General features: G+C 36.7%; 1 protein-coding gene across 1 annotated transcript; it reads left to right on the forward strand.

Moving 5' to 3' along the window:
- Positions 1–20,731: 20,731 nt before the first annotated feature.
- On the forward strand, positions 20,732–47,004 carry LOC120768871. Its single transcript, XM_040095626.1, has 4 exons — positions 20,732–20,739; positions 46,424–46,538; positions 46,609–46,773; positions 46,852–47,004. Exons 1-4 carry the CDS (start codon positions 20,732–20,734, stop codon positions 47,002–47,004), a joined length of 441 nt encoding a protein of 146 aa, XP_039951560.1.
- The last annotated feature ends 25,085 nt before the right edge of the window (positions 47,005–72,089 follow it).

Raw genomic sequence — 72,089 nt, forward strand, 5'->3', positions numbered from 1 at the left:
ACTTAATTGGTTACCCGGACGACATTGCAGCAGTAATTGCGATAGACAGAGAAGAAGCACAAAGAAAGCTTATTCAGGTCATGATACGGACGAAGTAAGTATATAAACGAATACGGATATTCTTAGGAAACAAAAAACAGAAAACTATCTAGGCATAAGACTGGACACACACAAATCTAGCACGCCACAGGAAAGGTAGCGAAAATCACTTCCCAACTGAGCAGAGTAATACCCAGCATAGCAGGCCCCAGTCACGAAAAGAGAAAGCTCCTAATGTCGAAGACAATCAGCGTCCTGTTATACGGAGCTGAGATCTGATGAAAAAATTCCTTGGGGAAAATTTGATTCTTGAACCTTTAGTTAATGAATAATAATCACTGATAGTAGAAAAGTAGCAAGTGAAGGTAGTCGCTTCCTTGAGCGGTACTCTTCTACCGTTTTCACTTTCAATGCATTTTTTTCTCTGCCTGCATCACCTATCCTATATTTCTTAATTGGCGTAGACACCGCTTACGCGATTATAGCCGAGTTAATTATATATTTACTATCACCAATATCTATGAGTAATATCCTGCCAGATCCAACCTCAACTGATATAAGGATATAACGACATTTTATTAAAGACTCGCTAAAACATAATCGATGAAAAGAATAAAATACTTTTAGATTGGACTTCTGTCTTTTTCAAATCTAAGAAAAAAGTCTGTCTACCCTGATTAAATAATTTCCCATGCCGCCTTGTCTTCGTCAATTTCAGCGCTAATATAAATTGCTCCCTCTACTGTCAAAGCTATGTGTGTGGTCTTGCGATGAACTTCAACTAAACAATTTGTTTTCGACACAAATGCTAAAAGATGAACAAATTTTCCTCGAGAGAAAACATCGCTATATTATATCTACTCATGAATCACGATGACATAGCCTGAGAACACTCACTGATATACTAAGCGAACCACAAAAACAAAAGCAGTAACCGCAATTAATAACTGAAAATAACCACAGAAGTATATATGTATGTATATCGTATACTTATAGGTACATATATATTGTATAGTACGTAAAATGAAAAAACAAAAACAAAGCAATTTTAAAGGAAAAATCTGTAAACCGCAGTCGGAATGCTAAGCATGCACGCAATGCGTCCAAGAAGACTTACAACAACAGCGCCCATCAAAACAATCTAAACAGGAATAACAATAATCACAGCGCTGTTGATGGGAGAAAATTCCAAATTGATGCCTGGCGCAACATCACACAGCAATGCCGTTGCTGAAGAACAAGAAGAAGAAGACATGGAAATGACATTGGACCACACTATTAGCACCGTCGCTTGGTTGATTGCCTTCGGGCGGTCCGTTGAAAGCGAAAGGTGAGAAGCTTGCAATATAAACAAACCAACGCAATCACAACAAAAATAATAACACATTAATAACAAAGCAAAAGAAATGACGGGAAAAGCAAGAATTATGGACAAAAGAAAATAAATGACCACATTGAGGTACGAGTGTAAAACATGAATGAACATTTTCGTCGACACACTTAAATAAATAAATACTAGTAAGAAAGTTTTTAGAGAGGTGTACTTATTTAAAGGGTGGCTCATGAGCTGGGTTTTTGTCGGCTCATATTTTACAAATAGTAGTAAATTTACCTTTTTTCAACCTAAGGAATGAAACCTTAATCGTTTATGAAGAAAGCTGTCTTTATGAACCATATTTTTCAAGAAGTCGCTGATGGTTCCAAACTCAATCCTTCGATTAACTGTGATAAAGGCTTTTAGATTGGACTTAGATTAATATGGTTCCGGTTATTGGTAAACCGACGAAAAGCAGAAGTTCTAACTATTATATTTCAATCTAAAGAACTGCTTGCCTTATATATGTAGGTTTTGAGATATGAGAGGGAAATATGAGATTTTTTTCCTTGGCGAACTATTTCGAATTATCTGCTTTTAGTCCTCGAATATTCTTGATACCATTTTTAGCTTCATCTTTGTTTCTTATATTGTTTTCTATATTTATATATCTTACCATCTTTAACCTAAACATGTATCTGGTGGTTTCTTTGAATCCGTATCTTTTTATATATCTTCTATCTTTTAATATAGTGAATCAGTCAGTAGTTATATGTTTCTCTATGTCCATACTCACCTATATCAATATCTCTGCCTTAATATTTGTTTCTACAGCTATCTCTATATCTCAGCACCAAACTTTACACGTATTATATCTATATACCTATCTCTAACCTCTTTCTGTCTCTACCTTAACCATTTGTCTTACTTAAAAACTTAACAATATATCTAAACCTATTCCATTCCTTTATTACTTCTATCTTTATCCTATTCCCTAGTAATTTGGTTAGTAGAAGTGACATCAAACGCTCAGCTCACATACCGGAGAGAATAAGTGAAGCCAATGAAAGTGGCTAGAGAAGAAGCGCAGTGAGTTTTTTCACTGCCGGGTAGAGTCTAGAAAGTAAGTAGCGGTAATTTTCTGTAAGGAGCTTTCCGTCAACCTTCGATTTATCCTACAGGAAACCCTGCAGTAGCTTTTAGGCTACAGAAGTGGTTATTAAGTTTGCAGCCTTTTTCAGGGAGGTAAGCCTTGCAATACTGGCACTTAACGCACAGTCAAAAAGGCTAGTCAACGAGTGCCTGTCCTCACTAAAAATATCATCAAGCTACTTAATTAAAGGAGTAGTTTGGTTGTCTGGTCAAGCGGATTTGCTGGAAACTGCAAAGCTCATTAGCTAGGAAGCTCAGAATGGGAACGAGTTGGATCTTTTGACATCTAGCATACTAGAACTGGCCTTGTGGACCTCACGTGCGCTTGGCAGGCGTTAGTCGACAGAGAGCTTCTGTGCGACTGAGAGATCCATTCGGCCTAGAGTTGAACTCACGAAATCTACTACTTGCAAGGTTCATCTTGTCGCAATTATACGAGTTCTTATTAGACGTGGAAAATCTCAGCAGCTTAACTTGGGCGCATCAAGTGACATGGCCGTAACTGACAATAACCGCCTTAAGAAATTTCACGTGCACTTAGCAGACGTTGGTCGGGGAGAGAGCTTCAGTGTGACTGAGAGATCTTTTTGACTTAGAGTAGAACTCAGGAAATCTACTAGTACTTGTAAGGATCCTCTTGTCGATATATGAGTTCTTACATCTTCTTCTTTATTGGCGTAGACACCGCTTACCCGATTATAGCGGAGCCAGTCGTTTCTTCTTTTCGTTACGTGGCGCCAATTGGACATTCCAAGCGAAATCTCACTAGATGGGAAAAATCTCGGCAGTGCCACCTCGGCGCACCAAGTGAGGCGAGTAAGTGGAGCTGAATTATAAAAGAATTTTATTATCTTCCGTCAATCATTTCTCAAACCGAGTTGGCATGCCTTGGTCGGATAATACCTATGTAGGCGCATTACGGTTACATAGAATCCACTGTCGGGTGAAGGGAACTATACTTCTCTCGCTCTATCTTTCCATCAACTCTTTCTCTGCCTTTTGAATTTTATTCATGAATGCTCATCTCATTATCATTTATTATATTTGTACCCATGTTCTAACGTTAGGACCACCTTTTACAAAGCCATGTAACCACAGAAATCTCAAGAATGAATTTCTCACCAAAGCAACTTACTTTTAAATTAAATTACAAAAATCACAAAAACATCAACGACTTCATTTTATTTTATAAACGCCATAGGAAGAGGGAGCAAAGCGTGCTTCGTGTGGGTTGACTGATAAACAGTGAAAGGAAAATGCCCGAACTAAAAACATATACATACGTATGTGTGACATACATCGTCCAACGAACGCGTCGAGCGACACCTTCACCATCATTAGCACAATTCACCAACACAAGCAGTCACAATTGAGTGCGTCCAATTGAATGAGGTGTGACCAACCAAGGATGACCGACCGATCATGTGAAGCAGCAGCAACACTCAGCGCCCGCTTACCCGCGCAGGCGGCAACACCGCAGTGAGTACTCAATGGTCTGATGAGGCAACGCTCGCATGCGAACCACAATTGATTGAGCGCTGTGGCGTGGATGTGACCACCAAGTGTCGTGACATCGATACCGGATCTTCTAACACACACGTAGCGGTGCATGGCACACATACGTATGTACATGCAAACTTACATGAAAGTATAAAACTGTAAGCGAGTGGCGGCGGAGACAATGCTTTGAATTGGAAAGTGTAAAAAATATGCCTGAAAGAGGTGACAAACAAAAGCAACAATGGGCTGGTGATGAGATGCAGTCTACCATATATGTAACTATGGATAAGTGTATATGTATATGCATGTGAGAAGAGGAAGAGCCAGCAAAAAAGTTCATTCTTTGAAAAAGAGGAAGTAATCAATACCACAAAGCAGTGGAGTGCTTTAAAAGACCCAGAAGCAGAACCGTTTCAGCAAAGCGTATAAAAGTGGCTCTTCAGCTACAGCTACAACAACAATAGTATGCACGTAAATTGATAAGACAATAACAATAAAAATATCTCTCTTCACACGCACGTGAGCATCAATCGAGTGCTGGCGTAGAGTGAAAGATTGCTGGCTGCTTAAGAACCTGGTGCATGGTGGCTGAAACAGTTGCAACGCTGTTGTGTGAATGAAATTATAGCTTGCACTTGCTACAGGGATGACATATATTCATAAATATATATGTATTTATATATCAAATTCTAAATATATTTCAATTTATGAATGAAAGCTACGTAACCTCTTCGTACACTAGAAAAGCCAAAAGACTGTGCTTTTGGGCGAACTGTTAGAGGAAATGGTTCGAAGTAATATAGGAAATTAGACTACGAGATCACTCTGCCCAAGTATGGAACACAGTAGATCTACAGAACTGCTTGCCCTTCGCAAAGTTCACCTTTTCGCAAGCCTAGGGGTTCTGACTGAACATTGTCCAAAAGGCATTCATATGGAGAGGCTATAAATCTTGTCGGAAGCAAGTTGTCGAAGTTTTATGCAAGTGGAAACATCCAGACGCTTCGTTCTGCAATGTCCACTGTTTGCAAGACTAAACTTGAAACATCTTGGCAATCTTGCATTGGACTAAACGGGTGGAATAGTCGTAAGGGTTATCAGGTGCCTCACGAAATTTGTGATAAGCGCTTAATAGAATTTTGAAAACCTGTTCGATCAATAATAGTTCTTAGGCACTATAACGGACCGTAGTTCAAAGCTATCCAAATGAGGTCCCTGTTAGAAGCGATCTCTTAACCTAATATAATCTAAAATCAGTAATTAGTACGAGCAATCCAGCTCCAATTTGTGTGAACCGTCTCCGTTTTATTGTTCCACTGGATACTCTTCCAAGAAGTAGGCTTATCTTCGAACCTGACCTTGGCACATTGTAATCACTATCTTTTTTTGACTGACAGATCTCTTCTTTGATATGCTCTGTCTCACTTATCCGTTCTTTGTAATATTCTGTGAATGTAGTGAGAAATTCTGATGCACTTATCAAGTCTACCACTCTGAGATGTCGCTAAAGATCATCGACCACAGAAAAGATTGTTGAACTCGCGAAAGGTAACAAAAAGATCATTGGCCTAATCAGAGGACACTGGCCTCAGGAAGAGTTCCTGGTAAGGTAAAAAAGATCATTGACATCGAGAAGAGTTGTTGACTTTGCTAAAGGGTCAATATCCCACCACACTAATGATTGTTAACATCGCTATAAGCGTTAGGTTGATATCGAAAAGGGTTTTTGACATCACTAAGAGGTCGAACAAGTGTTAAAGTATTCGGAAATTCTCAAATTCACATGTAGTCGTAATATTTACCGCAGTATTTGGCATTTTATAGCACAGTTCTGCTAGCCTATCTCACTTTTGCAGCTACGGTCAATCGGTTAGGCTTCTTTGTGTTAAAGTTCTCATAGATCGAACATTTTTGTTGAGATTTTACCTCTGTAATGAATATCCTTCCCAATCTGCGCCTTATCAATATCGCATATAATGTTCTATCGAGCGTACTGAGGGAAAGACTGAAGCCTAGAGAAAACAAATTGATTGGATCTTGGAAAAGACCCGTGAAAGGAGGATCGACAACACCACCACTTCGTCGATTTTAAAGCCGCCTTCCAAAGCACGAAAAGGAGCTGCACCTATGCCGCTATGTCTGAAATAGGTATCCCCGCAAAGCTAACACGGCTGTGTAGGTTGACGTTGAGCAACACAGGATCGGGAAGGACCTCTCCGAGACGTTTGATACCAAATGAGCTTTCAGACAAGGAGACTCCTTACCGTGTTACTTCTTCAATCTATTGCTAGAGAAAATAATACGAGCTGCAGAGCTAAGTAGAGAAGGTACAATCTTCTAAAACAGTGCACAGCTGCTGGTGTACGCCGATGATGTCGATATCAATGGCCTCAACAACCGCGCCGTTGGTTCTGTGTTTTGCAGACTAGACAAGGAATCGAAGTATGTGGGTCTGGTTGTGAACGAGGGCACTCGGGACTTGGTTCGCACGTCACTGTTTACAATCATAACTTCGAAGTCGTAGGTAATTTCGTCAACCAACATTAACATCAACAATAATGTCAACATCGAAATAAAACGCAGAATAACTCTTGCTTCTTCGGACTAAGTAGGCAATTGAGAAGTAAAATCCTCCGGAGAGAAAGGTTCAGCGGAAGATTTATGGTCCTTTGCGCATTGGCAACGGCGAATATCATAATAGATGTAACGATGAGCTGTACAAGATACATGACGGCATTGACTTAGTACAGCGAATTAGGAGACATCAGCTATGCTTGCTAGGTCAAGTTGTCCGAATAAATGAAAACATTTCAGCTCTGAAAGTTTTCGACGTAGTACCTGACAGTGGAAGCAGAGGAAGAGGAAGACCTCCTCGCCGTCGGAAAGAACAGGTGGAGAAAGGCCTGGCTACACTTGGGATCTCCTATTGGCGCTAAACATCGGAAAGGAAGAATGACTGGCGCACTGTTGCAAACTCGGCTATAACCGCGCCAATAAAATAGAAAAAGCATGAATATTTTAAATTGATTCCTAAGTACCTTTGGTGTTAAAACATTTGTACTCCCGTTCGATTATCGAATTTTAATTAGCACGGAAAAGTCTTAGTTCTCTCAGTGGGAGCCGTTTTCTTTTCAAAATAAAATGTATATTCCATTGTATTTCGAGTTTATCTGATCTCTCAAAAATATAATTTCCACTTAACCCACTTACAACGCAATCAATCACACTCTTGAGAATAGAATAAGCATAGCTACCGCTTACACTTAAAAGTACATTAAATATTCATAATTTCTGGGAAGTATTACCCATTTAATTGAACAATTAACTGTAAATTCGAATAAATTGAGTTCCAGCTAACAATAAAGCAACAAAAAAGTGTCATTTGACAGTGAAAAAACCCGCTGCACTTTTGTGGCAAAGTTAATTAAATAAAAGTGTGCTGCCACTTGTAAGCTAAAACGAGAAAAAATAGAACAAAAAAATGTTGCAGCATTGAAAAAATGAAAAAAATATTGGAAAAACTCAATGCAACAAGTAACAGTAGCAACAACAAGCATTTTTTGTACACATATTGTGCCTGTCTGTTCTGTAGAACAACACTGTAATTAAGCGGGAAATTTATTGCTGCACCCGGCGCATGAAAAAACGGATTTCTCCAGCCGAAAAAAGCTCCAAAATAAAGCAGCAGCCACCGCTTGCTCTATATTCTACTCCACTTTCGCTCTTCCACCCAATTCATGTGCCTAGTTATGTAGCACTGTGTGTGTGTATGTCTGCAGTTGTTGTGAAAAAGTGTGGCAATTATGTGGAGAGTCTATTGAAACACCCTTTATTGCACTAAATTAAAGTTCTGGCAGCAAAAAACACTGTTCGGCTGGTTATTATTTGTAATAATGAGCACAAATTTATGGCTGGCCCATCTGCTAGTTGTCTAACTAAGTTTATTGAGTACAAAAATGTTGCAGCGGCGTGTAAAAAATTTCGTAAAATTGCTCGTTTACATAATAATTTATAATTATGCATAATTACTCTGTTTTATTGCCACACGCTGGCGGCTGTTTATTTTGTTGTTTATTGTTCTTTTTTTGTTGTTGCTAATGTTGATTACGTTTTTAGCTTAAATTGCCGGCAGCTTGCTTTAAATTGTTGCTTAAATTTTGAATGGCTTCTGTATTCTTTTATCAAAATTATTAAATAATCTATTAAAAAAATTTACAAGTATTGTGGGTGGGCAAGTCTTGTAAATATTTTAATTAATTCTGCATTGAAACTACACGTTTCTGAGATAAGAAAGTTTTCTTTTAAGGGGCTCCTCGGGGTAAAAACAGCCTTTTTCAACACTTTTTTCTCATATAAAATTTTTTTTCTCATATTAAATATTTATTAGAATTTTTTATTGTTACAAACATACGCTATTACCAAAGTAATAATGAAATTTTTTTGAAAAAAATATTTTAAACTCGGCCATTGTGACGCTATTTCCGGTGACCCTCGGAAATAAAATGCGCCCGCGTTGGCAGGATGACTCCACACAGGATCATCTGCGGTGAAAAAAATACGAGTTTTAGTTAAAACCTTAACTTAGTACTTGGACGAAGGAAAAAACCGAAAATTAGATTTTTGGCAGACGTTTTTACAAAAAAATTAAAATTTCAGTGAACATGGTATTCGTGATATTTTTTTTTCAAATAGTTGTAATCGAAAAAAATCCTTTAAGTATTGCATCTCAAAGACCAGTCAAAAATGTCATGAAGATCGGTTGAGAAGTTCTCGAGAAATCTTGCCAACCGACTTCAAATACACAGTTTCAAGAAAACCGCGTTTAAAGACGGCACACTTAGCGTAGCTCGCCTCGAGCGTACAAGTTCTCAAGGCTGTATCTCCGAAACTTTCGCTCGGATCAGCTTGAAAATTCAGGACAATATTCTAGATGTGTTGTAAAATTTAATAAGGCAATAAAAAATTTCGATTTTTTGAAACCCGTAAGCCCAATTAACCCCTTAATATATTTTACCAAATTACCCAACTAGATTTTAATCAAGGAAACAGCTGAGGCTTAAAATATAAATCTTCACACTAAAAAAAAAATTAATCTCCATGGTATTATAATAATTTGATACCAGCATCGAACTATAAGGCCAACGAACTTCACAACCAAGCTTCCCGATCTTCTGGCTAATCACTATCGACGTGTGTGGCCTGGCGTTGTCCTGATGGAACAAAATTCTTCACCTATTGATCAAAGTCGACCGCTTCCGAGCTATTGATTCGCTAGAAAGTTCGCTATAGAGCGAAACTACTGATAGTACTGGTCCGAATATAGGTTTTAGCAGTAAGGGAGTAGCTCAAACAGTTCATAGTAGATCTCAAAAAACACATAGCAAATCCTTCCTGGTTTAGCCGTTGTTTGCTCCGGCTCATCGTCTTTCGACAACAACTGTTTTTGCTTGACGTTCTGGTAAGTGACCCACTTTCCATAACCAGTAACCATACGCTAAGAAACGGATCGATTTTGTTGCAATTTAGCAGCAATTAGAAGATAAAAATTCTATCCATGATCGCAGCTAAAATCTAGTTGGCTAAAAATCTGAACTTCAATGCTTTTCAGCCAGGGTTAGGTTAGGTTATAGTGCTGATCTTCGTATCAATGCAGGATCCTACTTAGACAACTGTAAACGAGTCACCAGACCCTTATAGTTCGACGAAGCGAACCCCTCGTCCAAGCCAGGTTCGGTGAAGGTGCATCTGCAGAGATATTTCCATCTCAGTCTGCCAAAAGCTGGACTATTGAAAAAAGTGTCTACATGATTTCACGCTTCTCCATACAGTTTTTGGAAATTTGAACCTGACAAAATATTTAGCTTTTCCTCATGAGAGCCTACTTGGTAAAGACCAGTTAGAACACCTATCATTTCGACGAAATGAAATATGTTGAGATAAAGTAGTTCGGAAGACTCATTATCTTCCCATCTGTGCCCGATAGGATCTCGCAGCCGCATAGGAGCTAGTTGTTGACTAGCGATTAAGTCTAGCAAAAGTGGTAGGGTCAAAAGTAAAAGCCTAGAGGATTATATCACGCTTTTTTCCAAACACAACTTCGCCTGTTGACTACGATTTTAAGAAGTGTAGCTTGCTGTAGGCAAAAAACTCACCGGCGCTCTTTCATTCTATCACAGTTGATCGCGGGTTCCTAAGCCTACTCGACTAGCAGTAAGCTTCAAAAACACTCCTCTCTTTATATCCTGAACAGGACCATGAAGTTTATAATAACCAGAAGAAAATCCCGGAGACTCTATGAAGTACATATATAGATATGTATATCAGAGTTGTGGGCTGAGCAAATTCAGGCTTCTGTCTGTCCGTCCATCTGTAAAAACGTAATAGTCCCAATTCTTCCAAACAAGCTGCTCATTTGTTAGAACCGCCGCTATCAGGCTACCATAGCTGTCATACATACATATTTTTTTTAAGATTGTACAGACAGGTCGATCAAAATCCAATCCTTTTATGGAACTTATTAAATTGAAAATGTATCTTCACAAAATCTTGCATAGATTAACTCTACAATCTCCGAGCAAACTGTACGGGTCAAGATATAATATTACAAGTTCATTCGAGGTTCTTTACTTTTTAAAGAAAAGCACAGAAACGTCAAATTTAAAGGCGATTGTTTATTATCATGCAAAATTGTTGGCCAAGGCGACGTCTTAGATGGGTCATCCAAGATCACGACCAAACTGTTGTTTGTTCTGGATGAAATGGCAACTTTTGAATCTTTTCAGGTTGCTCTTCGTCCCAAGTTCTGCGATTTTGCCTGTTTACTTACCCATTGAGCCAGAATTGGTCCTTATCGCTGAACAAAAATGGCTCGAAAACGTCGGACCTTCAAGGAATTTTTCAAAAGCCCAAAGAGCGAAGCAATGTCGCTTGGGGAGATCTAGCGGCTTCAGTTTTTGCTTGAGTTGTGTTTTGTACGCTTTCAGTTTAAGATCTGAACGCCAAGTCGTTCAATACGTCAGTCCAAGTTGTTGCGAACGGGGCCGAATCGACTCTCCACGATCTTCGTGTACACTACTCAGCTATCGCTGCTTTATTTTCTTCACTGCTGGACGAGGTTTATTCGGTCGAATATTATCCAATAATGAATGCTGAATCTCTGAATGGGTGATGGTGTTGGGAATAATATGCTCAGTAGGCCGATTATGTTGACCATGAGTTGAGTGAAGCTCGCAAAGCACATTCTTTACAGACCATAAAATTTCGTAATAATATTGAACATTTGTAAACTTTGTTCAGGCGGGAGTCTTTCCTTGATGAAATGCCAAACAATACTGAACCTGAACAGGTGATCTGTCAAAAAAAAAGGCTATTGAAAAAGGTACCTCCACTTGAATCACCCGTAAGCTGCTATACTAACTGACCGGTGCTGGCGAACATAACATTTTTTCTTGCTATTTCTTTCAATTGCCCTCATCATCAGATACTTGAGTTAATTTACGAATCGTTACTCAGCCCACTCAGTGAGCAATTAATGGTAAAAGTTTGCTGCTGTCATAACAACAAAAAATTTCCTCGAATACTCTTTTACGGCAAGAGAATTGAGTAAAAATGTTAAAATTTAACGTTTAAGGTACAACTTTTAAATTATTCAGCTAGAATTAATTATGTGAAAGTATTAGCTAAGAAAAAGAGTCCGACCATATCTGTCTAACTGTTAAGTGTTACAAGAAAGTTCGAGTACCTTGTGACAGCGGCAGAAATAGGAAACAGAGAAAGGTAGAAATGAAGGAGCATTTCACAGAAAAAATGGTAATTTCATGTTTTTTATTAGGATAATATAATATTTAACAAAGCCCAAGCGAAAATGAAATAGAAAATCTTTGATAATTATTTTGCACCCTCTAAGTTACTATAAACTCATAGCCAACCTTAAATTTGTTCAACTTTTCCTCTGAATTAAGCGCACAGTCTTGGTCTCTGTCGTCCTCCTTAAATTTCTTCCACTAAGTTTCTCCGAAATTTCACTTTACAACACTTCATGCTTTAATAGAATTAACGGCATATCAACAGGAGCCGGTATGGAAATCAAGCTACGCGCTTGCAACACAGTTCCCTGAACTTCGGCCCTCGTCCTTCTCAGTAGCAAGGTAAAGGTTTCCATTACAACACGAGTATTAAGCCAAGCATCCTTCTAACTTACCACAATACCGTTAACTGTATTTATTTACATTGCATTACTCCCAGACACACATACATACATAAGAAATTGCTTAACGGCCAAGTAAATTTCAATTATCTCCAATGCCCGCCATTGCTCACATTTCATTAGTTAAGCCAGCCGCCGTGTTTGTTCATTGACTGCGCGGGTCGCGTACGATTTCGCGAAGACGCACATTAATCCAGCGTCAGCGGCGGTCGTGCAACTGTAAAAATGTACGTAGACTCTTAAACTTTAATCAGCGCTTTGGCGATTTTTCACTGGCTGACCGGCCGACCTCCGTGACCTGACCGGATATTGCAGTTTGTTCAACTTTTCTTTGAAAATCGGAGTACAAAGACTTTTAAATTGCTAGAATAACAAATCAGTGGGAATTTGCATGCAAAACAAAAGCGCATGTAAACATTGTTGTTGTTAGATGGCATGTCTTCTGGTCGAACGGTGTCTAATGCTAGTATCAGCAACTGTCAGCTGTGTAAATATTTGCCTGTTTGCATTTTTCATTAATTCATTTTGACTATCTGCCATGTTACAAATGTGCCTCAAGTTGTGGCATGCGTCTTTGGTATGCCACTTGCAAGTTCGCGAGCTCTCAAATATGTTGATAAGGCGAGCAAAAATGTTTATAATCAGCGTGTAAATATTCCAATGCAAATTAGCTTACAGTCCACTCTTATCAAACGGAAGTGCAGAGCAAAATTATTTTCACACGATTTTTCATTAATTTTTATTAGACAAATATTTTCTTTGAAGATTTGATTGTCCGCTTAATTGAAATGATTTGAACATTCTTGAACGTAACTTAAAGTTTAAAGTAATTTTTCCGAACTTGAAATCTGAATATTGTTGAATAACTGCTTTAGTTGTCCATTTGACCGTGATCAGGGGGCGATTGGTTTGAAAACCCCGCTAAGCGTTAAAATTTCCTTTAAAGAAATGTGTACTCCTTTGACATTCAAAGCTTTTCTTAAAATCTTAGCTGGTTATTCTGGTTAATGTTTTGGGTATACTCTGAACACATTCTGGTCAGTCTTTTGGCTATAACTCAATGTTTTGGGTATACATTAATCAGAATGTGTCCAGAGTATACCCAAGACATTAACCAGAATGTGTTCAGAGACTGGCGAGTGTCAATGCTAGACTCGTACCAAACTCTCAGAATATTTCGTTAACACGACGTCGAGTAGAGGTCGCAAAAGAGAAGCTTCATAACAAAGCTGAGGAGCTCACATTTATCAGACAAATCTTTTCTGGTGACAAGACGTGGGTTCGAAAATAATGATTGCGCTCCATAAATGAATCCTAACCGAAAAAACGTAAGGCCATCGGTCCAAAAATAAGCCCTAACCGCAAACCGTAAGGCCATCGCAGCCAAGGCTTATAACTAGTAAATCGAAATTTGGATTAAGCGTAGAAATGTTTGTATCGGCTCAACAGCCCATTTCGTAGACAATAATAAAGATATGTTTTAAAATAAGTGAAAATGTATTTTTATTGTCAGCGCGCGTTAAACTTGATCAGAAGGTCTACATAGTATACGTTTTCCCATAGAAGCCTTGGTGGAACATAGAACCTCACTAAACAAATGTCATTGGGACCTGTTTAACGCAAGAATATTTAATTTCTCTCCACGAATGACCGCTTTTGCATCAACTGATTGTTTCCAAGTGTTTTTTTGTCTCTCGGGTCTTCGACTTTGTTCTGGATTTACGACTAGTGCTGTTCTGGTAAAGTTTTCACAAAATATGTTCAATTCATTTCCATTAACGTCGGCGTCCAACTTTGCTATTGATCGGTAATTGCTTGGTCACGATGTAGAAGTAATCATTGCTATTAAAGTTTGTCTAAAATACTCGAATATTCGTTCGAATCTATCGGTTAAGAAAAGCGTATAGCATTTATAAAACGCTTGTTGCCGTGTTCCTAGTCTATCAGATGTAGCGGACCAAAGATCGAATATTTTCATCCTGGTTCGTATATATACTCGTACATGAGTCGATTTTCGAACTTTTTCTTACATGCCGAATCCAAAGCAACCTTCGGATATCAGATTAAATGTATCAGCTGCTGACCCACAATGTTTTTGTGATAACGCTGCTTTCAAATTTCTTCGATCTTTAGGATATTCTTCGTCGATCTGTCGAATATTTTTTTTCGATCTGTAGGTTATGTTTCTTCGATCCGACGCTCTATAGGCTCTCGGCCTTGGTTGTGTTGATGCACATGATTTTTGTCCTTGAGATGCTCATTTTATGGCCTGCTTGTTCGAAATCGCTTGAAATTTTAAAGACACGTGCAAGTGTTTATGAAAGCACCGACAGATATGGTCCGCATAATTCAGATCTCTAAAGCAATAGCTTAATTCAAGGTATTTCAAAAGGTATGGAAAAACACTTGATTGTATCATTTCTACTGAAGACAGAGAATGGAGTTTATTGGACAAATTTTCGTAATCAGAACTTATCAAAAAAAAGAGCTGTGGAATGAAATAATCATGAATTGGTCCACAAGTATTTTTCGAAATGACTTATGCTAGTTCAAATAAAATGATTTTAAAAACTTCTTCGGTACTGCCTTTTCAAAGAGATCTCGCATCTAAACTGTTTTGCTGATCTTTCCAAAACACCGTACTGGCCACGGATTTCACGACAGCAAGTTTCCACTGCATAAATAGGTGAGTTGTTCAGACGCTACTCTGAAAATTCTCCTTTATATTTCTAAGGTGGAAGTTGTGAATTTCAGGAGCAAGATTATCACTGTGGAATGCATCCGATCTGTGGTTATTATTCGTCCTAACTAAGTAGGTACAAAGGGATTTTGTTGTCGAAATTGCTATTACTTCAGTTCTAGTAGAATATATGTATAATGAATTAGATTATATTTTAGAGAAATCAAAAGAACTGATTATGCAATATAATGCTGAGATCGACTGGCTTGCATCACCCTATCTACGATCAGATGAATAAATAAATGTGACAGTATACTGTATTGGGACCATACGAACATTTTTTTAACGATATCTACTTTATGAATGATGATATCAACGACTCTGTTAGAATCGAAGAATAATAGAAATGAAAGCACTTCTAAAACTTAGGCTGTCTTGCTCCCATGAATTCCTTCGAACCCCGATAACAATCAGCATAATTGAATGTGTCTAGATTTCACATCGGCAATTGCATCCAAAGACTTATTAATCTTGTCTGAGTTCAATGATAATTAAATGCCATTATTATAAATATTTTTTTCTTATTAAAGCAAACTGTTTATTTGCTTCTGCAAGGAAATTGCAACTTTCTATTTCTAAGCTTAATAAGACAGTTTTCCTTCTCGCCACAAGCGACAGCAGACATAAACACAATTAATGGGCGATTTTCCACAATAAATTATGCACATTTTCGCTTTTTTCTACTGCTTCTAGTTAATAGGCGACAAAACCGCAACTTTCCTCAAGTGATCGGCATTTGTCCGCTAAGAAAACAATGCCACAACTAAGTAAAGACTATTTACTATTTATTGATGGGTGATGAGTAAATAAAAAGTTTAAAGTGAAGAAAAAATATTTTAAAAAATTGTGCCGGAAAACCAAAATGGGTTTGAATGGCTGACAATTTGTGGAAAATTTTCTTGGTGAGAATTTGCAGATAAATATATGAAATCTAGTTATAAGTAACCAATAATAAAAATAACAGCTCAATATAAGTAAATTCTGTGGCCAATATGAGATAAACTTAAATAAGCGATTATGCCCCAAAAACTTTGTTAAAAGTTATTCGTAGGTTCGTCGCACTTTCCGTAATATTAGGAATAGAAATTAATAGGAGACTCTTTTTCGTGATAGGTCTAAATTAAAGACTCCAAAATGACCTGCCATATCATATACATATGTATATATGTATATTGCGAATGATTTCTCTAAATAATCTCAATTAGCGTTTCCGACCAACTTTAAGTCAAATTGAAGTCCGAGAAATATAAATTTTCGTAGTTGATCATTCAAGGGACCCCGTTATCCACTTTATGAAAATAAATTCTCAAAAAATGTAAATATTGCTCAGTGTAAATAATGCCAAAAGTTGGCAACTCTATTCCTAAATATGTTTAATTGAAAGTTTCCAGAACACTTTTCATTTCACACCACATTTTTGATGTAATTATTATTATTCCAATGAAAAATTCAATTAGAGTTGCCAACTAAATTTATTTAAAAGGGAAATAAAAAAAGTTTAAATTTGCATATTACTTGATTCCAAGGTACTCTGTTGTGCTTATTTAAGAAATATAAATAAAAATAATAAATGTTACTCAGTTTTAATGTTCTCAATAGTTGGCAACTCCATTCTAAAAAAGAGAATTTCCTAAGCAATTTTCATTTCATACATATTTTGTATATTATTTTCATTATTAAACTTAAAAAACTTTTAATTAGAGTTGCCAACTAAATAAAAAGACCTAAGGTCCAACAATTTTTATTTGAGTATTACATGCTTCTAGGCACTTCGATGTCATTTCTAAAAGATGTAAAAAATGAAAAAAAGGGCTGCTTAGTTTTAATGTTTCCAACAGTTGGCAACCCTATTCCTATATACATATGTGTGAATAGAAGACTTTTGGAGCACTTTCCACTCTCATACCTCTTTTACATTATTTTTATTAATATTACATTAAAAAATCATATTAGAGTTGTCAACTAAATTTATATTAAACTGAGATTAGAAAATTCTAAACTTGGGTATTATATGATAGGAACCATGCAATCTATGTTTAAGAAGACACAATTTGAGGAAAATAGTAATTTTGCGCAGTTTTATTATTTTCAGTAGTTGGCAATACTATTCTGAAATATTTCTAAATTTAAGCATTTTAGATTACTCGTTATTTAATTATTGTTTTTATTATTTCACTAAAAAATTCAATTAGAGTTGCCAACTATATTTAAACTTTTTTATTTTGAAAAACTAATTTTCTAAGTTTCAAAGTTCTAAAAGTTGGCAACTCTATCCCTAAATATGTATAAGTAAAAGGTTTTTGGAGTATTTTCTGATTCAAACACGTTTTGTATTATATTTCGTATTATTAAAAAGAGTCTTCCATTAGAGTTGCCAAATAGATTTAATTCATGTTTAAAAGTTAAAAAAATTAATTCCACTGAATTTTGGCAAACAATTAAGAGAAAAATACACATTTTTTTTTAATTTTTTGGATGGAAGCGAAAAGTGGCAACAGTGGACAGTGATTCCTTCTTAAAAAAATATGCAGGAAACGTTATGTTTAGCATTTTTTGGTCAAAAATTTGAAGTATTCAAGAAAAGAAGACTTAAATTTAAAATTTTCAGAATTAAGAATTTTTATATATTTTTTTTATTAGTGTCGCCTTAAAGTTTACTGGCCTACTCGTTTGTACTTGAAGTATCAACTACAGTTATTTCTGCCTTGTTGGACAAGAGAGGCAGGAGGAAGTATCATGCAACTTGTAACAGGAAACAAGCCGGACACGTTAGCTTTCATGTCAACCATCAGTTAAGCGGCAAATAAGAACTCATTCCCACCTTTTCTTTTATATTAAAAAACTTTTTTTACACACGCAATGCACAGAATACAGTGATGGCTGGAAGTAAACGGACATCTAAAAATATTCGCTATGTAATGTGGTTATATGTAGCAGTTAATTTATAGGTTTAATTGTCATTTAAAGGATTGATAACAAAATTGGTCATTTGTAAACAATTTCTGGTTCAAAAAGGTTTCTTTCACTTTCGGGAAGACCATTTAATAGTTTTACGCTGGTAAAATAAATTACATAAAACGAAATAATAATCAACTAATATATTTTGGGAATCCAAGAAAATCATACTTGTATTTCATAGAAATTTTAATATTTCTCCAGCTCAATAAGTTAAATTCGAAAAACAATTTTATACCTTTGGAATCCATATTCTTAACCCTTCACATTGAAAACTAATCCTTTGAAACTAAATATTCTTTTAATTTTTCTCACTACTCTCTTGCGATTTCTCATAACTTTCAGTTATATTTTTCTTCTAATTAAATTTTAAGGTATTTCTTGGCCACCACTGTATATGTATGATGCTAATACATATCTAAAAGTAAAAACTAAATAGGATGTGAAAGGCATGTCTGTAATCAATGACGTTTGTATTACCATGGATTAACATAGCCTGGCATTGTTTCAACATAATTTAGCTCGTATTGGCTGTGGACTACCCTGATTGTCTTGAATAGACAGACTCGGCACGATGCGTCAATCACAGCAATCATTGTCAGCGCCTGGCTTCACTTGTTTGACGTTTCACCTGTCAAATGGAATTGGTGCTGTAAAACTTGCAAACTTACAGATTCATTTTTTGCTCAGAATATACAGATGTATGTATAGTATTTACTTTAAAGAGAAGCTGTTTATGGAAATTCAACGATAAAATATTGACAATTTTATGACAAAAATTAGCAAAATAAAAAAGCTACGAAAAGAACTTGTGAAGCGGTAAATTGAGTGCTTTTCTGAGATATGAAGGAGATTAATTTAAGTATGTAAGTATGTGTTTGGTTGAATCTACTGGTAATAATCTAAGTATGTTGAACTGCTCCACTACGGCCAAACTCGTTTTTGGATCCGTACTGTTAACGATTGGAATGTCTGATTCAAACAATCTTCCAAAAAGGGTCACATTTTGAAAAAAAAGAGAGAAATTCGGTTCTGTCAGGGCAACGTCAACGAAATATATCTATAGTGACTCGCCGGAAGCTCCATAGTTGGGATCCAGAAAAAAATTCGCGCCAAGAACAGCTTGTGTTCAAAAATCAAATCATTTTTGTGCAATGGGACGAAACGGTGCAATATCTGGGGTATATGGCAGTAGGATCTTTTATTTAAGCGTTTCCAGGTAGGTTTTAACGGGCGGCCGAGTGTTGTCATGCAACAGTATCACTTTTTCGTGCTTATCCCGGTACTAAAGTAATAAAGAACCCGAGATCATTATTTCTGAATCATTCTCAGCGCATTTAGTTTCTTTAAAATGGCTTGGCGGGTAACTACCAATGCTTAAGCAAGCTCATCTTGTATTTCACACGGATCCTCATCGAGCAACGTCTCCAATTCACCGCCTTCGAACATTTTTGATCTACCTTTACGCGGGCGGTCATTAATATCCAAATCGTCGTCTTTGACCTCCGTAAACTTTTTGATGTACTCGGTGTGTTTCAACTGATGATTTCCTTGACTGAAAGGGTAGAGGTTTGCTATGAGCGCTTGGTACGCACCTATGAACGTAAGCCCCGCCACAATGTCAAAATCGTGCATGGCGACTTTAACGCTAGGTTGGGTAAAGAAGGTATCCTTGGCACAATAGTAGTTAAATTCAGTCTCCACGACGAAACATTTCCAAATGGGTTGAGGCTGACCGACTTCGGGGACTTGTAGTACTAGATTCCAGCATAGGAAAATTCATCAAACCACTTCGCTGTCTTCGGATCAACAAGATCGATCATGCTGTGATGGACAGATAACGTGTTTTAGACGTGCGTACGCTAGGCCCTAAAATTGACTCGGACCACTATCTTGTTGTAGCCAACTTACGCACACACCTCTCTGCAGCACAAAACGCACCTCAACAAACACAAAAAAGTTTCGGCTTCGAGAAGCTCCAATCACAACAGACAGCCGAATGATTTTCTTCTCGGCTTGCACTCCTTCCCATCAGCAACACAGTACAAAAGAACTGTGCGATGGCATTTCAAGCTGTGGCATGAAAATAAGCTGCCTTTTTGCCGCTATGTCTGAACTTGGTATCCCCGCGAAACTAGTACGTCTGTGTAAAGTGACGTTGAGCAATACCAAAAGCTCCATCAGGATCGCGAAGGACCTCTCGGAGCCGTTCGATATCAAACGAGGTTTCAGACTCCGACTCCCTATCGTGCGACATCTTCAACCTACAGCGGGAAGGAGGAAAAGGAAGATCAATACTCCGTTGCAGAGATCAGGAAAAGAAAAACCTGGGTGCACTTGATATCTCGAATTGGACTCAAAGAGCGAAAAGGAAGAACGACTGGCGCGCTGTTGTTAACTCGATTCTAACCGCGTAAGCGATGTTTACGCCAATGAAGAAGAAGATACACGTATAGTATATATAAGTATAGTATGTATATACATATGCTCAGAAATTTCTATTAAACTCATAAATTTGCTTTGCGGCATTGCATCAAACACAGCAAATCTCCCAAAAAGTTAATAAAACCGGACGAAAGCGATAATAAATACCTGACATTTTTACATACCACATGCCGATCACTTCAGCTCAAGTACAAAGGTAAACGGAGACCGTTAGTGACACACGCACAAACCGATGTTTACTTTTAGACTTCGCGCAACCATTGAAGGAGTCCTTGCAACACTGTCTTATCTGCGTGCGCGACAGGTAAGCTCGTTAACTAATTGAAAATATGAGCGCAAAGGGAATGCTGGAGAACCTACGAGTGTTAGTAGAGAAAGAATGGGACGGTGAGTCTTCTTCTTTTTTACTGGCGTGTAGACCAGAGGAAATACACAAACAAAAAGTAAAGACACCCAAAAAAAAATCGAAAGAAAATTTATTATATAAAAATACTTCGCTACAAAAACAAATAAGCCCAAATCAGCCACAAAGCAACAATGTTTTAATAAAAATGACACAATAAATACTATAAAGTAAAATCAATGTACTCCGCCACACGCAAATGGGATTATGCGACGGGAATTGATTTGGCCGCCACACACTCGTTTAAGCCGAAATTGAAAAGAACAAGCCAACTCACTGAAAACACAATAAAACGGATATTGGCAATTGTGTAATTGTGTGTGAAATTACGGCAAGCAAAAAGTAGTGAATAAAAACGCATGAAATTAAATAAAAACCAGACATAAAAACAGGAATAAAGTACACAAGCAGCACACAGGAACTAGTTTTTACTCACCGGCTTTTTCATTCATCACTTATTGACTGTTTTTTCCTTTTTGCCTGAAAATCCTTTTCATCAATTTAACTTCAGCATCAAGTGCATATCCTCAAATTTCATACATTATTAATGGCCACTCTTTGTTGGCTTAGTGGAAGCAGTCAAATGTCCATATCCTTCTGTTCTCTTCATAATTTGTAGTTGTAAGTAATGCTCTAAACTGCCACTTGCCACTAATCGTTTAAGTACTGCTTAAGTAATTATGGGTTTCCTTTGCCGGTAAAGAGTGGCCGTTTGTGAGTGCATTTACTTTATCCGAGTACGCCTGGAATAGAGTTGTAATCCGCTTGGTTAAGCGTGGAAGGAGGGATTTTGCGACACACCTATTTTCTGGTATTTTGCGGTTGGAACACACACGTTGTGGGTTTTGATGATAATTTCTGAGTTTTTGTGATTTAGGAAGCAATTTCGGTTATCATTTTGTTAGTATTGAGTTCTCTTAAGGAATTACATGGGCTTCTCAAGTTCTCAAGGCTGTATCTACGAAACTATTACTCGGATCAACTTGAAAATTGAGGGCAATATTCTAGAGATTTAATAAGAGAAAAATCAAAAACGATTTTTTGAAATCCGTAAACCCATGTAATCCCTTAAGTAAAAACTCGCAAGCTAGCTCATCTCTGTAGAAAAAGTTAAAACTGAACTGTTTAGAAAACTCTTCATATCAAACTTTGACTGATCTTAATAATTTATTCTTATTTCTTCTCATTATGATTACCAGAAGCTTTAAAGATCCTCACTTCGCCTGGTTCCGTTTGTTGTTTTTGAATCCTTCGCTTGATTACGTTATTTCTATGTTATTCCTAGTTAGCCTTATCAACCTTTTTGGGCTTTCGGCCATACGTAATAATGCCTTCCAGGTAATAATGTCCTGTGTGACGCGTGTACTTACTCCAGCCACATACACCAATAATTCCACCAGTTCGAAGAACATGATGTGGATTCCGGTTAGCGACTCTTATGATACATCTTATCGCTACTTGATATACTGAAAAAGAAGTATACAGAAGAAACTATTCTAAAGCGCTATCGGAGAATGTTGAGTTCTTTCGTTAAATATAACAAACAGAGAATTTATTTACGGGGTTGAGTTATGTTAGGTTACGTAAGTTTAGCTTAAGTAAGGTTAGGACGATTGTTTCCTTGACAGCGAATCATACTTAGATTGCCTAATACCGGCCTTTGTGAAAGAAGAAGAGAACTTCATACTAAGATTGCTTAATACTGTCCTTTGTGAAAGCAGATACAAATTTCTGAATTTGGATGCCAACTCTAAATAAATCGCCTTGAATCTAACAGAAATCTGTTTAGGTACCTTATTTCAAATGTCGCTATTTCACTTGGATTTACTTTAACCCTTATCGGACCGAAGCTTAACATTCTATAACAAAAATTTGGGTTATTATATATCATCCTCTTTCAAGCAGTGATGGAACTGGAATATCACCCTAGCAGTTTTCTGCGATTCCGCTGTGGCCAGGTATCCAAATCAATGTAAACATGAAATAACTCGATGCCAGAGATAAAAAGTTGATAAATCCCTTCATTATCTGAGCTATCAGCTTTCCGAGTGGATAGTGATCAGACTCAAAGTGCTGCGAAACGATAGGTCTACTGCTGCTTTAATTGTACTCATATCATCTTGAACTATGCTGTATCGATGAGAGATAGCTTTGGATAGTAAAATTTTCCACCAACCCCCAGCAATGCGAAGTTTTCCGTACAAAAGGGTCCTCTGCCAATTTTGAATTTTTTATACACTGAACATTATACTTGCTATACAAACTGAACCATCGAAGCCAAGTGCTTGTATGGGAAACTTATTTATTTGATAATATATCCTCACTATATGTGACATGGAATATTTTCCTAACTAACCTATCAAAATCATGTGAAATCTCTTTTTATACTTTTTATATTATGAAAAAAGGCAGGCAGGGGCTCTTACGTCACGGCTAAGGACTTCAGGCCCATCAGCCTCTCTTCCTTCTAACTAAAAACTTTGGAGAGACTGATGGACTGGTACACAAGCAGTGGCATCCGAGAGACCATTTATAAGGCGCGCAACATGCTTATTGTAAAGGCAAATCAAGGAATACTGAACTGCATACTGCCGTGTCATGGCTATAGGAAGCCATTAGGGTTAAGAAATTCGCTGTTGGAACCTTTTAATAGCGTTCAGTCGGAAGCAGTCGTAACTACGTAACTGTGACACCGCTGCCACAAATGGGAGACAGCCGTCAGTAACCGACGTAGGTAGCAGTAATAGAAAAGTTACAGATAGCAGAGTGGCGATACTAGCCTTGAACTCGTTAACAGAGCATTCAGAGCTGGCCAAGTAGTGCCTAACCTCGCCATCAATAGCATCGATTGGTTTTGTGAAAATGCAGGCAGTACAGGAGCCAGGCCACAGCGGAATCGCAGGAAATTGTAAATCTGATGATTAAGCAAGAAAAGGCACTCTGGAATACTGGATCCGCGTGCCATCTCTGATCAGCCATCTAGCCTAGCTTAAAGTCTATTATAGCTGCGAAGCAGCCTAAGTTACCAAATTTTTGTTCTTGTTCTTACCATTCTATAAAATTTATAGAGACTCACTCAGAATTTAATGCATAATGCGGTTACTTTCTACCAATCCAATACCATTTTCCATTTCATTAATTCTCACCACTAAGGGATGCATTAAGTTTAAGCTGTCTTATTTGTCCGTCTTCTACGCAGTTTGCTTTGAATCGAAGATGAGATAAGTGAAATGTCGGCATCAAAAGTTTTGCCAGGAACGCGTCCACTTACAAATATATGGGCATACATATATATGTTTGTGTCTGGTATATCCTTATGTATTGCTGCTTAAATCAATGATTAATCCAACCAATTTCATTACTTTGCCAAATCAACCCGCATCTACCGAAAACTCTACAAACATCTGTTATCGCCATGCCCCTCTTAAACACCCTCCCCGCGCTCCTACTCGCACTGCTACCAAACGTATGGTCCCTTCAAATAAACATGAATGATTATCCTTTCATCGAATAAAATAAAACAAAACTTTATTAACTTAAATGTGCGCTCGGTGGCGCCCAAAGGTCGTAAAAATTACTCAAACCTGTGGGTTTTATTTTTACGGTTAGTACGTATAGTTAGTATGTAGTTAGTCTGCCTCATATACTCTTGCTTGTTTATATAAAAGTCTAACTACCCAAAAACCGTGTATCTACATAAAAAGAGTTTTTTTTTCTGTTGGCAAAATGTTTATATGTCAATTAGATTGTTGATAGAATAAATCAAAGTAAATACGGCAGCAAAGGGAAGTGCAGTCAACGGTTGTGGCAAGGTGGTAAGGTGGCAAGGCAGCGCAAGCGCCAACCGCAATAAAATGAAAGTGCAACCAAATAAAACTTTTGCCAAAACAGCGGCAACTTCTAAACCAAAAAAATTGGAAAATCCAATCACTCGGCGCGCAAAAAATAAACTTGAAAGTGAGATGTTTAGTTGACGTCATAAAAACAAGGAATACAACAACGGCAACAACAACGAATTTAGTGAAACAGAAACACTGCTTTTTCCACATTTTTTTGTATAATTTTTGACTGAAGTCCCGCAGCTACAAAGAGCAGCCTTTCAAACCGAAATACTCGTACTGTCACAAGTCACAAGTCATGCGTCAGTAGTCAGCGGTCAAAGTCGGTCGGTCAGTTGGTCATTGCAGCGACATTTGTCGCAGTAAAAGTGCTCCCAAATGATGAATTTTTAGCACAAAATTGTTGTCCTCCAAAAACAATTTGACTGTTATGTGACCTTTATGCGAAGTGTTCGCTTTGTCAGTGACACTCAGTGATTTCGATATCAAATCACTTTTCGGTTTCTTATTATTTTTATTATTTTATTCTTTAAAATTGTGTATTGTGTCCTTCCGCTTCGTTTTGGTTGCTTGTGTAAAGTCCGATCAGTTTTACCTAATTTTAGTTGAAATATGTGCATACTTTTGTGCGCAAATTAAGTGTTATTTGTTTGGTAAAACTCTAGGGTACCTAGGTTGGATTGATCTCGGCATAATTGTAGCAATTTGATTTGGGTATTTATTATTCAGTAAAGTAAAAAGTAAAAATGTGCAATTTTGTATGTATTAGGCATTAGAAATGTTTGTCAAGTTTGATTTGCTCATCCATTTTTATCAATGCGCCCAAATGTAGGCAACGCTGCTGTTGAATGTGCTTCTTTGATTCAAAATGAAACTTTAATGTGTTGAAATCTGAATTTAAGCAACTATGGTTCATAAATTCAAAGAAATTTGCTTTATGAAATAATATTTTAATACTTTGAACGTGAATTCTTATTAAAAATGGAGGCTAAAATCTTAACCAGTTTGAGTTTTGTTAATTCATAGTTTTTTCTTAGCAACTGCCGTTTGTTCACTCACTAAATAGGCATGTTCTCCCTTTCAGAACTCTGAGCTTCGTTTTTATGATGCTGGTTTAGCCATAAAGCGTGTGTTCCTTATGGATTCAGAAGATGTCACCAAAGCTTTAGTGGAATTTGGCGAATAACGCTGGTTTCCTCAATCAGGACTTCCGAGCTTTGATAGTATTTCAAAGGTTTTTACTCACATTTTCATGCTTAAACGCAAAGGATAAAGGTTTCTCACTTCAGATAAGATTATTTGGTATAATATAAGATACCAAAGGTCCATCACATGGTTTGACATTCGACGACGCGGTTCTCACCTTAACCCAATATCTTGTGGTATCTTTGTTTTTCCTTAACGATCTCTCGATCCTAATCTGTCATACCGAACATGATGATAGTTGCTATAAATTCGAAGCTTATTGCTATAATTGCTCTAAGTATTTTCTCTTCGTGTTTACTGGGTTATTCATCTAATAGCTAGGTTTTGGATCATCCAAAAGTTCTAGTACTAGTAGCTCTACTAGTTATTATTACCATGAGAAGTGTTCTCAAAACCAGTCAAGACAAACATGAGCGCATTAGCAATGGCATAAAGCTTCTTCCGAGGTTCGAGGTCCATCTAAAACCTTTGCGGTACTTTGAGTTCGGCACCCGGTCGCAGTGCAACACCATATTCAACAGCCAAAGTGTCCACATGAGGAGGTTGGGGCGAAATCCAAAGGCTCCTGCAACCCGTGTTCTCAGAATTAAGTCTTCGTTCAGACCTCGTAGCCGAAGCTACTTCCAGTGCATGCACATACCACTCATATAAAAACTAACCTTAATTCCAAGCTAAACGCCTTCGGCGCTGAAACAATAATGTCCGACTACATCGGGCATTCTGCAATTATATGTACCCAGTCCTTTACCCCCGCCCCACAGAAACAACCCGACCTATCAGATAGGTGTCTCTTATGCAAAAATGCATTCAGAGGACCATGCCCCGTAAGCGGAAAACCCAGCCTCAGACCACAGCTGAAGTCTGAGTTACCCTCAACAAACATAACGTCTGAGACTGAGATTGAAGTATCGCGGTAGACATATCACAGGCGAATCTACCATAGTGGTTGGAATTGGTATTATACACTTTAACGAATTTGTGAAAACCTCAAAACGTTTCGTCGAGATATGAGGTTTTGGTGATTAATTTTTCGGTAGTTTTTGAGTAACATAAAAACCCATCGTTCAAGGCTGTTTAAGAGAGAATCCTCTATAGGCCTATCCCTAAATAACTTAACCTAGTACTATACGAAACCTTCTGTTCTCTGTAACAATAGGGCCACTTTAATTCCCACAATTTTTGCGCTCTTCCTAAGTGCCTTCCTATATTGTATCAAAGAAAATATTTCTAATCGATTTTGAGTAAAATTTAACATTGGTTCTGACCTTTCGGAAATTTCTCACACGCTCTCATGTACTTTATAAAGGTAAGTATAAATCGGTCAAGTGCCGACCCGAACAGATGTTCAGTCTTCATGCAATTCAAATAACTAGTTATTTCCTCAAACAACCCAACAAATACGCAGCGGGTGAGCCGGGAAAAAAATTCGCAAAAGTGGCACTCCATTTTAGAGTACGTACCTGAAAAACACAACAACAAGAATAACAAAAACTCTTTGTAAGGCAATTTATTTTACTATTTCCGCCAACAAGTACACAGAAACTGGCAGAAAGGCAGAGAACAGCGGTAAAGGACACACGCTGTGGACAAACAGAGTTATTGTTTCGTATTTATGGAACTTGTATTGGCAGATTGCAACAACAACAAGGTGCTTTTAGCAATTATATGGTACATTGAAATAGAACAGCGGGTAAAGGACATTCACAAACACACAACTAGGTGAGAGAGAGAGAGTGAAAGAGTGGAAAAGAGATAGAGAGACTGCGAGAGATAGGAAAACCAGTGAGGTGTGTGTGTGTGTGTTAGTGATTGGACACCTGAGCATGCCGTTATGTGTCAAGGTCTCTTTTTTTCGCAGGAATCACAATTTGCTGACATGTTGCAAGCACCTAACTGCTATAAAAACGTGCGTCGTCTACGCAGCTAAGTGTCGCATTTGACACGTAGCTGACTGCCGTCCCACTGTGCCTTTGACAACGCTCCTGAAATGTCTGTAACCTCTGAATTCTGTTTTAGCAATTTGTTCGGCTCACACGTAGCGCATTTAAGCAGCAACTCGTGTGCATTTAAGTTTGTATTGAAATGCCATTCAATCGGCATTAAAGCGTATGTGAGCGCGCTCTCAAAGTCAAGTCATGAATGAAGAAGGGTCCTGCTGCTCGAGGCACCTTTCTGCTGTGGCATCCATATTTGTGTGTAGGCGGTGGCATTGGTGGTCTCACAGTCATTTGCTATAATCGACTTGCATTTAATTTTGCTGAGAAATAGCAAATTTGTGACAGCTGGCCAATAACGGTATGCTTGTGTGTGTGTGTTTGTTGCAGCTGTTCATCAATTCAGGCAGCATTTTTGGCGAAGTTCCTTCATTATCTACCCTTCACTTAAGTTTTATGCGAATCGCTGGCATGATTACACAATCTTTTCGCTGAAGGTGCTTGATAGGCACTTATGTACATACATAGATGTATGTAAATATATATATTTATATATTGTTGATATATATAACCCAAAACGTACATATCTTTCTAGACAATTACTATATAAACGCCCTCATCTGTTTTGATATGAATCGATTTGCTTGCTATACCCGCTAAGCTTTTGATCTACATAAATATTAGGGTAGGCCAAATAAAACTTTAGATTTTCCCCCCTAGATATCGTCAAAATATCGTCCGTTAAGACGCAAAATAAGTAAGAACGGCAAATTCGATTGCACCGAGGCGAGAATCGCAACGAGAACCTGAGTTTGATTATTCAGTTTGTATGTCAACTATGTACATACATATGTATATGCTATCGGTGTCCGATCTAAGCCATTTCATCGGAGATTGTACTGTAGCTTTAAAAATAATCCACTTCGTGAATATATCTCATTAAATGAAAAAGTTTTCTATAAAAGCACTTGATTCAGAGCGTTTAGTTTGTATGGCAGCTATATGCTATAGTGATCCAATCTCGACGGTTCCGACAAATGAGCAATTTCTTAGGTAGAAAATGAACTGAGCAAAATTTCAGAACGATATCTCTGAAACTGAGGACTAATTCCTTATATTATCAGACTTGATTGAGATTGTTTTTTTTTTTTGAGATTTAATGCATTTGACCAAGTTTTTGTATAGTGAAAATGAAAACTTTTTCTTATCGGGAATTCAACGATCTACAAGAATGGAGTAACATGATTTTTTCTAAATAGACTCGCTCAAAAGTTTTTCGATTCCAAAGTCCAACCTTAAATCGTATGCGATCACTATTACAATTTTATATATTCGTTCATTAAATTATGCCTCGAAATCATGGAATATTATAATTTTATAACTTTTGTTGTTTTTATACGAAAAATTCAGGATTTTTTTTTTTATTTTGAGCGTTTAAGAATACAATAGAATAAAAAAAATTGTCCAGTCCTCGAAACACTTTTCATAAACACAGTTTGGGATGACCTCCTGCTCCTACAGCGAATTTTGTTTAGTCTCTTCGATCGACTGAAATCGGGTTCCACGTAGCGGCAATTTCAGTTTTGGGAACAAGATATAAAAACACGCACCCAAATCTGGTGAATACGATGGTTGATTGATGGTAGTCATTGCATTTTTGGATTTGAATTCGCTCACAATCTTGTCTCGATGGGATGGCGAATTGTCAGCATACAAAAATCATGGATTGTTCTTTCTCAATTCCTGCTGTTTTCGACGGATATTCTCACTTAATCGCCTCAATACGGCCAAATAGAACTCTTTATTGATCATCTGTCCCTCCTGAAAGAAAAGTACCAAAAACAATAAGCATCGCCTTGATTTTTGACGAGGTTTATTTGGTTTCGTCTCGCATTTTCGTCTCGTTGGCATTTATACTCGTAATTCCCTCCATGAATGTGAGATCGGAATTCGCAAGATCAAGCATGAACATAAAGACCTGTTTACGGTAGTCTTCTTGAAAGAAATTCAGCTTTATATGGACGAGAATACGTTTTATACCCAAAATATTCACCAAATCATTCGAACGAACGAGAGATCTCGAGCTCTCTTGTCATCTCCTTAACACATGCCTCACGATGTTTCACCATATCCTTCACTTTTTTAATATATTCATCAGTTGAAGAACGAAGCATGTCTTCGACTATCTCTCCACCGTCTTTGAAGGCTTTGCACCACTCGTATGCTTGTGTTCTTGATAAAACTGAATCACCATAAGCCTTTTCCAATATCCGGGTGCTGCTTTGTCACAATTTATTAGTAAATGCGCCACCTATTATTATTAATACTGAGAGCTCAATACCTAACTGCATTTTTTTGTCGTTTGGATAATATTTTCACGGCTTTTAATCGAAAAAAGATCTAAAAGCTTCATCAGATACTTGCTTGTCATATTGGATAAAATTTTCTTGGTAGCTGAAAAGCATTTAAAATAGATCACCCTAATATAGATACCTTAATACTATATATGTAAGCAAAATAATGGTATATCGCGCACATATCTAAATTTTATTTGTTTATTTTATTTTTATTTTCAAACAACAATGAAAATCTTTTCAAAAACTTTGACTTATTTGCATACTCCAGAGTTGAGGAAGAGGTACAAATAACTACAAGTACCCCAAATTCACCAAATGCAGAAATCGCTTGAATCTACAGTCACTGTCAACAAATTGTGTCCACTGATAAGCGATAAGATAGGAAGCGCAAACGTGCCACAAATCGCTACAATGAAACTGATTCAATTCGTAAATTTGTTTGTGGTCGGTATGTGTGCAAGCAAATCTTTTAATCTACTGGGCGGCGGAAAGATACACTGGTAAAAATATTTTGTACTTCAAAAAAATTCTTTACTTCAAAGTTTGTATGTATGTGACCGAAGCTGTTAATTTTTGGTTTTACTTTTTACAGAAAAATTATATCGCTTGAGACTAGACTTACCCATCTCTACCCAATACCAATGAAAAGTTCCTAAAAAATAAGTTAACTAAGTTGTGCTGCAATCAAAACTTGATGGTATGGCATTGGGTTCTGGGTATACACCCCAAATTTGTTTTTTTTTTCTGTACCTTTCTAAATTGTCTCTAGATAATTTTCATTGCTCGGTTTAAAAGTGTTTATAATCTATCAAAACTCATTCTTGGGCTCTCGGAAACCAGCTTAAATATAACGGTGACATCCTTTAGGACTCAATTGACTTACCATACTTTAAGGTACTCACAATCTTAGATATTTTGCAGCTTTATGTCTCAAAATGTAGAGATTCGGTTTCACTGAAATAAACAACGAAGCTGCTGAGTACGGCTTTCTTAGAAACCTTCCGTATTGTAACCCAGCCGGCTTTAGGCCTTTGATTAAGAAACGCAAAAGTGTATGCACGGGACAAGAGTTTTCCATTTTTAATGTTATTTTGGGATGAAAAATATATTAATTTGCTTGGTATAGACTTTTCGAATGTTTGCATGCTATTTAGTAACCCAAGCCTAAGTCAACTACATAGTTCGATAAAAACATGTTTGTCATTACTGGAGTAGACTCCGTTCCACCGAAAACATGTACTGTAGAAAGATACACATGTACTGTAGTCTATTCAAAGTATTGCCTGTTTGAAGCTATAAAACTTTTCCCATCTTTCGAGACATTTATGGATTCCTCCCAAATGACCTCTACCGGTTTGGTGTTCATGAACGAGTAAAGCCAGTTTTCGACACTCTATTTTGATGACATCTTTATATCAGTGAAGGCGTTCTGGATCAACCTCATCGAATGATATATTAGAAGGAACCTGGTCTGAGCTATATAGCGGGTAAGACAAAACTTCCCACCCGTTGTTTTCCAAATAGTTTTTAACCTATCTTGCAACTTAAAGCAGAGCGTTGTCATGATTTAAAATTTTTCCGTCCTGTTCCGAGCGTTTATCGGCAATCGCTTGCTTCAATTTGATCAGTTACAGACGGTAGCATTCCCCATTAATGGTTTCAAACGGTTGAGGAGCTCATAATACCGCAAGTTCTTCAGATCCCATTAAATACAGAACTAGTTGTCATGAATATTCGGCTTTGCCGTTGATTTCGCTCGTTTGCCAGGTGTCACGTATGATTTTTTGCTTTTAGGATTGTCGTAATGGATCCATTTTTCATCAGCAGCCAAAATCCCATGCAAAAACATTTTTTTGTGCCATCAAACAGCACTTTTGACATTTAAAATCGTCTTTCAACGTCTCTTGGCTTCAAAGCATATGTCACCCAATTTCCTTGCTTTGATTGTATCCAGCTGATTTTAACCTCACTTTTCTTGCTTCCATTGTAAACGGCTAATTTTAACAGTTTCGAAATGGCTAATTCCAAAGATTCTTTGGTCTTTCGGAAGAAGTATGAAAAAATCATTAGGCCATTTCTCCAGGGTTCATTACTTTAAACAACCCTTGAAGGTGCAGAATAATACAGAGCGGTAAGGGGAACTAACCTCGAGCCCGCCAACTTGTCTGCCTTTTCGTTTGCTTCCATCCCTATATGACTTTGCATCCAACTGATATTAACCGAGTTAACACCTGTGCGTCTAGTCTTGTATAATCTTACGCAACGAGACTTCGTTTTGGCGATACGAAGTGCCTTAATTGTCACTTGGCTGTACACTAGAAGATTTATGGACTTGCTGGTTCGAGCAGAAGCCCAATTGGCGCCTTCTCTTATGCCAACAATTTCGGCCTGGAAGACTGAATTGTCGTCATCTAGTTTGAAGCTACCTTCTGTGTATATAATACTATAGAAGAAGTCCGCTCCTATTCTTGTTTCACGCTTTGATCCGTCGGTGTATGTGTAAAACTTACCGTTGGACTTGGAGCACAGTCACAGATCACAGTTAGTCCATTCTTCTCTACTGGACAATGAAGGCGGTGTGTTTAATTTCTCATGGATCTCCTTTTCTCGGTCTTATTTTCGATTAAGTCCGAGATCCTTAACAAAACCGAGTATGATACGAACTTAATACTAATGTTTGTTATACATACATATGTAGTTTATTGCAAGAGAAGGAGATGTTGTGGAATGAATTTTTTTCACTTTCTAAAATTTTGTTAAAATTTTGTGATAGTTTTGAAAAATTAAGAATTTTTTCACTGTAAACTCCTCTCACTATATTTTAAGCTAAGTTTCTATACGCCTAATTCTACTAGTCCACACCACTTCATACCCTGGTTTCTCGTCGCTTATCAGCATTTTCATATTTCCTGTGCAACTCCCAACTCAAAACAAACAAATCGTTTTCTACTTAGGTGCCTTACCGTCCATTATCACTCAAAAAGCGTCTTCTTGCTAATATTAGACTGCTATACTCCCGGACAAGGGTCGCTAAAAGTCGGCAAACAAAAACCAATTTCTTATTTATTGAAGACACACAATTTAAATACATATAATACTTGTTTGAAATTCCGTATCAAAAAGTGTCTTTTCCGCTTGATTGGCCGTTAGAACACCACCAACACACGCGCGCCTTGGCGAAGTCACGTCTTGTCAAAGTGTGTAAATATTGCAATCGCTGAGCGAAATCTCTAACGCAAAGTTGGATTTAAATTATGTGCGGGACATGAAATTCACTACACAGCTGGTGGAGTGAGTAGGGTGGGCAGCGTGTTCGCTTTGTTGGGTGGCTTAGAATTTACGTCCCTGCATTGCTTTGTGTCTGTGTCGGTTTGTTTTTGTGGGTCTATGAAAATAGTCCGCTGTGAAGAGAGAAAATCGATTGTTGATTGTGCGAAATTCTTTAAGACGCTCAGATTTGTTTTTATTGCAATTTGAGCTGCGAATATGTATAAATTTAACTCGAGCAGAATTCCAAGAAAAGTATTTCTACAGTATTTTTCTCAGAAAGGGTGACTTGTTTTGGGGATGGGGGAAAGAGCTAAAAATATGTCTATGGATTGTTGTTGTAGTAATATAAAATAAAATCGGTATGGTTTTATCTATTACTGTTGTGACAGCTGTTGTCTGTTATCATATTATATACTAGAGATATTGGGAACGGTGCTGGGTGTTTCCCTTCTTTTTTTTAACATTATATGGTATAATCGTTAGGTTAAAAGGTCGATTTTAAGAAGGATCTCTCTCGGTCCGTTGTGGTCCATATAATCCTACTCTTTACAAAAAAATATGTTTCTTTCGATTAAACAACGGTTTATCCGTCAATAGTAATTTCTCAACTCGACTCGTTGGTTTTCCTTGAAACCTTGATGGTCTCTCGCCATCCTATTTTCTGTGGTTTCCAAGTAAATTGTTTTCTTTTTTAAACTGTCTCTTTTTTGATTTATTCTTTCTACAAAGTTTTTGGGCGATTTTTGGGAACATGGAATCTACCGTTTACTTCTTAATTTAACCTTAATGGTTTCAAAAACGTTTTCTACGGTTTTTAGCACAAAAATTCTCTCTTCATTGACCAGATCCCGTTAATACAGGTAAATTGGCTCCAAAAACTCAGTCGACGATTTTTGGTAGAATAATTTTCACTTTACGGCATTGGTTCTCAAAAATTTCTGAACGAGTTTTGACTCAAAACCCCTCTCTTTGGTTTCAAAAACTTTCTCGATGATTTTTGCTAGAAACATTTTCTGTATTGGTACCAAGAGCATTCTAGATTTTGTTTTTTGTTGATTTTTGTTTTGTCCAAAGGCTCTATTTATTGTTCTGCATTTAGGAACTTTGTCGACAGTTTTTGACTGAACGAATCCACCTTTAGTATATTGGCTTCAAATATTCACTCAACGATTTGTGGTAGAAAAACTCTTACTTCACTATATTGGTTCCAATAACGTTCTCGAAAATATTTGTGAAAAAAACTCTCTGTTTAATGTAATGGTTCCAAGAATTTTTTGACGACATTTTTAGTTTGAAAATGTCTCTTATTGCATGGGTTCCAAGAGCTTCTACAATTTTTGTCACGATAACTCTTCCTTTATTATATTGCATCCTTGAATTCATTCCATGATTCTTAATTGAAAACCTTTCACCTTACTGCATTGGTTCCAAAAACTTTCTCCACGATTTTTCGCTCATAAACCCTCCCTTTACAGTTTTGGTTTAAGGAACTTTCTCAACGACTTCTGGTAGAAATACTCTCTGTGTTGTGTCTAAGAACTTTTTCGACGATTTTTGACGCAACGACTTCATATGGACGTTCGGCAGCTCTTTTGGGTCATTGAAACTTGTCATATCCTCCAGTTCTTGTGAAGAAAGCTCCATATTATATTAGTTCTCGAATAATTATATCATTATATATACTTACCTAAGTAATTGAGTTTTTAGGGTGCATTCTTAAAATAAAATTCCAATTAAATTATCTTAGTAAAATAACACTATTTTAAATCGTTCGGTTGCCGGGAGCCGTCCTTATTTCCATTTCAGACAAAAGATGTTCATACCTTTCTTATATAAACTCAAAAATAACATGGGTCCATAGAAAAGTTTCAATAACGAGGATCTGACTCCAGCGTGAAGAGGTTATCATCTTAGTTAATTATAGTTGACTTTCGGTAGTGACCATCCAATTTCGGTCTATGTAGTAAGGTTATCGTGTGGGTCAAAACGAATGCTTCTCTCGGGATCCAATATAAAAGCAATTGCTGAACATATTTTAAAATTCAGTTACATTCAGATAAAAAATATCAAAATTATTATTAAAGCGCGGCGAAACATGACTTGAACCCTTTAAAATTACAACAACAGTATACCAACAATGTTTACTCTCTCTACGCTCGTCAACCCGCGCAAATCCTTAGTGCAATTTCGTTCATGCTGCAATTAACTAAACTCCCACTTAGACTTTTCCGACTCTTTTCGGGTGCAACCCCTTCACAAGCTCCCCTCGCGCCTACTTCCGCACCGCGCCACATTGATTTCAATTACGTAATCGCCTCCAATTTCATTTACATAGCCGGCTTCCGTTTCTACTTTGAGTTTTATGAGAAAATCAAATATTTACTTTTCGCAATGCTTGCTTACCAACGCAGCGGCGGAGAGTGCGCGGAGGAAGAAAGGGTTTGACTGCGGGGAGTACACTCCGCACGAGTGTCTGCCCGAAAATTGATTGCATTTTAAATGGTGACAACGGAAGCTTTAGCTGCTGTCAAACAAAAAGCTCGCACAAACAATGCACTGGTTTTTCCGTTTTACAGCGTCGCATTGCCATTGCAAACGCGTAGGCGGCCGACGGTCCGATTTTATGGACGATTTTGGAAAATTATCAAAATTACAAAATAATGAAGTGATTAATGGGTTTTTAAGCACTGCGGCGCACAAGCGTAATTTTCAGCTTTCGAACAAGTGGTTGGCGGGCTTTCGGGCAGTCAGTGCAATGCATTTATCATAATTGCAGGTCAAATCAACAAAAACCCATTTATACAATTCTGACAAATATGGATTTGTGTTTACACAGCTTTTTCGGTAGATTTGTTAACAAAATTATTGCGATTTTATGTTTCGAATGTAAACCATTAAGATGATGGATATTTAGTGTTGGTGTAAACAAATTTTCCGAACTTTTTTCTTACTTGAATTGTAATAAACAATATTTAGGTAAAGATCTTGTAGTTTGTTGCGGGAGTTGCTTGTTTTTATAGTAGCCGATTAATGACGAAGATTTTTTTAAGTTCTAAGTTTTAAGTATTAAGTTTTAAGTTAAAGGTTTTAAGTTTTACATAACTTTAAGGTTTTAAGTTTTAAGTTTTAAGTTTTAAGTTTTAAGTTTTAAGTTTTAAGTTTTAAGTTTTATGTTTTAAGTTTTAAGTTGTAAGTATTAAGTTTTAAATTTTAAGTTTTAAGTTTTAAGTGTTAAGTTTTAAGTTTTAAGTTTTAAGTTTTAAGTTTTAAGTTTTAAGTTTTAAGTTTTAAGTTTTAAGTTTTAAGTTTTAAGCTTGTAAGTTTAAGTTTTAAAGTTTTAAATTTTAAGTTTTAAGTTTTAAGTTTTAAGTTTTAAGTTTTAAGTTTTAAGTTTTAAGTTTTAAGTTTTAAGTTTTAAGTTTTAAGTTTTAAGTTAAGTTTTAAGTTTTAAGTTTTAAGTTTTAAGTTTTAAGTTTAAGTTTTAAGTTTTAAGTTTTAAGTTTTAAGTTTTAAGTTTTAAGTTTTAAGTTTTAAGTTTTAAGTTTTAAGTTTTAAGTTTTAAGTTTCAAAAGTTTTAAGTTTTAAGTTTTTCTTAAGTTTTAAGTTTTAAGTTTTAAGTTTTAAGTTTTAAGTTTTCAAAGTTTTAAGTTTTAAGTTTAAGTTTTAAGTTTATGTTTTAAGTTTTATGTTTTAAGTTTTATGTTTTAAGTTTTAAGTTTTAAGTTTTATGTTTTATGTTTTATGTTTTATGTTTTAAGTTTTAAGTTTTAAATAGTTAAATAATAAAAAAAATGTAATCTACAGGAATTTGAACGATGTGTATATAATAAGATTATATGGTACATAAATTTTATTACTTACAACTATTATGAAAAAGTATTTCGTAAAATATCAGAAATTGCATAAATTCTTATGATGATCAAATTTGATTCGGACTGAAAACAAAATCAGGTATCAAAACACCAAAGTCCTTTCCAGGACACAAATCAAGAAGGAATTGATATATAGGGATAAAACTTAGAACGAATACTGCCTTTAGAGTATGCCCCCTTATGGTAAATCCAACAAAAGCGGTTCAAGCCCCTGGTTGCCGAATATGTGGACCCCAGTACTTATAGTTGACTTTTGAAAGAAAATAGGGAATCCTTTCCTGAAAGTAATATCTCTGTGTATAAAAAATGTGTTGAATCGGGTCAATATTTCCCTGAGCTCCCATATACCTAATATAAAGATTTTCGAAATTCCGGGTGACTTTGTACCGCACATATCGGTCAATATGTGAGTTTTCTTCATAAAATTAAGAGAGCATGTTTTGCCCCAGACCTCATATAACTAACAAGCCTTATATACTCGCTATCCTTAATCCTTGCTGTTCGGTTATACCTGAACTTAGCTTTTCCTTACTTCGTTTTTTAGTTGTTTTTGTTTTGCTTTGTTTATTATTATGTTTTTGTTTCATCCGGACTGACAAAAAAATCAGTATCAAAACATATTTCGAAAAATGTCAGAAGTTGCTTAAATTCTTATGATAATCAAATTTGATCCGGGCTGACAAAAAAAATCGGATATAAAAACACCAATTCCTCCTTAGCGCTTTTATAATAGGCTTCAATACAAGCACGCCAAAGCTTAATCTGGTTTTATAAACACTTGGTATAAGCCACGGCTAGGATGGGCTTCAGTGCCATCGGCGCCTTCAGCGAATCACGTATATTGGCTTCAATGGACTTATGGCGTGTTCCCCGAAGATATTTTTCAGTTTCGAAAATAGAAAATAGTCACAAGAAGCCATATTCGCCGCATCCTGCGGCTGAGCGTTGAATACCGCTTCATATTTGGCAAAAAGTCAGTCACTGACCTACTTAGAATATGACAGCCCTTATAGTGGTGAATAATTCATGAATTTTCTGGCCACAAATCAGACGGTTTATCACCAAAGTAGTTGGACCTACATATGTATGTACATATCTACCTCTAAATGGCTAAGCAGTTGGACACTGTCGAACGAGCACAGCAGACTAATCAGAGAACACGTTGAACATCACGTTGATTCTTGACAGACTTTGATATGTTTTTTTCGGTTTCGGTTTCGGTTCATATTTAGAGCACCATTCGCTAGATTGTATGACAACTTCGATGTCATACTCATCAAGCCACGTTTCGTCAGCAGTAATTATGCGCTCGATGAATGTAAGGTCCTCAGCTACGTTGTCAGGCATCTCTATTGCGACCTTACTCCGCGTCGTTTTTGCAACAAAGTCAGATCCTTTAGTACTATTCCAGTTTTGACAGACTTCATACACAAAACATTAACCAAAATGCGTGGAGTTGATCCGCAAGAGATACTGAGATACTCTACCATCAACTGATGTCAACGTGACGATTTTGAAGCACTGTTTCTGTAACTTTTTCGATGTTAACAAAAGTATTTGTTTCTACGTTTTTTACTCCTGCTATCAAATTCAATTTATTTTGGTTTATATACATACATACATAAAAATATATACAGTATATATTAATCCGCATATATGTATATATGTGTGTGTGTTAGAAAAAAAAGAAAACTTGAACAGTTGCAACTTAATTTTTGGCTTCAATTTATTCAATTTCCTTCTTGTTTTTATTAAGCACGTGGACCCGCAGAAATTTCGATAATAAAATAACAAAAAAAAACAATACAACAAAGGAATTTATGCAGTCTTATACTCGTTTGTATGTATATACATATATGTACTTGTGTATATAGTTTACATACATATATATATAATATGGTTTCAGCACATATCTATGTATGTAAATTTGCGGGGTTGTTGCCACCAGTTGTGGCGTCATTTCATTATGCTCCACATGGCAACTATCGAAAACTGGTGTTCAAGTGGGTGGGCCGGACTTGATACGTCAGAGGCGTTTAGCGCCGCAGTAGCTCGGTGGCATAGCAACAATTGCCCGGCATTTGCATATTTATTTGCACGAGTAGACTTATTTTTATACTCTTGCAAAATGTTGCTACAGAGTATAATAGATTTGTTCACCTAATGGTTGTATGTATGTATGTATCAACTAAAACTAAGCGAGATAGATATAGGGTTATATTGAGTAGTCGAAAAAGTCTTTTCGTATTTCTAATCAAACTTCAACTTATTTTTTTTTAGATGTATTGTATTTATAATGAACTTTAATGAACCAAATATGTATTACTTTGGTAGACTACTTTTTGCCATTTTTCCGCTAGAGACATTATTCCATCAATGTACAACTTTTCTGCGACAAGTAATTTTCACAGGCTTCTCTTGTAGCTAACTTTACTCCATTAAGGAAGTTCTACATTGACCGAAACAAATGGTGGTCCGATGGTGCAAGGTGAGGGCTATATAGTGTATGCATCAAAACTTCCCAGCCAAGTTCTCTTAGTATTTACCGGTTCATCAAAGATGTGTGTATGTAGTCTAACGTTGTCCTGATGGAAGACGAAGCATTATCTGTTGATTAGTTCTGGCCGTTTTTTTTTGATTGCTTGCTTCAATCTCAACAGTTGTTGACAGTAAAATGTAGAATCAATCGTTCGATCAGGCTGCAGCAGCTCATAGTGGATGGTTCCTTTCCAACTCTCCCAAAAACCTAGCATAACCTTTCGAAGCGTCAATCATTTGCCTTTGCGACCTTTTGTTGAGCTTCACCACGCATGATCTTTTTCGCACATTATTGTCGTATTTGATCCACTTTTCGTTTTCTGTTATCATTCGTTTCAGAAATGGTTCAATTTCATTACGTTTCACTAAAGAATCGCAGATGTTAATTTGGTCATTAAATTTTTCACAGACAATTCATGTCGTATCCAAACATCGAACTTCTTTTTGATGCTAGTTTTTTTTCAAATTGTTCGAAACCGTGTAATGATGAATGTTAAGTTCCTTAGCGCTGTCATGGCTGCTTATGTGACGGTTTTGGTAAATCTTTTCCATAATTTCATCCACTTTTTTAGCGATAGGTCGACCAGAGCAAGGTGCATCTTGCACATCGAAACTTCCAGAACGATAGCGAGCGAACCATTTTGGTGCTACACGAACTGATATGCATCGTCTCCGTAAGCTTCACAAATTTCATTGGTGGCTTGCGTGGCATTTTTCCCTTCTTTATACAAACATTTCAAAATATAGCGAATTTCTTCATTATTTTCACTAATTTTTGAACAGCTGCAACTTTTTTTAAACTTTTCTGAATTTAATTTTTTTTTTGGTTAAATAAAGCTTAAGATCTCACCTTTCCAACATACAGTGTTAGCAGACAATGTGCTTGGTAGCACTGGAGATATACGACTGCAACGATATTTATTGACAAAATACGAAAATACTTTTTCGACTACCCAATATTATATTTGAAATTGCTTGTATTCCGATCCTCGGGTTGACGTTTTACACCTTAAGTTACTTCTCTCGCTTTAATTTTTGCAAATTGCAAGACTATAACATGTTCGGCTATACCCGAGTTTAGCCCTTCCTTACCTGTTTATTTTTCTTCTTGCTTTATTTTGTTTATTTTTATGTTTTTATTTTGCACTTGTTAGTAAACAAAGCGAAATTCGAGCTGAAATTGAATTCCAAAAATTAACAAATGCTCTTTGTTGGTGCAAACGTCCGCATACATATACCATATGTATGTGTGTGTATATGTACAGATGTGTGTGTGTGTGTGTAGAGGCAACTGGTTATTGATTTCATTTCCGTAGTCCACAAACTGTTTCGTTTTTTGCGATTAGCAAAACAAGTATTTGAATAAGTTCTATAAGTGCAATAAGTACTTTTCCCATGATGAGCTTTTGTGACTCTATAGCAGACCCAAATCCAGGTGGGTCCAAGTTCTGATTCAGATACAAATTCATTTATTTATATGCAAGGTTGTAACCAACCGAAGCAGGAACCTATTTATAATTATATATACATATGTATATATTTATTTACATTAGAGTGTGTCGATTTACAGGAAGCCAAAAAAGGAAAAATCGCATACATATGTAAATATTCTAAGGATCATTCTGAACAGAATTGCCTAAGAGACTATGCCTCTAAAACCAGTTTCGAAACAGAGATTTTTAAGGCAAAGCTTAAGGCAAAGCTTAAAAATCTGAATTATCATTAGGATATCAAAAACACCTACGCATTAAATTTCATTTGGATATCTCAAAAGCTGGATGAACAAGCTTTATAACCCCTGAAAAACTTCAAAACGCTTCAAACCCTTAAAATCACTGGCTGGAAACCCGTTTTGGACCCATAGTCTCTCAGGAAAAGTTGTTCAGAATAGTCCGTAGAAAAATTTTGAAAAATTTTTGCATACGCGACTTTATAGAAAAATATTACCCCTGTCAAATATACATACATATATACATACGTGTGTACTTTTAACTATGACTTCATTGAATATCGATTTTCCTTTGGTTAAGTCGCATTTTTTACGCCTCTTTGTTATTTTGCTAAAAATTTGCATTGCTATCAGAAAGTACATTCGTACTTATATACTTATGTGTTCAGTAGTGAACTCAGATACTTCGAAGTGCACAAAACATAGTCAAAGAACACAAAGCAAATTACGCACGTGTCGCCAGCATAATTCCGAGTGTGTTCCCTTAGACAGTGTGGGTGGCTTGGCGATAAGCTCACATAGTTAGGTAGGAATCTAGCAACAAAACAAAACCAAGTAACATCGTACAACCAAAGTGTAAAGAAAAATACAACCAAAATGTAAACAAAATAAATATGCATGTATAATATAACAATAATAATTCATATAAAGCATGCATTTGAAATAGTTTTCTTATTTTGCCCAAATACATACATACATATGCAGTGAATCGGATACCTGAAATGACTATGCGGCTTTTTAATTTAATACGCAAATTTAATGCAACTTTAAAAAAAAATATAAATGTATATAAGTAAATTGTAAGCATTTTAATAAAATTAAAAAATTTGAGAATTTTTGGATTTCGCGGATCATGTAGGCGATCAACAGGAAGATGTCCGAACACTGATTTCTGGCGGCGAGCGAGATTTTTCTTCTTAAAATTATCGCAAATCCAAAAACCAAACAAAGCATATACATACATATATTATATATACATACATGTATTATATACACATACATATACTATATATGTAAGTATATATACTGAAGTAGATGAATAAAACTGACGAGACTTGTCAAAATGTTGTTTTTTGACAAAATGGCAATATGTCAATTTCATTCAATTGTTCAATTTTTGTGAAAAATGTACTGTTAAAGTAGCTTAAGAAATCGACATTAATATAAAATTAATAAAAGATAATAAAAAATCTTATTTCTTCAATAAATAGCTAATAAATGTATTCAAGAAGGCGTCTGAAAATTTTAAATCGTCCAGGGAGAAATCTTCCTCACCGACTCTGAAAACAGCGTTGAGAGAAAATCATATTTAAGTGTTGGAAGCCGTTTACACTAAATCTTATAAATACGCCTATATTTCCGAACTATTTGCCTTGTCAACTTTCAATTTTTGGAAAGTATTCTCAAATATACTTATACTGTCAGCGTCAAAAGAAAGTGTACACCTTTTTCCTATACATTTTACTCTGTATTTAAATATAAAAAAATTTGAATTTTTTCAAATCATTTATATTTAACTAAATATTGTTACAAGAAATCTGAAAAAGTTCTGCAAAAACAAAAACAACACAAACAAAACCAAATATCTCAGTATTTCACGCAACAAAAGTATACAATTACGGTAATATGCCTTGTATATTGTGAGAGCTGCAAAGGTAGATCCAACAGGATGAGGATCCTAATCATGCAGTAAGAATAGTAAAGTTATGGTTGCTTTACCGTACACCAAAACAGCTAGATCATCCTCTACAATCACCGGATCTGAACCCCATTGAGCATCTGTGGAAACACTTGGACCGGCAAATAAGGAGAAGGAGTATAACCAGTAAGAATTCTCTGAAGGACATTTTTCAACAGGAGTGGTCCAAAATTTTCCCGCATGTAGTGTCCAACTTAGTGGAATCAATGCCAAGGAGGTTGGCAGCAGTTATCAGTGCAAAGAAAAGACAAACAAAGTATTAGTTTTTGATTTTTTAAGTTTTTCTTAAATTGTGCAGTTTATTTTGACGCGTGAAATACTGAGCATATTCGGTTTTGTTTGTGTGGTTTTTGTAGATTTTTTTGGGTTGCTGTTTATTTTGGTGTAAGAACAATATTTAGTCATGAATAAAATATAGTTGACTTGAAAAAGTACAAATTTTTTATACTGAAATAAAGAGTGAAATGTGTAGGAAAATGATTTCTTTTGACGCTGGCAGTATACAAGTCCATTCGGGATATATGCGAAAAATATCGTTTTTCTCAAATTCGTAAATGATATAACGCTCTAAATAATCACGTGTAGTACTTTTATGTAGCCCTAGTGACTAATTAAAATATTAATTAACTAGAGTGTTTGACGGCTGGTTAATTAAATTTCATATAATTACAATTTTTTGTCTCAATTGCCTATCAAAAAAATGAAATTCGGTTTCTCTTTTAGTTTTTTTAGTTATTAATTTCAAATATTTTTATTTTGCTTCAATAAATCGCTTTTTACAATAACAATAATTATTTGTGCGTTGACCGTAATTTAAAATGCATTTTAATTAAAATATATATACTGACATATAATTACAGCATTTGGTAAAATTAAAGTCTATTTAATTGCCAAATAACACAAATAAATTAGTCGCGCAGGGTGACAAGAAAAAATTTTAACAGGTCTTTGACTAAATTTAATTTAAAATGATTTGAAAAATGAATATATGTACATACATATGTTGTTACATATGGTGAGGTCTGTAAGTATTTACATTTTCATGTAACAATTACCATAGACATTTTGTAACCTCTATGGTTAGGTTAAGATTGACTGATTTTATAATCCCAGCAGGGATCTGACTTGGGCAGCTTAGAACGCCAGTCCGTTATGTTACCTGAAACTCCTATAAATATATGTATCATAAGAGCCTTACAAATTGACAAAGCGCTTTGAGCCTATCACAAGTTTGTTGAGACGGTCAATGTCAGTTTCGGCTATGTCACCTGATTTGCTAACCCAACCATTGCACAGTGTCCAGTAATAAGCGCTACTAGTGCAGCAAGATGAATGCTAAGGGCAAGTAGTTCAACAGATCTCTTATGTTCTACAATAGGCCAGAAGGATCTCGTAAACGCGCAGAGGCTGGTTGTCCATCAATTGGTATGGTGTTACAAAGCAAGATGACAGCGGAGATCCAACTAGTTCCCATTCAGGTATAAGTGCAGCAAGGCATCCACCTCTGGTTAACACGTCGGCTTAGCAATTGTCATTGATTCCTCTATGACTAGGCACCCAAACGTGTCTGATGATGAAGTAGTTTGAGCGCACAGTTAGCGAGCTCAGTGCTAGTATTGTCGGAGTGAATGCTCTCACCTTGCGAAGTATTGGATAGTGAGCATTTTGATGATATTATGAATTTGTTTTCGATATCGACCAAGTCTAAGTTCTTTTCCAAACCGTCATTATTAATGGTATCAAAACTTCCAAAAACACAGGTGAGAACATTGAGAAATAATTATATGCCATTTTAAAGACTTAATAATTAAAATAATAAATGCAAAGAATTTAATTGTAAACATGGCTTTACTTTCTACTGAACATTAGTACATTCTCTGTAAATTTTTCTCTGAAGATGATCTCTTTCAAATGTTGGTCGTGTCTACGTCCCAGATGGTCCAACCGTTCAGTTCAAGGCATGAGTTGAAGCGGGATTGTCCTCATAGATGTTAGGCTTTACATATTCCCAATAAATCTATTGATTCATGCGATGTATGGGAAGTGGCACCGTCTTGTTGAAACCAAATGTTGCCGAGATCACGAGCTTTAGGAATCAGGTTATTATGACACCTATATGGACCTATTGACTCTACCGGCCCATAAACTACACCAAACCTTTGTGTTTTCTGGATGAAATGGCAGCTCTTGAATCTCTTCAGGTTGTTCTTGGTCCCAAAAGCGGCAATTTTGTTTGTCCTTATACCGATTGAGCTAGAAATCATCGCTCATCGCTAAATAAATCTTTGCCTCGAAAATGTCTGATCTTTTTGGAGCTTTTCAAAAGCCAATAGAATGAAACGATGTCGCTTAGAAAGGTCGAGCGGCTTCAGTTCTTGCACAAGTTGTATTTTGTACGCTTTCAATTTAAGATCTCGACGTTAAATGCGCCAAGTAGTTCCTTAAGTCAGTACGAGTTGCTGCGAACTCCGCGGAATCGACTTTACACGGTCTTCGTGTTTCGTGCGCACTCTCAGCTACGGCTGCAAGATTTTTTTCTATTTAGTCGAATATTATCCAATATTTAAAGCTGGGTGTCAAGATGGGTGGGATGGGATGATTCCGACATGACAACTTGACACGACTCACGCGTGATCTGTAAAAATGGCTATTGAATAAAGTACCACTACCTGGAGCACCAGTTATATAGGCTCTTTGGGATAGGTATATTCTGACTGGATTATTCTACATTCATTTTTAAATTGAATGAAGTTATTCATATGTAAAAGGCTAATATCAAAAAAATAAAAAAAAAATACTCTGACTCTAAAAAAGCACCTTATACTTATATTTATGTATATTCTATTGATAAATGCATATGATTATTAAACGATAATATTTAATTACTGCGGAATAACACCACGCTCTAACTTGTCAGTGAATTCTCTACCGAAACTGTTCGTTCAATGAAGTTGAGAAGTGTACCCGCAAATATAACGGTTGTGTTGCCGTTGCTGTTCATATTGCTGAGTGTTAAAGTAAATTGGAAAAATATGAGAATACGAATATAATAATATATTCTACGATAAGAATAATAATTTGGAACTTTTGCATATCTAAAAACCAAACAAAAATTCAAATTTTTTGACAATTGAAAAAATATAGATAAATCGAGTTTTTAACACTTGTCTCCCTTTCAAGCAAGTCCAACTAACTTTGCGCATAAAAAATGTTCGCTGTCACAGCCCCAACATCAGTGTCTTACGTTTTGAATATTGCAAACTGAATGCTGTGCGTCGCGACTTCAAGGATATATCCTTAAAAATGGTTGTGGTGCATAAACCGATCAGGAACTCTGTGGTATGTTGGCGCCCTAATATAAACATCGCATTTACTTTTATTGTTCACATATATTTTCACTTAATTGTAGATCACAATACAATTCCTCAAGCGCTCAAATGGCTACAAGCCTTTTATGCCCGACTTAAAGTTGGATGCCTGCAGTTACCTGAAGAAACGCAACAATTTCATAATGAACACGCTAATGGAGGTTTGGGGCAAATATTCGAATATGAATCACACTTGTCCCTATGATGTATGTATGTGTGTATGAATATTGATTTTCAAATATTTAATATATTTTTGCGATTCTTTAATCTTCTCCGTTCGTCAGCACGATTTGATTGTTGAAAAGATGCGTTTCACCGAATCCGATTTTCGTTGGATACCATTTCCACACGGCGAATATGCTTTTTATGCTAAGTTTGTTTTTAATCATGTATTAGCTGCACAAATTGACTTTTTCCTAAGTATTTTACAAGATTGATTCACATTTGAATAATAAATAATGTTAAAACAAAAACACTCACTGAGGTGAAATATTTGGGTTTAGGTTAGGTTAAACTGGCCGGCTCTCATGGCATACATAGACCTGCTTGTCCTTAGTTATGCCAGATGGAGGTCGGTTTAATTTTAGTTAAAGAATTCGTCACACAGGACAACAACTTTTTTCGAACTTTTAGAGCGACTTGATGTCTACGTGTAATACTTCGTTTAGTCCTTTAAACTCCGAAGTTTCTAGATACTTGAGTCGAGTTCTAGATAGTGCTGGGCAAAGGTATACTCGTAGGAGGTATTCCAGAGTCTCTTTCATGGCAACTTCTCTGCACTTTCTGCATGCATCATTGTCTCTTATGCCGTCTTTTGATGCCAGTAGATTGTGACCTTAAAAGAGGCCAACAGCCGTTCGGTAGTCCCTTCGAGACATTGTAAGTAAAAAGTAAGTAAGCGAGTTTTTCTAAGGGTCTTTTACTTTTTCGACCAAATCCATCTTTCAGCCTCTTCATAAATTTCATTGTATATCATTCTGAGTGACTTCCGTATTTCCTGTGCTTTTCGGTAGTCAGATTGATGACACTTTTGGCAATCTCATCAGCTTACTTCCAGCGTTATCAGCCATCTCGGCCGCTTTTCTAATTGGAAATACTACCACCTGGAAGATACTGCAGTAATTTGGAAGCTTGAAGGGTCTCCTGCTATCCAGCTTCGAGCAATAGATTCCTGCTCCCATCCCATTGTACAGAATTCGGAAGCTCTGCTGGTGTGTTGTAGACTTCTGCGCCATCCATCTTCATTTAGTGAGCTTCTACTTCAATGTCGATTGGTGGTATTTTGAGTAACCTTACTATTGCCGATCGCTGAACTGGTTTTTAACGCTTCCGTTATGCAGGCGAGTCGCTGTAGCTGTTCCATCGTTTTCCTGTATGAAATTTTATTCAAAGCAGTCCACCACACCAGAGCATCATAAAGTAAGATTGGCTTGACTACCACTGTGTGACACCACTGTATGAGACCTGCTCAAAGCCCTAAGTACCTAGAATTTTCATACATGTGTATGGGGTACCACTGACCTTTTCCACTCTCTGCTCCACGTTGAGTTTCCACATCAGCTTGCTGTCCAAAATGGCTCTTAGATACTTAGAATGTTCTTTAACTGTCAATTCAAATCCATTGCGTCTCAGGAGCTTCCGATCCATCTTATGAGCTTTTATTTGGGTTTAGCAGTGATTTGTGTACGAGTATATACTCCCAGTGGTAATGGGCGATTTTCACAAGTTCCTCTTATGGCAAATTGTTCAACAATAAAATCGTTGGCCCTAGAAAGAAAGCTGTGGTAATCACTTGATGTCAGGACCGGACTATGAGGTATGAGGTAGATACATACTAACTTCTGAGCCTAGCATCATTATCGACGTGTGTGTGGCGTGCCGATGTGATGATGGAACTCAATTCCTCTTCTATTGAAAAAAGGTGACCGCTTCCAGGTAATTGATTTCCCTTCAGACGTTTCAATTGTTGACAGCTCATGTCTGCATTTGGAATAGTAATTACTAAGAGAAGTAGACAATTCCCTGCCAATCTCACGAAACATACAGCAAACCCTGTTTGACAATCAATCATAGCTTGTACTTGTACATGTTTGCGCTGGCTCAACGTGATTCCATCACGACCGTTTTCACTTGATGTTGTCAGAAATATATCCACTTTTCATCACCAGTAACCAGCCGCTTCTAAAACACATCGATTCGTTTGAGATTCGTCCGCGATTCGCAGCTGGAAATGCGGTCCATGAGGTATTTGCAACTAAGCAATCGAAACAGTGCTTATGGGGTGGTCGGACTCAAAGATTTCCATTACATTGACGATATTTTCGAGAATTAATTTTCCAGCGTGTCCATCATTGATGTGTGCTCAAACAATATTGAGTCAAGCAATCAGAGAACTGCTTTTAAAAGTATTTTAGGACGAGATCTAACCTTTCTAACCTTATGTTGCGTAACATGGTCGCACTTAACCAACAAATTACTAAAATAATTTAATAGAAAAATATTAGATTTCTTTTAACTAGAGCTTATATAAAATAAATCCCAATAGGAACTCTTTGACCAAAATACTTTATGCGAAACAGCTTTAAGGAGTTTGGAGGAGGGGGAAATTTTTTAACTTTATAATAATTTTGGTTATTCAGGAGCTCTTTACTATCGTAAACGTCTGTACGCTTCTGAAAGTTCGATAAACAGTGATCACTCAACTCTTGAAGCTGACAAAACCGTAAGACTGCACAAGCTTTCTACACTAGTTCTATAAAATATGATATTGTAGAATTATCTTTTTTCACAAATCACTTCATACAAATTGTAGGCGATCGATGTTTATTATTAATTTTGGTGTCATAATAGGTTTAGAAGCCCATGAAAATCTTTACTTTCGGAAATAGATTTTTATTACGATCAAAGCGGCTTAAAATAGTAGTACTAAAAAGGTGAGAGATGGATCCATACATTATCGCATTAAACTTGATGGATCTGTCACAGCGTCTTAGAACTACAAGCCAAGTTTAAGAAATCTCGAAATTTAACTTACTTATGTAACAATTCTTCTTGTACTCTTCTAGTCTTAAATTCTCTTAAATTTTTTAGAACCGCCTGTCATTAAATTTTAGATACTGCCTTAATTTGTGTGACAACTCAACATTCACTTAATGCTTCCACACATTTTTCGTAGTCCATCCACAGACAGAAAAGTCAGATAAATTACGAGTGAACCAACGTCAACTCTCAATTCGGCTCAGCTCGGATTACATTTATGTTAATGTCGATAATTTTTTTCTTATAAAGACACACAACGACTAATTGAATTATCAGACAAAATCACAGGCAATAAACTACAGTAAATGGCTTTATTGAAGCGAAACAAAAATGAAGAGAGAAAAGGTAGAAGAAAGCACAAGTAAAATGGTCAACTAAAGACGTCAAGCAGAGGCAACAAAGTTAAGGTGGCGTTGCATAATGTCGTTTATAGTAGAGTGTATATGTTTGTAGCATATGTATATCTGTAAGTAAATAAGAGGCTAACACATGTAGGGAAGTGTAGCTTAAACCAAAATTGTACGAATGTGCCTGCTTGTGATACAAAATTAGAAAAAAATGCTAGAGCTAGACAAATTTATTGCGACAAATCCACACATAGCCCTTGTCATATTACCATACGTCATAGTTTTATTCAAAAATAAATAGATAGAACAGCATAGACAGAATATGATATATGTATAGTTTTCTTAGCGATTACAGTATTAGTAATATGTACTTATACCTTAAAGCAAAAGCAAAACGCTTAAAGTTTGTTGAAAAGGATTGTTCCGATTGTTAAGGTGCTTTTGATTAATAAACCACTCGACGATTTCAGACAAAATCTTTTGTTAGAATGCTGTAGAGTTAACAGCCCTTAGTCATATAGAAATTCGGACCCATTAACTTTATATAGAGTTGGTTTGCAGTGGTGCAAAATAAAAAAACCTTACACCTCTGTAATATTATTATTCCAACACTTCCTAAGATTTAGAATGAAGTCTCTTTATACTGGAACATTTAATTAAGAACTCCTATTTTTCTCTCTTTCTAACACTGCGAATATTTTTAAAGCGTTCTCTGTTTTCTCCCTTCTTACTAAGACTTAGGCTGAATGATCTCTATGCTGGGACGATTTATAATGAACCTATTCATTTCTCTCTCTCTCTCTCTCTCTAAAACCAATTGAATTTAACATACTTCTGACCAGTTATAAACAGTATTTAATTCCAACTTCAACAACTTGTTGACAGCTGGAACTTTTATTTCATACAAAGAAAGTCGGATATGCAATATGCTTGTATCTCCATGGTGCAATGAGTCTCTGCATCACATTGCTAACCTACTCATCTGACATCCTTCTCGCTTTGGCTTGACCCCGTCGAAACAGCACGTTCCATAGACCTACCGTTGGTTGACGTCGACGACAACTTATCTGGTATGGATTAGATAGGTTTAGGTACCAGTTTCTATAACAACAACAGTAAATATATCCATATACATATACTGATAGTCAAGTGACTTTGAAATCACTTAACTTTCTTAGGGTTCCATAAAACTAAGTGAAAGAATGTCATGATCTCTTGATAGATCAAACAGCCTGTTTCACGATAAATCCGCATTAGGTTTCATTTCATAGTGATATCCTTGGTAATTGTGAAAGAGATGAACTAGCCAAAGCAGGCATCACCCTACAACTTGAATCCAAAAAATACCGCTATATACCGCTGGCTACCTGTAGATATTTAATCCACATAGATGTTTTAGATATACTTGCATAGCTAAGCTGGAGTCAGTCGCTAAATTGCTCAACCAGTAAGCAAACGTGGCATAAATGGAATATGGATCGCGCATGCCGATCATTAAAATTCAAAAGAAATGATATAAGACATCTAGTAGATGTGCTGATACGTCACTGCCTAATTGGTAAACATATAAGCAGACTGGGAACACCACATAATGACTATTGTGATAGCTATTAGGAGGTAGAAGAAGAAGAGACTATTGAACATCTTCTTGTATAGTAAAAGAATCGAAACTATCGGTCGAGTGTTCCTTGACGATGCATCGAAGATTGCACAAATAAAATTTTTTGTATTGATGAACCTCATCAGGAACACAGGTTGGTTCAGAGTGGATTTTAGTCCCTGAAAACGAAGAGACCATAGAACATATTTTTGTATGGGAAAAGAATCCTAACTGTCTGTTGAGGGTTTCTTGACGATATGTCGAAGATAGCACAAATAAAACTGTTTTTATTGATGCTGACTGTTTTATTGAAAACAATGGAGCCTCTCTTGTGCATTTATCTCGCATTGAAAAAACTACACTGTAAGCATCTGGGGTCCGCATGGTATGATAGATTGAAAGACATATCCATAATGAGTCCACAGAGTCTGTTGAAATTCACGTCAACCGCAGGCATCCTAAGGGATGACTAATCCTCATTGACCTAGTAACTGAACTCAAGTTAATATCGCAAAGAACCTTAACTGGTCTATAGCTGCCTCAATGGTCTACCATACTAACCTAACCTTATCAGAGTCAGGAATAGAACTCTGTTCGGTTGAAAGCGTGGGTAGGGTGTTCGTAACTGAACTTTTATAAAATATGTATATTTTTATATTTTAATTTTTTTTTATTTATGTAATCTATAGCAATTAGATAATCTTAAATAAGAATATAACAACCCTAATGTCCATAGCGCAATCCGCTCTTTCTTTTTCCCTTTTTAGCTGCTTCTTATTGCATTTTCTTCCAGTTTTTTTTTGGTTTTTTGCTTTCGCCTGCAACAATTTCTTGACGACGTTATTAAAAATTCCTCACCACGCCGCCCAGCAATAGCGTCCCTTCGGAATATATGTATATAAATATATGTTTCTTTTGTTTTTGCTGTCCGCCTTGGTTTTGTCGGTCACATATGACGTTGAACTTTCGAAGCATATGGGCTAAATGTCTTGGGTCAATTTTTTATGCGTAGGAAATTTTTCGATATCAAAATATTACACTTGACTTGCCACCGCCAAGCGGGGCTAAAGAAGAAGAAGAGTATGCGAAGTTGAAAAAGAAATTATGATAAAACATATTTAAGCTAAAAATAGCTATAAGAATGCAGTTAAGTGTGCTGTGGGCCGAATGGAGAAGGTGGAGGCAGACATTTTTACTTCAGCTTAGATTTGCTTTCGTTTTATAAATAAAGAGATGAATTTATGAGATGAATGTAGATGTCTCGAGAAGTGCACATATGCAGGCAATGACAAGAAGATTGACCTAAAAGGCTTTATAAAATATTTATAATGTGGAGAAATGTTTCACTTTAGGCTGCTTTGAAGTTTGCTTGGAAGAGATATGGGAGCAGCAGCTTTCGTTATTGAAAACTTTCTAGAAAATATTGCTTATAGAATTATTTAAAAATAGATTTTGACTTTTTATTCGCTTTGGGAACTTTTTAAGCGAAGGCTGTTTTCTTCATTTCATTGGGGTTGCTTATAACGTGGCGGGTCCCCAACCCAACGCACAGCCCTGGAGAGTGATGTTTCGCCTTCTCACTTTAGCTCGCCTTAAAATTGATGTTTTTGGCTACCTGAAGAATACTAGTTTTAAGATCGGAAACCATTAACTGCTTGAGCCACATATGTTTCTGGTTATTCCCAAGTAAATGGCGCTCAGTGAACTTTCCTTACTTGCGCGAACTTTTACACATGACTCCATCCTCCAAAACCCAATTATTGCTCCTTAAATAATATGTGGAATATATGTTGACCAAAATGCATTGACGTGCTGAAATTTGCGGATTTTCATTTATGATATCATAATCTATTTATCATCAGTACCCTGTGTTTCTTCGTAACTTAATCATACGTATCGTATAAACTATTACAGTAAATATTTTATGATAATAAATATGTGCTTAAAGTGATAAATTTAATTTAAAAATAATATTTACCATTGTCAAGCCTTGAACCACAATTGCATACTCAGCGCATTGCAGTCGCCACAAATATTAAATTTAATTCCGCTATTTTTCATTTCGAGCTGGCAGCATAAATATATAGTATTTACTATACTCTACTATAGGCTTAAATATGTCTGTTTTTATGTGTGTATGCCCACAGGAATTTTAACAAAACAGTTGTTTAAAATATTCCCAACACGTAGGAAAGTTGTTAACTACAAGCCGGTGCTTGCGTGTTGGGGCAGGTGAGAGGGGTATTCACGTAACAATAGAAAAACTGAATTTTGTGAAAAAAAATTTCAAATTTACATATTTTTTCTTTCATCGTGAAGAAGGTATATTAAGTTCGTGATGTTGAAAGAAACGACGGAGGACTATAAAGTATATAGCGCCACCTAAAATGCAAAACAACGTATCATCAAATCGAAAATCGTTGTCAGTTAGAATAACCAATATATACCCCTTTTATAACCAAAATATGAGTGTACGATAACCAATATATACCCATTTAATAACTAAAATATCAGTGTACGATAACCAATATATAACCATTTTATAACCAAAAGTCTAATTTGATTTCTATTATAACGTTTTGCTTTCGCTGTAAACTTATTAAAAGTGATCTTACGCTATTTTGCATTTTAGGTGACTATATATTAGTATTAGCGTGACGTGCTGAGCTAAATTAGCTTTTAGTTTACTATATATGTGAACTAGTCCTTCAGTTTTTGAAATATCTACCTGAATTTTCGAACATCAAGAAACTGCGCATTCGTCGAAACCATCGATATCGCACCACTTTAGAATATAGCTGACATACAAACTGAACAATCCAAATAGAGTCTTTGCACTTATTTGATAAGATATCATAACCAAAAATTTACACGAATTATTATTCTAAGCAATTGTATAATCTCACAAGAAATTGACCAGATCGGATCACTATAGCATATAGCTGCCATACAAACTGAACAATACAAATAAAGTTCTTATATGGAAAACTTTTTTATTTAACAAGATATTTAAATAAAAATTTGTAAAAATTATTACCCCAAGTAATTGTATAATCTCCGAAGAAATTGTTTAGATCGGACCACTATAGCATATAGCTGCCATATAAACTGAACAATACAAATAGAGTCTTTGTATAGGAAACCTTTTTATTCGAGAAGATATCTTCACTAAAATTGGTGTGGTTTATTGCGTTAAGTAATAATATATTCTCCCAAGAAATTGTTCAAATCGGACTACTATAGCATACAGCTACCATACAAACTTACCAATCAAATTCAAGATACAGATCTTTTTATGCCCTCTTCAGTCCCAAAAAAAGAACCTGTAAGTAGTGTTATAGCTTCACTGCAACCAAATTTGACAGGTCTTTGCTAAAAACAAATATATTTATAATTAAAAATATAATTTTCGCACTTTAAATTCACCGCACTGCGTGAATACCCCCATTGTAAAATTTATGCGCCTGCATAACGCTCATTTTTATTGTCATATTTTTATGACATTTTAATTTTTGTATGCTCCTACATAACATTACATGCATATTTTATACAACTACATAAATTCTTGTCATATACATACATACATATATATATATTATGTATAATGTATGTACATAGCTTAACATAATAAAGCATAGTGGTTTCAACTGTCTTGCGCCTCATGATGAATTTATGCATGTAAAAGCGCATACTTATTGATTAAATTATTACGCCATTTCCTTAACGTGACATTATTGACGGTTTTTTTCTCTATCTGCTCTACCGTAAGACCATAAATTTTGATTATTAATATGTTGAGTGATTAACTGTTGAATTGTATTGTTGGCGCTCTTGAATACTTAAGGGTTTATTGACATAATCGCTTGTGGTAGCCAAACAACATTTTTACATGGATTTTTAGTATTTAAAAATTGCAATACATGTAGTTAAATACTTTTTTCTATGATAAATACTATCTTGAACATAAATTAACCCAAATATTAACCACTGCTTTCTTGTAATGTAGTACTACTTAAATGTTAGAAAATATCATAATTAAATTTTATAAGCGTGATGGTGCGGAAGGGTATCGAAATTGGGCAGTGCGCGCGAGTACGCCAACCTTTACGAGAAATGCTCTATATCAGGAAGAACTCGAGCAATTTCAAACCAATTTGTATAAAATTATTTTTACATTCATATGATATACATTACGAAAATTTGTGGAAAAACAAAACCTACATCCAAAAATTTTAAATTCCCTCAGATTTTTTCAGTTTACATAATATAAATCAAGCACCAATAAAGTTATGGAAATAAAAGATTCTGATCTGACCGAATTGAAGTAGTCCATTAAATTGATAATTGCGGCAATCTTTCAACCTTTCAGAACGCACTGAATCGTTTTCTTATGAGGTGTCGCATATGCATGGCTGAGAGAGGAGTTCATTTGCGATCCATAATTTTTAGGAGATTCAAAAAGGGTTTCAGCCGTTCGTGATGTGTGAGATATCAAACCAATAATTGAAATTCAGGCATTAACTACTTTGACAATGGTATGTCTGTGTATCAAAAATAGGTTGAATTGGGTTAATACTTCTCCTAGCTCCCATATACGCAATGATTTTTAAACTTCCAGGTGACCTTCTATAGCATTTATCGTTGTCTTACTTCATACGGTTGGTGATGATATGAAATAAACCTTAATAAATCTCAGAAAACAGTTTATATGTAAGTGCGTGGTAAATAGTTAGATAGTTAATAATGAGGTTTTGCACTACGACCTAGGATCTATTGTGCCCTCTCCTATATCACATATGGTCACCGAGGTCCAGAATCCGGCATAATTCCAAGAGCCTGCTGGGCGCTACTCAGGTGAGGTGATCCCTGTCCACGTAGATGGAACCTAGGGCCTTAATCCTGCTTCTGCAAATTGCTGGACAATTCAGAAACAGGTTTACTGGGGTTTTCTGTTCCATGTCGCAGAACCGACAGTTTTCGCAAGAGCGTATGCTCATGTTGGACAAGCGCTTCTTGAGCTAGCAGTGCCCTGTGTAGAGCGCGACGAGGAGGCGGAATTTGTCACGAGAGCGGTTGATTATTTCCTTCAAACCTTGAGAGGTTGTACCTTCCTAGAAGCAGCTTGGCATAGCGCATTCCTGCTGCGTGCTGCCAGTGATGTTCCCTCTCTACTCTCTCCTCCGTGCGGAGCAGCTCCTTAAGATTGTGACTGCGATGCATGGTTCTGCGATGCATGGTTCTGGTTCCGTCATCTTGTACGCTGCCGCAGGACGGGTTAGTTCGTCGGCTATATCATTTGCGGCTACCTCTTTATGCCCCGGCACCCATATTCGGTGTATCCGGTCGCTTTTAGCGCCGCTTGCCTGTCGCTAAGAATGGCGATACGCTGGTTGCGATAGTTGCGGTGGAAATTGAGTTCTACGCACTGACTTGTAGCAAAAACTTCTGCTGCAAAAATGCTTGGAAAACATCCCATTCATATATATATGCCTACAAGTGTTTTCGAGCCGTCAGTGTACCACTGGATAGTACTGTCTCTCAGCAGAGTATGAAGCGTGGAGTAATACCACTTTGTCTTGCTGCCGCGGGTAACTCTAAAATTATTTGTGAAATTAAACCTTTTCGTAACGCCGTCCTTTGGAAGAAAGGCCATTGGTGTTTTCCTCTAGGGCCTTCATCAGTTGAGACGACATTATCTTCCTTTGCCGAAACCCTCTGCTGACATTAGCAGCATGCTACTTGTTTAATCACCAGATGCAGCGGTGTGAGTTCCAGCCTTACTTCAAGCGCTGTTAGAACTCACAGTGCGTGGTATGTTAAGGTGCGTAGTATTGACAAAAGTCAAGTCAAACCACACACCTAGCTAAAATCGGGTGGATCGGGAGAAAATTACATACATATCGTCGATAACATCACTTATGTCGATATTGTCGGTCAGTGTATGAGTCATAAATTCATCCAGAAGTAATATACAATATATATATAGTATATATTATATATACATTGTATATAACTTCTGGAACTTGAAGTTCTCCATAACTCGAACCTTTGGGTTGGCAATAGAAGTCAGATTTCATACAAACTTCCTTCCATAACACGAAGTCTCTGTAACTCGAAGCTTTCTTCTGGAATATGAAGGATTCAAGTTAGGAATCAGATCCTCTGGTTGACGTTTTACACCTTACGGTATTTCCCTTGATTTGATTTTTGCAAATGGCTAGAGTATGATATATGCAGTTGCACCCGAACTTAGACCTTCCTTACTTGTTATTTAATGTTTTTAATTTGATTTACTTTTATTATTTTCTTTTATTATTATTTACCTTCCTTAATTTTTTTCATTTTGTAGATATTTGTTTCCCCTTTTATTTTTCACTTTCTTCTTTCTCAACAATTCCACCAACTCAATTTGGTTTATGTTTTCAACTATTGCAAATATGGGTCAATGGCTGTAAACTCCTCCCGTGCCACTGAGCTCCTCTTCACTCTCTCCTCCTTCACCAAACCAAACAGTCATAATGCATTAATAATGCAGCGACACCTACAGTTAAACTGGAGTGTATTGAAGCATTTTGTCCACTGCCACGAACACTACCACACCGGCAGCGCGGCAAACACATGCAAGTTTAATGCGAATTTTCACACCTCAAAAAAGGCAAAGCAGAAAGTGAAAAGTTTTACAGCGTAAAAGTTGTCAATTCTTTACTATTATTTTTATTTCTTCATGCCGCGCTGATTCTATACATATAAATATGTATATATATAAGTTGTATATATGTTTATTTCTATATATTTATGTTGCCTGAATCGCTGGCTGTTGACTCGCCGTTTCGTTGAAATGAAAAATTGCTCAATTCAGCATATATACCACGCTTCTATACTTATATACATACATATTTGTATGTACGTATGTTTGTCCGATTGGTGTATCGTTTCAGGTATATCATTATGTCGCTACCTACAAACATTCAATATCATTATATTTAACTTCATCACTGTCAACACCAATATCAGCAACAACATAATAATCACCTTCATATTTGCTGTTGGCTTGCCAGCAGCACCAAGAACCATCCGCACGATCGCCGCTGACCAACAGTCCACCTCTCTCGCTCCTCCTTTGTTTACACTGCTGCTGAGTCCGTTGCGCGGCACGTTGCTGCAGTTAGTTTTTATGTTACCGCCAGTTGGTTTCTGGCCAGTAGTGCCTCTGCTTTTTTGCTGTTTTTGTCCATATGTAGCCTTAAGTTTGACGCACAGGTGCCAGCACGCGATAGTTGTGTGGGTGTGTGTGTTTGTCTGGTGTTTTGATGTTTATTTGTGGAATTTCGCGAATTTTTAGCATTGTAGCTGAGTTCTTGTTGTTGTTTTTTTATGCGGTATACTTTTATACTTTTCTTTATTACTCTCTTGCGGTTGCCGTTGAGCAAGTTTTTGCGCCTTCGCTTTTATTGATTTTATTGGCGGCTACTCAGATAGCATTTTTGTGAAACCCAATTGCAACAGTCTGCGGTCGGTTATTAGTAATTTCGCTTATCGGCAGACGATTTCACATATTTACTTATGTATGTAAATATATACATATAGCCATATTTATAGCAGTCTTCACTTCTTACCTGTTTTTTGCACGCTGTGTTTTCCGCACTGTTTTCTGCGAAACTGCTTTATGAGCTTTTTTGTTTTTACTTTTATTGCTTTTATTTCTCAATTTTATTTAATAATTTGTTGTTGTGTGCTTTCTGCTACCTGCTGCTTTATTTTCACGCTCAATTTAATTGAGCGCGTCATCAATTAGCACATGCAACTGGCTATTTTAATCGAGTTAGCTTAAGTGGCAGTGTTCCGCGAATTTTAAACAACAAAAAATTATACAAATTATATGAGCAATTAGCCAGAATTCAGAAGTACCTGAAATTCAGAAATGTTAAAGCGACTATTGAGCATAATTATGGAGTCTAATTAAACTTCTTGAGAGATCTTAGTAGGATCATTGGGTTTGTTGACTTCGACTACTCCAAAAATATCTTTGAAGAGATGACACTAAGTATGTTTACTCTCTTTTCTAAAAATGAGTTGATAATATTAAGAAAACCACATACCACATTTCCGAAGAGCAAACCACGATTATATTATTTAATTTTGATCGAACAAAATATTATGGTTCTTTTTCTTAATTGGCGTAGACACCGCTTACGCGATTATAGCCGAGTTAACAACAGCGCGCCAGTCGTTTCTTCTTTTCGCTACGTGGCGCTAATTGGATATTCCAAGCGAAGCCAGGTCCTTCTCCACTTGGTCCTTCCAACGGAGTGGAGGTCTTCCTCTTCCTCTGCTTCCCCCGGCGAGTACTGCGTCGAATACTTTCAGAGCTGGAGTGTTTTCATCCATCCGGACAACATGACCTAGCCAGCGTAGCCGCTGGAATAACCATACCATTTAAATTTTATCTTTAATTTCTTTAAATTTTTTCTTTAATTTCTGAAGTTCTTTTCATATTACTTTGGATACATACTTGCTCTATTTGAGTTATTAATCAATCTCATCTGACCTAGATTTTGCAACTTTAAGTTCAACTGCTATGAATATTACACGAGACATTCTCGTCACAATACTCATATAGTTGCTCTATTCTTCATCTAATTTCACTGATCTTGTTTGAAAGGTTTTAGTTGTTATTTTGGAAAAATGTTGTTCTTGAGCACCTGAAGTCAGTATCGTTATAAAAAACTGATCTCTGTTCGCGAAACCACCTTCTTACTATCGCTAAGGTTAGGTTAGGTTAATCTGGTAGGCCAATTAACCACGCATAGACCAATTTTGATTCTTTGCGTTAACATATGGAGTTCAGTTACAAAGTCCAAGAGGAGTAGTCATCCTTTAGGATGCTTGCGCTTGATACGAATTTTAACAGACCCATCGGCCTCATTATCAATACATTCTCCAGTGTTTTATACCGTGGGGACCTCAGATGCTTACAGCGTCGACTTGCCAATGCGGGACAAGTGCACAAGAGATGCTCCATTGTTTACCTGGTGCTTTGCTCAAGAAATTTCCTGCAGTCTGCTCCTTCAACCCCATTCTGCGGGCGTGTGTCTCCAACCAGGCAGTAAACAGTTAGTATTCGGATGATGCTCCCACAATCTCTTTTATCGAATGCCAATAGGAATTTTGTGTAATTCCGATCTACCATTTTGCACATGACTTTTGCAGTTTTGCACCCAGGAAGCTCGTTACATCGAGTTTTGATTTTCTTTATCATGCTCCTGTCCAGATCGCCGTATAGACAATGTATGGGTTTCCCAATGTTGATCATAAATTCGGATGTTAGCAGTACACCATTCTTGGCAATATCGTCCACTATTTCATTGCCCTCGATGCCTATGTGGCTTGGCACCCAGTGGTAGTTGATGCTTGATTCTGGCAAACACTTAACACTGCTTACCTGCTTCCCAAGACATTTCTGGCCGATATGCCATACAAGGTTACTTCCTTGATTGCTCTCTGGCTGTCTACGTAGATGTTGACTCAGGAATTCCCTGCAGGTGCATTAGAGACCAACTTCTCACAATAGCAAATACCTCAGCTTGAAATTTGCTGCAGTGGATCGGCAACTTAAATAGTTGCTTTATGCCTAACTCTGGACAGTATAACTCCGTCGTACATTTTCGATCCGTATAAATGTTTAGAATATTGCGCGTAGCTAACATACCTTTACGTCAATAATTTTTTATATGTTTACTTTGATCCTTCCTTCCTTCCCAGTTGAAAAGTGGATCATGTAGTCGGTGTTTGCCAAATCGCCATTACCAACCGAGCTATGCCCGAAGGTTCTATACTCGTATGTAAATTCTCCTGCAGCCAGTAGTCGTCCCGCTGAGTTTTCTGCGCAGTTTTCAGCAAAGAGGTGTATAGGTGGCAGGTTTAGTACCAAGGGCCGCCGTTGGATTTGTTCTTAAAGAACTATGTTATGCACAGTTTAGCGAGCCACTGAATCCTTTCCATTGCCTGCCGGCAGGTGGATTCCCGTACGCTTGTCCACCATACTACTGCACCGTAGAGCAGAATTGATCTTACAATAGCTGTTTAGCACCAGGGCATGAGATAGCCCCCAGTTTGTGCCGATCATTTGCCTGAACGAATATAAAGCATTGCTAGCTTTTCCTACACTTTATTCCACTTTCCGGGAGTTTGCTGTTCAAGACTACGCCAAGATATTTGGTGCGGTCCTTGAGAGAGAGAGTTGTGTCCCATTTCTCGAAGGGACTCTTTGGGCTGTAGTGAAAGTGGTGGCCACAACACTGATAATAGTTTGTTGACACCTACCAGTTATTAAGAAGGCAATGTCGTCCGCATATGCCACTATCTTTGGGGCTTTGCCGTCCAAGTTGCTTAGCACTTTATTCACCACTGATGTCCATAGAAGCGGAGATAGCACTCCACCTTGCGGAGTACCTTTACAGACTTCCTTGGCCATTCAAGCATAGTTCCATTCTGCTTTTTTTCTTCTAGTGGTCAAAAGATTTCTGATCCAGCGTTGTATAGCAGAATCAACACCTGTTGATTCGAAACTATTTAGAATATATGCCATAGAAGCTTTGTTGAACACTCCAGAAATATGCAGAAATGCTTTAATACTATATATCTTACATTCAAGAGTTCTTTCGATATTAAATACCAGTGTATGGAGTGCATTCTCTACTGTTCTGGGGCCCTATTCTGTATCTCGATTCGAAAATGTATTCTATTCGAAATTCGGCTCTACTTTATAATTATCCGAAAGCTAGAATAAATACGTACAATTTTCGTATTTGCTTTCTACAACTCAAGAGCTAACGAATATTTTATTCGAAAATTGGCTTGAAAATCCGAAAATCAAGTTACAGAATATGAAAATCCGACTTTTAGTAAATTTTTTTTCGAATCGAGTTACAGAATAGGCCCCCTGCCCTTGGTATATGCGTGCTGCGCCTTGGACAAGCTGCTGGAATGCGCTTGTGTGCAAGTCCAATATTTTCTGTACCGTTTTCAGCAGTATACAAGTATAAAAAACTGATCTCTGTTCGGGAAACCACCTTCTTACAATCGCTAAGAATAGACAACATATTCAACAAACTACTCTGTACTCAATATATGTATCAATGAATATAACTGTGAAGATTTTCCTTTTTAGTAAAGAGTTCAGCCCTTGATATAATCTACTTATCATTTTCAAAGCTTCATGTAACCAAAAGAAGAAAGTTAGTTTCGTCTAATGCCGAGTGAATGATAGCATACTCTTTATATTCAAAAAGGGGTAAAATAATTATTTGTTGGAAACTATAATGTCTACTTGAAATAAAAAAAATAAAATAAAAAAGAAAATAGATATTAGATAAAACTCCCAGATTTGCGCTCTTTTAGAACTTCAAAACAAACAAATTAAAGAGAAAGTATCTAAGTATGTTCTTAAGCATTCACTTTTACTTCGGCTTTTCATTAGAAAAATCAGATTCGATCGATTCAAAACAGATCTGAGTGGTTTTGTACATACATATGTGCTTTATGCTTTTATAGGAATATATTCAAAGAAGACTGTCGTTTAGCCTAGCATAACATACCATTAGGGTATTTTATTTCGTTACGTTTTTTTGTAATGTATAAGAAGATTTTGCAAATTCTACTAACAATTTTATATTCGAATACACTCCGTCTCAAGTAGACTAAACCAAGAAGAAAATATGAATGCAAGATTTCGAAATCGGGAAATTTTATTATACGTTCTTGTAACGGATTTCATATTTTCCTAATATAATGAACAGACTTACTCCTGAATAACGTGCTGTAAGTGAGTACATAACTAGTTGGTCACTGATCCTGATTTTCTTGACATATTTTTGTTCAGTTATGAGGGTTACATGGTTACGCTAATAAATAAAATTGTTGCATTTGCAGTGATGATAGTGCACAAACCATTGTTCAGACGCCATTGTATCCTCAAAACGTAACGGTTTGGAGTGCTTTCTGGGCAGAGTGAATCATTGGTTCATATTTCTTTAAAAATGATCCAGCCATAATGTTGCAGTCAATAGTATGCGATGTGGAGCCGTGATTAATGATTTTTTGGTGCTTGAATTTGAGGGAGATAATGTGGATGAACTTTGATTCCAACCAACCAACGAAGAAATAAATTTAATGAAGTAACATTTTTTGTGAGTGCATTATCGTCGTGAGCCTGCAGCATCCAAGATCGTGCGATTCCACTATTTTTTGAAGGGTTGCGTGAAGTCACTTATCTACGCAGATAAACCCGAGACGATTAACGCCTTGAAAGATAAAATTCGGCTCCAATTGCTGCAAAAAGTGTTCGAAAGTTATGCCTTTCGGCTGGAATTTATTCGAGCCGACCTTGGCCTACAACTTACCCGAAATCGTTTTTAAAATATAATGGAAACCCTTATCTTTGCAATGAAGCTTTATTTCTTTTTGCCCCAAGTCCCAAAAAAATTCTGCTTTCTTTAGACACCGCTTACGCGTTTATAGCCGAGTTTACCACAGCTCGCCATTCGTTCTTCCTTTTCGCTGTTTGGCGCCAATTGGAGATTCCAAGTGTAGGTGCAGGTCCTTCTCCACCTGAACTCTCCAACGAAGAGGGGGTCTTCCTCTTCCTCTGTTTCCCCCGGCGGCAATTGTTTCGAACACTCTCAGAGCCGAAGTATTTTCGTCCATTCGGACAACATGACCTAGACAGCGTGGCCGCTGTCTTTTAGTTCGCTGTACTATGTCTCTGTCGTCGTATATCTCATACAGCTCATCGTTCCATCGAATGCGATATGCGCTGTGGCAAATGCGCAAAGGACCATAAATCTTTCGCAGAACCTTTCACTCGAAAACTCGTAACTTTGACTCATCCGATGTTGTCATCGTCTATGCCTCTGCACCATATAGCAGGACAGGGTTGATGAGTCACTTCTAGAGTTTCTTTGTTCGTCGAGAGAGGATTTTACTTCTCCATTTGTCTACTTAGTTCGAAGAAGCCTCTCTTCCGAGACTGTTGTTTACTTTTCGTTGGAAGCGCTTTTTACGTGGCGAAGGGATGGTTCGCCATTTAACTTGAGCTCGCCTACAACCAGATGTTTTTTGGCTACTCAGGGCATACTTGGTCTAAGACCGGAAGTTCTGAGTTGCTTGAGCCATACATACATATGTAAAATAATCGTTTCTGGCCACTTGCAAATGATTGGATATCAGAGAACTTTCCTTCAGTCCAAAAAATCACTCTATATTAATTTAACCCAGGTTTTGAATGACCCCAAATTTACTAATTAAACCCAGGTCCTGAATAATTCCAAATTTTGACCTTTCAAAATAAAACTCACTAACATTTTCGAAATTTTGTTTTACAATTTTTGGTTTCGCCCAAAATCTTTGCTTCCCTACTTGATTTTTATTTTCCCTTTTACGATTTTCAACAATTGTTTTGGTTTCGATTTCAAAACCATGTCATTGCTGCCGCATGTTTTTGTTGCACTCAAGCCGAATTCGTTGCTAATGGCCATTTAATTAGCCGCAACTAATTCGCATTCGGTTTTAAAAGCTTTGCAACGATTTTGTGGCTTCGTTTAATAGGTTTAGATGTACTTAAGTACTAATGTATAAATATATGTGTACATATGTATATTGTGTGTGCGTTAAAACAACTCAACAGTTGTGCATTGCAACATTGTTTGGGAGCCGCCTCATCAAATTGCGCCTTACCCGCCTCCTTCGCCGCTTTCGGCACAAACAGCCTCTTCTTGCTTTATTTAGTAAACTTGACCAAGTCGAGCGTTTATGTGGAGAGCCAGCGGGCAGGTTGTAGCGGAGTATGAGCATGTGTTTGTTTTGAATTGTTGTTGCGTACTTTGTTGTTATTTGTTTGTTGGGTCATTCGGCCATTTGTTGATTGAGCATTGATGAGCACACACATACATACATATGTACATGGAAACAAAATTGTTTTGATCCGCTGTTAAGCATTTGATTTATGCTTGTTCGATTTGCGATTACACAAACACACACACGCATGCACACATACATACATACACACATGCAAGTGCCTTTCTTTGTATTTAACCGCATTTCAAGATGGGTCTTATTGATTTCATCTCATCGCCGCTTTGTGGAACCAACAGCTGTGACTTGATCACACACACACGCATACACAGACACACAAAAGCTGCTACTGAATTTGTATTTGAAAGTTTGTAAGCCATCAGCCAAGCTGCGCTTATATTTGCTAGTAACTTACTGGCTTGATTGCCTTGTCGTTTGCTCGAGTGAAATGCTGCGGGTGTTCGGGCGACCATCTCTAAAAGGCTTATGTGTCACATAAGTAACGGTATGTTTGTTGCTTTCGCAGGAATGCCGCAGGTTGTTGTTTGAAGCATGTGTCAACATGCAGCACGCGCTTGCACCAAACACACACACCCACACACATACAAACATACACATGCAGTGTATGGGGATTTGCCTTGCTTGAGGAAACATCCAAAAGCGTTTAAATGCTCATCTTTATGGCCTGCAATTGCCGCGCAATTTATAGAGTTGTTAGGCGAAAGTTGTGTGACTTCATCAAATGAAAGCTTCTTAGCTCGCAACTGGAAAATTGTCCAAGTCGCTGTTGCGGCTATTATGGAGAATGATGTAGTGTAATGGTCATTTGGAACATTTACGCAATATTTGTACTTTTTTCATTGAAAAGAAACAAAGAAATTTGATAAGATTGAAAATTATATGCACCGATTTCGCAGCACCGTAAATACTTCATTAATTATGTGTTATTTATTTAATTTTATTTCCATTGGGCTCTGAGTGTTTTTCTTCCGACATCTCACTCATGCAGCACACCAATGATAAACTGGTTCCAGGCTACTTCAGCAAACGACCTAGCGGGATTGCGACCTTGCGGGCTTGCGACCTTTGTTTTCAGCCATCTGCTGACAACTGACGACTTAACCTTTCCATCTGACCTCTGCTGGCGGTTAAAGATCGAAATTAGGTAAAACAGCTTTCGAGTAATCAATAGATTCTTTGACCTCTTTTGTGAGCTCCTCATTGGTTGGCGGTTGCAGCTGCACCCTTCTTAGAAGGTAGGCAGGAGGGCAAGCAGAAGCAATATTTCGAACATCTTGCAGCATTACCTACTTAGCAGTCACACTTTGATTACAGCTTTTGGTTCCGGCTGCCACACGTAATTTTTACTCCTAGGAGCTACACTTAGCGTCAACTTCCTTGCTTGTGACAGTCCTTGCACCTGGACGAAGCTTCGCTCCTGCCTTTTCGGGCTCGCTGCTTTCGAGCTCGTGGCAAAATATAATTTTTTCATGGAATAACTGGTTCCCCTAGGCTATTTTACAGGAGATTCATATTTTGCACCCACAAGTGTAGGAGAAAATAAGACCGCTTGCTCATAGCTCGCGCTAAACAAGTACGGCGTCAGTTATCCGCAAGCTTCATTCGAGCCTATGTTATTTAAGGGTCAGGTTGATTCTCCGCACCGGTCGTGTGACACCTTGATCCAGACCTTTGTGAACATTCAACTATGGTTACCAGCCGGTCCTTGCTTTCGTCGTGTTACTGTGGTAACTATTACCAGTCGGTACCCTCGGAGGCTAAAATTTTTGGACAATATTTAAGAAATTACGAGGGCTGCTATATATATTTTTGGCCTAATAATGAAAATAGGAATATTTATCAACGAAAATGGTTTTATTGTTTTTCAAAATATTCTCCATCAAGATTTATACACTTTTGCATGCGCTCAAACCAATTTTCGAAGCACTTTTTCCACTCCGATTGAGACACCTCCAAAACATGGTTTTTGAATGCTTCAACAGCATCTTCTGGAGACGAAAATCGTTGACCACTCATTATTTTCTTGATGTGTGGGAATAAAAAGAAGTCATTGGGTGCCAAGTCAGGGCTGTACGGCGGATGACCCATCAATTCGACGTTTTGGCCGGTAAAAAAGGCGCTGGTTTGAGTCGATGTGTGAGAGCTCGCATTGTCATGGTGCACAATGATTCGTCTTCTCTTGTTCGTTTTTCGAATTTCTCCGAAGACTTCAGGCAAATAAATGGGAGTGTACCACTTAGAATTGACCGTCCTACGTTGCTCAAGCGGAACAGTCGCCACATGACCAGTTTTGCCGAAGAAACAGGCGACCATTTGCTTCGAAGTGCTTCTTCCATGAACAACTTTCGATGGATTTGGCTCGTCTTGGAAGACCCACACAGTCGATTGCTGTTTTGTTTCGGGCTCATACGCACAAATCCATGATTCGTCACCTGTAACGATCTTATAAACGTCTTTTGAAGCACCGCGATCGTATTTTTTCAGCATTTCTTTACACCAATCCACATGAGCCTTTTTTGAGCGATTGTCAAATTGTGCGGGATCCAACGAGAACAAACTGTTTTTACGGCCAGGTGTTCATGCAATATCGAATGTATGCTGGTGGGAGAAATGCACAGCCATGCCTCTATCTGAAGGTATGTTACATGACGGTCTTGCATTATCAGTTCACGTACGGCATCGATGTTTTCTGGCACAACGGCTGTTTTTGGACGACCTTCACGGAATTAGTCTTTGAGCGAGCGTCGGCCACGATTGAATTCGTTGCACCAGTTTTTCACAGTGCTATAGGATGGTGCTTCATAACCATACAAAGATTTTAGTTCATCGATGCACTCTTGTCGTGATGATCCACGTCGAAAGTTGTGAAAATTGATCGCACGAAAATGTTCACAAGTTAATTCCATTTTTTGGCCGAGATGAATTTTTTAATTCCCTGTAAATAAAACAATTCACGATTAAATGACAAAACGTTCGGAGTGATGTTATGCTAAAAAATGTCAAACTTTTTAATGGAAGTGTCAGATTGCACCTGGCAACATTTAGTGTTGCCTAGGCCAGAAATATATATAGCAGCCTCCGTATACTAAGAAAATGCAAAACAAAATGCAATTTAAAAAACGGGGGAATTTCTTCAAAGTTCGGAGTATTCTATGCACTTAGTACGTGTCGGAAAGTACGGACTAAAATATCATGATGGAATCGGAGCAGATATCTTCTAAAGCAGGTTTACCGACAATATCAATTTGTTCAGTGGCTCGCATCAAGGTCACTTGCAACAAACACAGTACTTTTAAGCACAATACGAAAAATAATCAGAGCAAGCTAGTTGAATTGCCTTGTTTTTGGATCGCGGTGGCTCGCTCGAAGAGTAAAAGTGAGAAGAGGATCAGAAGATGCTATAAATTTTGCAAATGACCTCTAATGTTAGTTCTGTTTTGACATTTGTGTAGTAAACACATGCGAAATACACGTAAACAAACAATGGTACGCTACACTGCGTGCCACAACAGATATGCTGAAGAATGCATTTCCCGGGCGCCTATTCTCCCGTTTTGGCGCATTTGCACTGGCCAGCAAGATCGCCTAATTTGGCAGCTCCAGACTTCTTTTTGTGGGGCTTTTTGAAGTCGCGGATTTATGTCAACAAGCCTCAGACTCTTGCAGCTCTTAAAGACAATATCCGTCAATAATGTGAGGACCTACTGCCGGAAGTTTTATCCAAAGTGATGGAAAATGCCATAAAAAGGGCTCAAATGATAATCAATCACAATTTACATGATATAATATTCTCGACTTGATGTAAACAAATTTAAAAGACGAAATAAAAATAATCCACGAGAAGAATCAAAGTTTTTCATTTTCCAAAAAACATCGGAAAGTAATTTTTGCGCCACCTGTTAGTTAACTATTTGCTCAAATTCTACCGTTAGCCGGAAACTAAGCAGGCGCCAGTATAATAACGAAATCTTAATCAATTCCGATTATTATTTTCACATTTCTTGCTTAGCAATTTTTATATATAAAATAGAAAAAGTATAATTAGTAGCTTCCCATTTTCTTAGTATATTACATAGTTGCTAGTTGAGCCTTCGCATGCCAACCCCAATTACAAGTTCTTACACATATTGACTTAATGATATTTTTTCATACATTTTATAACTTCCATCGGAAGTGTGATTACGAGCTTCCTACTAATAACAGCGATTTTCCACGCCTATCCATTAGAACTAGGAGTTCCATATTTTCTTGACAGTAAAAAAATATTTTCGTGCGCGAGAAGTTGGTATATCCATATGTATACATGTACATATGGATGTGTGGATGTGTGTATGCGAGAATATATAAATTTGTATGTATGTATAATAAACCTGGCATAAGTTCAATCACCATATCCAATAACAAACACAGCCGCACCGAACGACACTACCGGACGCCACGGCGCTCATTAGTCGTAAGAATTTATGGCATGTCGCGCAATCTGGCAAGCGGCAGGTACACTTGACTACCCAATACAAATATATATCCACACACACTAGCAGAATGAACGGCCAAGCGATTTCCGTCGCCGGTACTTGAGCAATCGCTAGCTATATGAATGTAAGTATGCATGTGAATATATTTGGTGTGGCATACAGTGTTACATGTGCCATAGTTCTCAGAGTTTGTTTGTTTTTGTACTGCTTTGTTAAAACAACACACAATGCCTTCGTTTCATACAAATTCTTATACCAAACTGGTGCAACGCTCAAAGTTAGAGTCTCATCTATCGAGTGCGTGCACCGAAGATCACAGTGGAGCGCCTCTGCTTTAATGACAAGTTCATGTTGACAGCTACTGTCATTAGAACTGTCATTACTGTGCAACCGGCTAAATGTACTGTAAACAAGCTGAGTGTCTGACCCGCACTAGACATAGAAACTTTGTATTGCACATTTATTTGCTCTACTAAACCCTTGCAACGTGTGAGTTTTATGGTAACAAGGACTAATTGCTTAGATTTATTGCATATTGCAACAGTGTTAACTGTACATAAATAATGATTAAGGCATATTTGTTGGCGTTAAGGCTTAACAAGTATTTATCTTATTTTTGTTGTACATTTATATTTTAACATGCATAATTCCACAAAAATTGGAACAAATGCGGGCGCACGTCGCCACCGCAATATGGCGCCAACTGTGAAGTGAATCGGTTTCGTATAAATTGAAAGTCTGCGATGAATGCTGGTAACTCCTACTTGTTGCCTTCGACAGCCTCAAAAATATAGCGTCAAGCAACAAAAATAATTAAAGTCTACATCATAGCGAAAATTCGGGATTTTGAAAAAAAAAACAGTTCGGGATTAATATAAACAGAATATAGCAAATTATTTAAACTTTTATAATACAAAAAAGTAGATAAAAAGAAAAAAAAACTGAATTATTTGTCCCGAATAATTTTTGTCGATCTCAAAATTTCGGGATTATGAAGAAAACAACATTTCGGGATTAGTTTAAACGTAATATAGTAAATTACTTAAATTTTTATAATGGAAAAAAGGCTGATAAAAAAACAAAAAAAAATTATTTAAGTTTCGGGATCCCGAAAATTATTCCCCCAGTTTGTTTTTAACACTTTAAGGCTGAGAAATATTTATTAAAAAGCTGACTTCGAAAAAAATAAACTGAAATTATATGTCGGGATCCCGAAGTATCATTCCCTTTTTTAAATACTTAAATTCAGTAAAACAGTTTAATCTTTTACATTTCTAAAGTAGCCAGTAAAAATTAAAAGAAAACTGATTTAAAATTTCGGGATCCCGAAATATCAGTCAAAAGTTTTGTTTTTAAATATTCTACGTGAGAGAAAAATTGAAAATCTTATACACATACAAAAAAAAAAACTGAATTATCATTTCGGGATTCCGATATTCAAATCAATACCGAGTTTTTTCATTTAAACACTCTACATTTGAAAAAAAAAATAAAATATTGTACACAAAAAACATAAACTAAATCAAAATTTTGGAATACCGACAAACAAATCAATCCTGAGATTTCTAAAAATAACATAAATTTAGTACATAAAATATTAAAACTGAATCAATATTTCGGGATCCCGAAAAATCAGTCCCGAGTTCAATATAAACACTATCCATTTGAAAGGCATTAAAATATACAACATGACAAAACTACATTAAATTAAAGTTTTTCGGGATCCCGAAATATCAGTATGCAGTTTTTTCTGTTTTTAAGCATTCTATGTTTAAGAAATATTGAAAATCTTATATGCAAAAAAAAAACAATAAACTGAATTTATATTTCGGAATCCCGAAATACATACATATCAATTCCGACTTTCATCGTTAATAAGATCTACATTAAAAAAATTAAAATAAAATTTTCGGGAACCCGAAAATCAAACCCGAGTTTTTAGTTGAGCACTCTACATTTGAAAAACATTAAAATATAGAACACAACCAAACTGAACTGAACTAAAATTTTGGGATCCCGAAAAATCAATGCCGAGTTTATTTTTTTATCTTAACATTCGAAAACATTGAAAAAATAACACACAATCAAACTGAAATTATACAGAATTTCGGTATACCGAGTTTTTGACAAATATAACTAGACCATCACTTCCCCGGCATTGAATATTCTATGCATCTTACTAGAAATTT

This window comes from Bactrocera tryoni, chromosome 2, assembly GCF_016617805.1.
Source record: "Bactrocera tryoni isolate S06 chromosome 2, CSIRO_BtryS06_freeze2, whole genome shotgun sequence".
Taxonomy (NCBI): Eukaryota; Metazoa; Arthropoda; class Insecta; order Diptera; family Tephritidae; genus Bactrocera; species Bactrocera tryoni.

What these genes read in the sequence shown, in the direction of transcription:
- LOC120768871 (XM_040095626.1), top strand. An exon ending in AACCGATCAGGAACTCTGTG is followed by an intron (nt 46,539 to 46,608) that starts GTATGTTGGCGC and finishes ACTTAATTGTAG; the next exon opens with ATCACAATACAATTCCTCAA. An exon ending in ATCACACTTGTCCCTATGAT is followed by an intron (nt 46,774 to 46,851) that starts GTATGTATGTGT and finishes TCCGTTCGTCAG; the next exon opens with CACGATTTGATTGTTGAAAA.